The sequence below is a fragment of the Cibotium barometz genome, chromosome 24, assembly GCF_041138505.1.
Source record: "Cibotium barometz isolate CiBa-2024 chromosome 24, ASM4113850v1, whole genome shotgun sequence".
Lineage (NCBI taxonomy): Eukaryota > Viridiplantae > Streptophyta > Polypodiopsida > Cyatheales > Cibotiaceae > Cibotium > Cibotium barometz.
The window spans coordinates 20,109,115-20,181,203 of NC_141069.1; the positions used below are offsets into that span (position 1 = coordinate 20,109,115).

A 72,089-nucleotide genomic window follows, 5' to 3' on the forward strand; every position below is an offset into this window, starting at 1 on the left:
CTACAATCTCTTCCAAGACCATTTAGTATAATTGTCATCAACAGTATAACTAGTGCTCCAATAGTGGGAAAGAGCATCATCTACAATCTCTTTCACCTTTAATGAGTATAACTAGTGCTCTAATAGTGGAAAAGAGCATCCTCAATAGTATACTAGTGCTTTAATAGTATACTAGTGCTTTAATAGTGGCAAAGATCATCGTCTATAATCCCTTTCACCTTTAATGAGTAATCATTGATACAGAACTTTCCCTTTGACACATTATGCAGCTCTTTCTTTAACTACATCTTTATATCCTTGGTACTTATGCTATAGAGCTTAACCAATGTAAAGATTGGGGGAGAAGAGAGAGCTTGAGCTCTTCTTGTAAGCGCACACACACACACACACACACACACACACACACACACACACACACACACACACACTCACAACAATCAATAACACACACGAAAATGTGGAAGGCTTAAAATCTTCTTCTCTGTTTTCTCTTAAAAGAGGTCTACAAAAGCTCAGTGAAAACCAACATAAGTACTAGAGTACTATGTATAAGTGGTCTATAATGTGAAGGTAAGCTGGTAAAATAAGTATGCCATCACTCAGTTGAACTAAGTAGGTGTAGTCTAGCTATAGAATCACTCGTGGAGATCCATTGTGTTATCTACCAAATGTGCCAGTAGTGTAATAGTGGAATGGTCACCTAGGCATGTCATGAGTATCAACTTGAAATCTCAACACTCCCCCTTAAGCTTAACTCCATCTCCAAGACTCCAAGCATAGTATGGAATCTATGAAGCTTCTCGAGTCCCAAGGACTTGGTGAAAATGTCAGCTACCTACACCTCTGTGTGCTGACATACACAAGATTAACATCTCCTGCCAAGACCTTCTCTCTGCGGAACTGCTCCATGTAACAGCATGACTCCCACCAAAGAAAAACATAAACCCACTAGTAGATCTTCTATCTAAAATGATACCATCCCAATCTACATCAATGTATCCATACACCTGCAACTGTATAAACCAGCCTTATAGAAGAGACCATAATCCCCTATGGACCTCACATGTAGTATAGTATACTTATCGCACTATCCAAATTCGACTTCCAAGGAACCTGCATAAACTAACTCTCCAACCCAACTCTGTAGTTCATGTTTGGCATGGTCATGATCATGTAGATTAAGCTACCCACTATCTTCCAGTACATAGAGGAATTCTCCAAAATCTTACAAATATTTGCACTCATCTTGCCATTCTGATCAACAGTATAGAAATGAACTTATAGCTAGCCATACCATATTTGGACAACATGTCCAATGCATATTGTCTTTGTTGTGAACCATATGCCCTTAGGCATCCTGAGGGCCTCAATGCCAAGAAAGTATCTCTACTCACCAAAATCCTTCATGTCAAACTTCTTCTTGAGGAGACCCTTTGCATTCTCAACTTCCTCTTCATTCTCACCCCCTAATAATCAAATCACCCACATAGATGGTGATGACCACAATGCCAATGGTGATCAGATATTGTATAATCTTATCATGCCATGCTCTCGGTGCCTACTTCAGACCATACAAGGCTTTACATAGCCTGCACACATAATCTGAGTGACTCAAATCCTTATAACCAAGTAGTTGTTCCAAATATACTTCTTCTTGTAACTCACCATACAATAATACATTCTTTATATCCATCTAATGTAAATAACACATTCTTTGATATGGCCTCCACCACTACAATAATAGCTCTCATGGCTACCATCTTGACAATGGGAATGAATGTCTCCTCATAATCAATGCCGTAGGTCTAAGCATAACCTTTGGCAAACCAATCGCACCTTAATTCTTCCATCTAAGTTGTGCTTCACTTTGTAGACCCACTTACATCCAATAGACTTTTTAACCTCAAGAAAAGGTACCAACTACCATGTGTTATTTTTATCCAATGCAGCCATTTCTTTATCCCATGGCTTTCTCACAATGTACATGCCCAAACAACATCCTCAAAACATGTGGGTTCAACCTCATGCACAACCTTTGCCATGTATGCATAATAGTGAGCTACAAAACCATCATACATCAATCTCTAAATTAGCTCTTAAGCCTAAATCAAGCTCTGGTACCATGAAAAGATTGGGGGAGAAGAGAGAGTTTGAGCTTTTGCAAGCGCACACACACTGTAACAACAATTAATAATATACACACAAAGATGGAAGGCTGAAAATCTTATTCTCCATTGTTGCTCTCAAAAGAGTTGAGGAAGATTTCTACAAAAGATAAGTAAAAATCAACATAAGTACTAGAGTACTATGTACAAGCGGTCCACAACATGCTAAGTAGGTGAGCTAGCAAGATAAGTATGCCATAACTCAGCTGGACCCAAGGCACATCATGAGTGTCAGCTCATGTTAAGCTTGACATCTCAACACTCATGCCATGTCTTAAAGGCATGAACTTGTTATGGAGTGGGATTATCTTCCAAAAGCTTAGGCTCCTCATTATTGCCACATTAACAAACTCCCAAATTCTTTCCTTGCACCCTTTTGGAGGATGCATCCAGAAAAGAGAGATGACTAACTTGCAATGAATGTCAACATCATTTTTACCAAGCTAGTCCATACCTAAGATAACATGAAATATTCCCAAAGAAATAACCTTAAAAGCCAGAGAGGTGGAGTGGCCATCAAGGAGAAACAAAATCTCATGTGTGTCTGACTTTAAGAACTCCATACTAGCCATTTATACCTTTAATAACTTCTCATTAGGCAAAATATGGACTGAAAAAGGGACCCTCTAATAGAATACTAAAAAACAAATGGGTTATAGCCAATTAGAGCTCGAGAGACTCACTCACATAGTAAAGAGGACACGTCGCCTGCATGTAGAGACTTCTAGAAAACCCCTTATTTATAGACCTTATAAGACTAATTGACCCCCTATTTAAACTTCTATGATGTATATATAAGACTTATTTTGTATCCCCTTTCTTAAATGTACAAAGTTTAGGATGCCAATAAAGTCCATTAGGTTAAAGTAGATCACTCCAATAAGTGGTTTGATTTCAAAAACCCTTTCAAAAGACCACGCTCCCCCTGCAAGATAGAACTAGGACCTCATACCTACTAATCATATCCTTGTTTCTTACATGGTCAAGGTGTCGATGAGTAGGAAACTATCCTAAGTTAGACTTAGTAGACTATCTTAAAGGTTTCCCCTATTTAGGAAGTGGGGGACCTTACAAGAGAAAAACAAGAAACTAGGATGGCATGCCCTTCTACCAAGGTGGCTTTACACTTGGGAAGGTGAGCTTGAAGCTTCCTCCTCTGATTCCTCTTCAATGAGTTGCCAATTGACCATACAGACAGAGGTAGTGGAAACATTCCTAGATTCAATGCATTGGGTTCCTCGTCGGGGTTGCATGACATCTATGGTGGCTAGCACATGCATCCAGTTTTCACTAAAATCTAGAGGAGGTAGTGATGCAATACATTTCCACTTCCTCTTCCTCCTTTGAAAATTCCACCATGGGATGGCATACTCGTATGGATGTGGTTCACTCGGTTGTGACCGAATCATTACCAAACAGTTTCCCTTCCATGGAGTGTGCTTTCCACGTTCGCAAATCTATCTTTAGGATTTGTGAGTCCCTTCGAACATACACATGGTCTAATGCCCAATCGTGCACCAATTTGGATTCCCTCGTGAAGGGTCTCCCCAAGATTATGTCATATGAGTCTAGTTGTTGACGAGAACGAAGAATGGATTCCCTCGTGAGTCTCCCCAAGATTATGTCATATGAGTCTAGTTGTTGACGAGAACGAAGAATGGATTCCCCAAGTATACAGGAAGTACTCTTGGGTCACTATGCAGCCAGGAAAACGTGGCCACTACCGAGTGAAGGGAAAGGCATGTGAAGACTTGGCCAAACATTGGAAAGGAAGGATCCTTGACTTCAAGATGGCACTAGGAGGGAAAACTGTCAAAGAAGTGTTGATCCAGCATGTATTCATGCAAAAAGAGATCAACGTGGACCATTGGAAGGACTTCCAAGACACAAACCACATTGTAAGTGCTTGTGTTTGTATTCCAATGTTGCAAATAAGGTGATTGATATACATTTTTCTGCCTTGTAGAGATTTGTACCCATCCAATCTCCAGGAGTGGGAGCCTGCACAATGCTTGACGGGATTCTTGAATGTCGTACATGGTGAGGTAGGGGAACTTCAATATGAAGGTCGTGCACCAAGTGATCTCGCAAGAAGTAAAACATATTTCTATGACTCATTTTATATCTTACCCACTCAATCGAGTCGACATGGAAAGTTGGAACGTATTCCTTTGGCTGCACTTGATAGTCCAAAATGTTTAATTATATTAAATGTGCTATGAAGCCTAGCATTGGTGCAAGAAATGTCTACTTAAGTTTGTTTGTTCCAATTGCATGCTTTGTTGATTTATTTTTTGATTGTAAACAATTGAGAAAAACTAGAACAACTTTTATGTGCAAAAATATAGATGAAGCCTGGCTTGATCATTTGTTTGACAAAGGTTGGAGAGTGAAATCATCAAAGGGAGATGATTTGATCGAATGTCGATTGAACACCTCCGACATTGCATTTCGGTGAGTGTTATAACATTCAAATGTCTTTTTGTGAAACAGTTACAAAGCTTATTTGATTATACTCGGGAAATTATCCTAATGATATTTTGGAATCAGGTACTATATTGCCAGGCAACATCTGTGCATGTCAGTTACTTCTAGAAGGTGGCGATGGATCAACAACAATTGGGAAAGCATGGACCAAGATACAAGAGATGGCAACCACTCTTGCTTGATAGATATAGTTATGATTCGACAGGGTCACCCATCATTGACATTGGAAGTGGAAGAGAATTGGACTCTCGAATATGTTAGGAAGGAATTAGAAGTAGCTATTTAGAATCCTCCAGATCAATTTTGCTTCAAGCTCGATGGTCAAAAGGTAAGTAGAAGAAGAGAGCACCAAATCATTTGTAAAGAGCCTCGATCAGGTACAGCTGCATGAAGCTTTCTCCACAGCTCAGAATCTGTACACCCAGGTGACCTCTCTGGGTATGATTAGATAAGAACTTTCTGGCTTTTGCACCTCCAAAACATGGTTTGCTAACTAGGAACATTTCTTGTCTTCCCTGATCTTTTCAAGTCCTTCTCAATCTTCACTTGACCACAATGTAAACCTGCATCTGAAAGCACTTGCTCTATTTTTTTAATAGTTCTTTCACTCTCTAATGTTGGTTTCATAATCCATGCAAATTCGATGTACATGTAGACTAGTTTCTCAATTATTCTAACCAGCGCATGCAAAACACAAATATGAACTCTGATCAAAGGGATAGCAAGAATTGGATCCCAATTAGGATCCGCTCCTGAAGCATCACGATTTGGGGCTTGACGCCTATTACTGTTTGCATTTAGGCATTTCCATTCTCTCTAATTTCCTCCTTTGGAGACACCTCATTCGGCCATGCAATACAGGTAAGGATACTTGGCCATTGCTCCTTGGGAAATACCAAACATGCATTTCAAGGTTTTAAGATCTGCAGAGCCAGGTGCCATTCAACCTCATATTCACCATATCCTTCTACATAAAGCTTTTCACCATTCGACTACTGCTGCTGGATAGTGGAAGGAAGCTCAGTCTGATTGAAGTACTACTTTAGAATTTCATGGGTCTCTGTTGGAACTTGTTAACAAGAGGCCAGTTAAATTGTCTACAACATGTAATGGATAGCAACATAATATACTTTTTTTTTAAATGGATATAGCACCTCACCTCAAATGCAGCCAACCACCAAATCTCATTTTTGGATTGTACACTAAAGTGCCTCTCATCAGCATTACTGATACTTGCATCCAAAGCTCTATTCATTAAAGTCAAGCTAACCCTTTCCAGCTTCTGTCCTTTGATCACCTCACTCTCATCGAGTTTTAAAACAAATTTCAGCCTTCCATTGCACTCATGAACACTAATGTCATAAAATTTCACCATAGCCATTTGTAATTTCCGAACATCCATAATGAAATTGTACATCCATAATGAAATTGTTGAACTCTGTAATCTCTATGATTTTCTATTCCCCGCTCTTTTTAGTCACTGTCAATGTATTAGACACGTGACAAGGCTCTCCAACAAGTTCAACCATTCCCAAGTTGAGAATATTTTGAGCTTTGTTCACGTGAAATGGTTTTGGAATGGGAATTACTGTTTTTTTAGAATTGAAACCTTCTTTAACTTTATTAAACAACATCCTGTAAGACTTTGTGCTTATGCCAGCCATGTCACATATACCTTGTGCATCTGTAGGAGTGAATGCTTCACTCACCTTATGCAAGGATTGCTTTGCTATGTCTGATCAAAGTCTTGCAAACTTAGGATGATGTATTGCTAACTCCACGATGTCTTTTGTCAGAACTTTGCCAAATATATCAGAACCTTTCTCTTTTGGACCCACAACATCTGTGACCATCCTGAAGCAACAACGATAGCTATTGCAGTCCATCATTCATCTAACTATACCACCCCCACACCCAATCCCCCATCTCCAAAAAAGGAACTAAAGATGAAAATGAAAAGTGAGTGCTCAAAGAAATTATAGATCCCATAATACCTGCAAGCTTTTACATGACGCTTCCATTGGCCACCTTCAACATTGAGTTCTTCCAATGGTTTGAACTATCTCTTGCGTAATCGAGCACCCAATGGCGTGTCTTTCAAATATTGTAGTTTTTTGTTGAACTTTTCAAGTTGTTTTCTAAGGTGTGCATTCTCACTCTCCAAAGTGAAATTATTGATTTCTCGAACTGCCAAAATTTCATTCTTCTCTTTAATAGTGGCCTGCATCTTACGAATAGTCTGCTGCAAATGATCAATCACTTTTTGTAACCCAGAACAAACTTTTGCTTTGTCCTCATATGAGGCTTGCAAAGCTGTTGTTGTGATCGATGCCAAGTAAAAATTCGTACCTTCAAGCATTTTTATTCTGGCATCTCTATCACTCAAATGTCTTTCAAAGTTACATTGAATGATACTTTGACATTGGGCAAACAATCTTTTGCAATATCCAAGCAATCCATTTTCACCCTCACACAAAAACTTGAAGAAACTTGTCAACCAAAAGAATTTTGGAGATTGAGAGGAGGTTGGATCTGGTGGGTAAATACTACCATCCAACCATAGGTCCATATTTTTCTTTCCTTCATTTCGAAGCTCAATAATGTGGGCTTTGCATGCTAGCCTAGACCAATTTCTCTTACAGCAGGGAGCATAATCGGCTTCTACTTGGAAGTGGATGTCCACCTTTTTCTTCTTTTGTTTCACAGGTTCCATTGCATTGTTCTGTGCTTTAACAATACCAAAAAGCATCATGAACTCACACTTTAACCAAAAGAAACCAAAGATATTACACTTATCTCTCGTGAAGAAGATTGCTTCATTAAAACCAAAAGACAACATCACTAAATAATACCTCTTTGTCCATCAAACAAACTTGTTGGTATACTGGATGCACCAAAATGTACACAATACTTGTAAGCACAACCCTCACTTGAAAAAGGTAAGAAATAGGATTGTTATTCATGCACAAGCAGGTATGGCGCATGAAGAACAAATTCTTTTCCATCCTTTTTCAAAACTTGCCGCCTCAGTCTCTCCTCAAACCTTGATGTATGATGAATCAATGTTTGATTGAATGTGCCACGAACTTGGAGGTAGGCAGGCACTCATGAGATGGAGAGGAAGATTGTGGCGTGAGAAAGACGCAGGAGGCTATGAGCTTCCAAAATGGAAGGAATGTAATGAGAAGAAGAGAAAATCAAAAACTTCCCGCTCAAAACAATTCGGATTTGGAGTGGTTGTGGTTGTGGTTGTGGAGTCGGGAAGACAATGAGGGAGACAATGCAAGATGATGGGTTGCAGGGACGAAGTTTGGTTCAAGTTTGGTAAGCAAAGTTGGCTTGGTTCCATTCAGAAAGTGTAATGAAGAAAGAGAGTGGTGACTTTTTTCAATAAAATAAGGCACCCTAGTGGGAATAAAAAACTATACTTAAGAGGCATTGTTTTGAATTAAAAAACACCCCACATGTCAGTTAATGGAATAAAGAACTAAAAAATGACGCACCTAAAAAATGACGCACCTACCCTCCAATATTATATGTGGGTTTATTGGCTTGCTTTGTCCACATCACCATCCCAAGGGATCTGTTACAAGGCCCCTTTTTGAGTCCAAATTTTCCCTAATAGCTGGGGAAGCATTTTGACCGTCTTGTGAATGAGGTCATGGAGACCTAATCTGATAAAGTTGTAATAGCTAACGGAGAGTCAATGGAGGACGTCTCACGTAGCAAGGTCAGCCGAGGTCTTGAGACCAACCTCGATTTGATTTAAATGGTGAGCTTCTGGTACGGTGGATGAGGGACCAAGGAAGCGGCCTATGAGTGAAGCGCTAGGTGACCTGCAAAGGATCCTAGAGGGTGCTGACCGTACGGTGCTCGGGCTCTGGGTTGCCAAAGATACCCACACGTGCGTCGGGGAAGATATTGGAACAAGGAGTAAGAGTTGTTTTTTGAATTCGGGCATGGATCTGGGTGATTGACCTTGCTAGTCCTCAACGGCGGATGAGTCCATGGCTCTTTTATATGGATCTGTTGGTTGATCTTGCTGATCTTCAACGGAGATTCCATTTTGATTTTTATAAGTGAAAATATTGCCGATTACTATGAGCTAGGAACTATCGAAAAGGCCCCTAAGTGGACAGGTGGGTGGTGAGCATTCTGTTGCCAATGATGCTATAGGTACACCGATGAAGGAAAAATTGGAAATTAGGATTCAACCGGATATTTTGGAGGATTATGATCAGTGACACTATGGTTTCATTAAATGATTGTTTTAAAGATAGTTGATTCTGTGAAAAAGAAAATTTCATATTGGGTGTGTAAGTGGTGTGACTAGTTTTAAGTTTGCATGAATATCCGGCTAGGGGGCCTGGGAACTCTTTTCCCTGGTACCCGGGACAAAACCTAACCAAATTCTTAAATGAATCCCATCACTACAATGGTTGGGTGGTTGGCTAACCCACGGGACTAGATGGGGTTAGAGGCTAGATTGATGGGTCCCTAAAATGAGACTCAATTTTGTTATGGTATGATAGATGAAGTAAATCTCGGATAAAAATTATTCTATCGAAAAGAATCAACGGTTGTGCCTCTCAATGAGGAAAAAAGTGTTGGTCTCTATGATCCAAGTGAAATCTTTTCCTTGATCTGACTATGGGACTTACGGGTTCGGTCAGATCAGTTCAGTTAGTTAAGGCTTTTGACTACGTTAGTGTAAAATTATCCTGGAGGAATCGCCCATGCTTTCTGGGCAAGGGAAGTTTTTTCGAGTTCGGTTTTGGAAGAACCAAGGGATTAGTCTCTTGTCCGGATATCCATGGACGACGCCCCGAGTGAGGGACCCTGCCCCGTGCAAGAAGTGCTACTTCCGTTACTAGTACCTCTGAATTCGTTGCGCGGTGGGGGGACAGGGATCTTTCAGGAATGGTGAAGTGCTGGCACTCATTGCAACGTTTGACATATTCCATTATATTACTGAAGAGTCTCGGCCCACCATAGTCTTGTGTATAGGACTTTTCTTGCTGTGATGTCTCCTTCAAAGTTTCCCCTAGCAATTCTTGCATGAGCTTGTTCTATAATATCAACATACTTGTCCTCACATATTCAGAGTCTTAAGACATCATCTTTTTCTCTTCTCTAGAGTTGTTTTAAAATAAGGGTGTATGGGGTTGTCTCCTTCACTAATTGGGATTTCCTCCTTAGATACATAGTCTCATCTAAGGGAAGTCCACTACTTAAATATTATATAATCTCATAACTCCACCTTGGCACTAAGCTTATTTGAAATACGGACACATCTGGAAGATCTTCCTCAAGACCCCTATTGGTCCCTCCCCATTGGAAATTCTAGACAATTTATATAGCATACGATGTTCCTTTTTGAGTTGACACCGTGAAATTGAACTCAAGAAGAAGTAATGACCACTGAGTAATTTGCCATGTGGCACATGGTTTGTTCACAAGGTAGAGAAAAGCTTGATGGTCTACAAAAAATACATATTTGGTGAGACTTCTTAATTAACTGCATAAACCATTGCTAAGCCTTCCCTCTCTATAATGGTATAGTTCCTCTCTAGATCTTATTGTCTACTGGCATAACTAATAGGAAAGTCTATGTTCTTTTTGCCAGGTTGAGCTACTATGCATCCTATAGGGTAAGCTCATGCATCTATGTGTACATGGAAGATGACATCCCACCTTGGCACTCTGAGAATCGTAGCTATTATCAAAGCCTCCTTGAGGTTATGAAATGATTGTTCGCACTCTTCAATCCACAAAAAAATATACTAATTCCTTGTACTTATGGAATGACTCTTCACACTCTTCAGTCCACATAAAATATACCAACTGGGCATATAGTGGTCTAGCAATTTCCACATATATAAATATGAAACATCAATAATATCCTGTGTCAACCATGAATCTTTAAACTTCTTTCAATCTTTCTGGTCTTTTGAGTTCTACAGTCCCTTGAATCTTTCCTTCATCTATAGAGATTCGGTTCTTAGACACCACCACGTGCCCTAGGATTACACCATATCTCACCCCATGAACTTGCACTTTTCAGGGTTTAGACACAATCTGAACCTTTCCAACACTAGCCTCAAATGGGATATGCGCATCTCAACTTGGATTTTACACAGATATTATCCATGAAGATCTCTAAGAATTTCCTTAAGAAATCCTTGTACGTTGTACATATAAGTCTTTGAAATGTAGGCTGATGTGTTGGTTAAACCAAACCGCATTACTTTATATGATGAAAATATCAAAGAATTTTATTTCATGTTGGTCGTATGGTCTATGGATACTTGGTTATACTTAGAAAATCCATCTAAGAAGCTATAGGCTTGTTTTCTTGCCACTCTTTCAAGCACATGTTCAGTATATGGTAGTGGGTAATGATATCTTATGGTGGTTGCATTTTATGGAAAAAGTTTTCCAAAAGTGATTCAAGATGCATTGAAAGGATGCGAAATGTGGATGCCACATGATGCTATGGGTATGCCAGAATGCATTGGTGCAAGGGTATGCAAAGGGGATGCTACGATTGACATTTAGGCATAATCTACAGATTTTGCAAAAGTGCAATTCAGTTTGAGGGGTTTTGGACTGACCCAAATTGGACACCTACACTTCATTCCCCATCCGAACACCTTCCAAAAAATCCAAACGGCATACCATTTGGAGCTATTAGTGAGTGGTTATACCCGTTTTTCATGGGACTGTCTTGTTTTGGTAGTTTGTAAACCAAAAGTGATCTTATGGACTGAACTTGATGGGTGTGTAGTACTCCTCAAAAGGATCCTAACAAGGGAAAGATTGCTCAAATCAGAAAATTTAATAGGGAGTTATGGCCCATTTTTGGTAAAAGCCTATTTCATAAAAACCCAAAACTGAGAGTATTAGGGTTCGGACTGAACTTAAACTAATCACATAGGCTTATTCTTCATCTCATTACCTTTACATAGAGCCTTAGTTTGTTCAAATCGGATAACCCTACCTCCACATTTTGGTAATTTTCTCAAAATAGTCCATTATGGCTGGCAAACCAAAAGGTCGTCCCTAGAAGCTATCATTGGTCACGGAAGACATGGAAGGGGAGGAGTTAGTGGAGCATGGCAACATTAATGCAATGGAGGATTTGGAAGAGAAATTGATTGTGAAAATCACTCACAAAAGCACTTCTCCATCAATGGGGCAAGCTTCAAAGCAAATTAAAGAGGAGGTAAATATGGAAGCCACTCATAAGCATATATCTCAAGGTGCACAAGCCATTTCAAATGATGCCCCCTTGCAATTACTTGTTGAAAGACTCAATTTCAAGCTACTTATGGAGAGGTTGGATGTCGTCATCAAATCATACCTTGAATACGAGGTTTGAATTCATGACTACAAAGATTGGGACTATTGAAGACCAATTGGAGCAACACCATGAAGATGCTATTGGTGGTATGCATGGGAACAAGTAGCCTATGCACGAGGCTTCTCATGGTGGACATAAGGAAGGCAAGCAAGCTATGCAAGAGGTTTGTCATGGTGGTCACAAGGAAGGCAAGCAAACTATGTAAGAGGATTTTACAAGGGCTACCTATGAGAATCCTACAAAGAATGCCTCAAGTGGATTCATGGCGAAGGCTAGAAGACCTCTCATGAGGTAAATGAAGTCTACATCCTTCCAAGCCGGTCCCTCTCAACTACATGGGAAGCAACATACATCTTGGTCTACACATTTGGAACCAACCCTTGGAGAACCTAAAAGAGTATAAATCCATCAACTTTCTCAAGTTATCTCCAATGGAGCTACCCATAACCTTCCAAGTGCAAGTGGCAAATGGGGAAAATGAGAAAGCTACATTGGTTTTCCCTTCTACACAAGTGACATTGTCTTCTTCATACACTTGGAAAGGTGATTTGGTGGTCTTAGACATGGGTCCCATTAATGTGATTATGGGGTGTGATTGGTTAGCTTCTCTTGGTTATTTCCACATAAAGAACCTTCAACAAGGTGTTATGAGCTTTTCACATGGTGGACAACAAGTGGTATTGGCTGGAAATGCATCAGAAGGGCTCTCTTTGATTACTCCAAAGTGGCTCAAGAAGGATCTCAAGACTCATGGCACTATCTATGTGTTGCATATTGTTCAAGAGGTGATGGATAGTATTCATGGACAGCACATAGACAAGATATGGTGACCCTTTTTAAAGAGAATGAGGACATTTTTCGAGTGCCAAAGAGTTTGCCACCCAAGAGGGACATTAACCATGCTATTATGCTTGAACCAAATGCAAAGGTTGTGAACAATGTCCCTTACCATGTGGAAAGAGAGGAAGTGGAAAAGCAAGAACAAGAATTGCTTATCATGGGTCTTATCCAACCCTCACAATCTCCATTTGCATCACCCGTTCTATTGGTGAAGAAGACGGATGGGCCCTTTTGTATGTGCATTGATTACCGTGACTTGAACAAAGTCACTATCAAGAATAGGTACCCAATTCCCCACATTGATGATCTTCTTGATGAGCTCAAAGGTGCAGAGTTCTTCACTAAGATTGATTTAAGATCGGGTTACCATCAAATATGAATGAAGGAGGGTGATGAGGAGAAGACTGCATTTAGGACCAACAAGGGATTGTTTCACTTTATGGTTATGCCCTGGCCACTTTCCAAGCTTTGAAAAATAGGATATTAGATCCCTTTCTATTAAAGTTTGTGTTAGTGTTCTTTGACGATATCTTGATTTAGCAAGAGCAAGGAAGAGAATTTGTCTCATATGAAACAAGTGTTTGAGGTGATGAGGAAGCACAAGCTTTATGCGAAGGAGAGTAAATGAGCATTTATGGTTAATGAAGTGGAATATCTTGGACACTTGGTGGGAGAGAAGGGCATTAGGGCTGATCCAAAGAAAGCAACATGCGTCAAAGAATGACCAACCCTAGCAATATAACACAATTGAGAGGTTTTTTGAGATTGTCTTCTTTTTATAGAAGATTTAGGAAGCATTATGCAACTATTGCGGCACCTCTAACCGATCTACTCAAGAGGGAAGCCTTCTTCCACTTGCATCCGCTCTCACAAAAAATGTCTTTGAGAAAGATCCCAAATACTTTAGGATTAGTGGGAACCATTAATGGGAGAGTTTCACACATTTTGGTGGATTCCGGGATTACACATAACTTCATCTTCATCCAATCAAGAAATGGCATCACTATCTTTATGGTGCACATTTTAAGGTGAGAACTGATCATCATAAGGTGCTAAAAATTTTCCTTTCCCAGCCCAATATTTCTCCCAAACAAAAGAGATGGTTGGCTACTCTTCAAGGATATGATTTTAAGATATCCTACACACCCAAGAAAGACAATGTGGTTGTGGATGCATTTTCAAGAATGTTGGATTACACTATGACTTCAATTATATAGTGAATGGATCAAAGGGATTCAAGAGGATTATCTTATCAATGAAGGTGATGTCCATATCTATAGAAAATTACAGCAAGAAGATGATGGATAATTCCCTCATTATAAGCTTCGTAATGGTATCTTATGGCACAAGGATAAGGTGTACTTGGTTCCTACCTCATCCTACATTCCCAAGATGATTTATGAGACAGATTCTTCACCACTTTCAAGCCATCTTGGTGTGCTTAAAACTTTTGACAATGTGAGTAAGAGGTTATATTGGAAAGGCATGTGGAGATATGTTAAGAAGTTTGTGTTGGAATGTGTGTCTTGCCAAAAGAATAAGGATAGCCATCAACTTCGGCTTCATCCTTTGCCAATTTTGGATGGGAAATGGACTCACATTTCTATGGACTTCATTACGAGTCTACCAAGGACAAAGCATGGATGGGATCAAATATTTGTGGTGGTGGATAGACTCACAAAATCAGCCCATTTCATTGCTTCAAAGATTCCTTATGGGACCTCTCACATTACCAAGCAATTCATGGAACATGTATTCAAGATACATGGCTTGCCACTTAACATAGTTTGTGATAGGGATACTAACTAAGTTCATGGGTACTTTTTGGAGGACATTATATGAGAGCTTGGGAACCCAAATCACTCTATCTACATCCTATCACCCTCAAACGGATAGGCAAACGAAGTGCACAAACAAATGGCTTGAAGTGTATTTGAGACATTATTGTCACGATATGCAAACATCTTGGGATGAGTGGCTCTATCTTGCTGAATTTTGTCACAATTCAAGAAAGCACTTGAGTATAGGGATGTCACCTTTCGAGGATCTCTATGGGTATCAAGTACATTTGCTATCTATTGCCTTTCATGAGGACAAAATGGTTATTACTTAGGCCAAGAAAGAATTGGAAAGGATGAGACAGCTTCTTCAACTTTGCAAGGACAATATGAAGAAGGCTCAAGATGTTATGAAGCCAAATGCAGATGAGCATAGGCATAAGATGGAGTTTGAAAAAGGTGACTATGTTCTATTTGAAGCTTCCTAAGAGCCATCATAACATCCTCAAGGGATGTTCCAATCCAAAATTATCTCATAGATATTATGGTCCATACATGGTAGTCAAGAAGGTGGGTGACTTGGCTTACAAGCTTGATTTGCCTACTTCTACAAGAATTCATGATGTGTTTCATGTGTCCAACCTTAAGAGGTTTGTGGGTACTCTTCCACAAGATATTTAAGAGCTACCACCCATGGACAAAGAAGGAGAGATCATATATGAGTCGGAAAGGATTGTGGACAAGAGGATAAGGGAGTTGAGGAATAGGAATATTGAAGAATTCCTTGTCAAATGGAAGCGATTGCCCATGGATGAAGCTACTTGGAAATCCTTGGAGTATGTGCAAAATGGTTTACTTGAGGAAGATGTTGCTTGAACAAGTGGTATGATTTGTATGGAGAAAATGGTCAATACTTGGGATTATATGCATGTTGTAATTTTTGGACAATTTTGGTAAGGTCCATTGTTGGGGTCATTGCTCTACTCTAACAAGCTTCATTGGTTATCATAATGGAAGAATATGATGCGGGACATGATTGGCTAAGTGTATGCATCATTTGCAACCCATTCCATGGAGTTTTCATGAAGACTCTTCCAAGGGATTTCATCTACAACAAGGGCTTCCATAATAGTCCCACATATGCATTTGGAGATGAAGACTTATGGACTTCCTTACATTTGGAGAGCATATTTGGGCCTTGACCACTTCCCATTGATTTTATTTGAGGCTATGATGAATTGTAGATATCTTATATGATTTTGAGGACAAAATCTTTGGGAAGGGATGGTTTGTAATGTAGCAAAACCAAGGTCCAAAATATGTAAATAATGGGCCGCCATGGGCAAGGCTACTATAAATAGGGCCTTGGGTTCATTATAGAGATATTTTGATCATTCTTATCTTGGACACTTACATGTACTCATAGATCCTTTCATGGAGATGGCCTTTCATGGTATAGGTCTGATGGCCTTCCATGGTATAGGGCTCATGGCAAGCTTGATAGCCATCCTCGTGAAGAGAGGTTAAATCACTTAGACCTTATGCACATACCTTCTTTGCTACATGTGGATGTGGATTTCTTCTCTTTTCATCTCATAATCACATGGATTTCTCATATGTGTTAGATGCTCATGAAATGGATGCTAGATGTTGACTTTATGTGTTGATTTCTTTGATATTTGGTCTAGATCCATTTCAATTGATAAGTATATCGACTTCATCTTTGATTGCCCTTTGGCATAGGTTTCATACATGTACGGTCTTTGTTTGACCGACCTAGCACCATCCACTAAAGGAATTATGTGCTGTAAACTTCTAGAGGGACTCCTTTCAAATCAACATAACTCCAAGAAAACATATCTCTGTATTTCTCGAGAACTGCTATAAGCTCCGTCTCCTTCTCTTTGAGTTAAGTCTGTGGCTATCCACACTAGATAATGCTAAATCCACCTATTTTGCATTCTTTGGTCTATCATAGGACACTCTTGGTTCTTTAGGTTTTTCCCTTTTTGGTGGTGGGGCACACACCTTTTGGTTTTCAACTTTATAATTCTTGAATTGAGAAGGGTCTATTTTAGAGTCCTCTTCTTAATCACTACTAATTGGGCTTGAATCCTCAACCTCCTTCTTGACTCTCCCTTCCTTTATAGCCTTGATTTATCTTCTTTATCTAGACTTGGAAGTCTTTTTGAAGTCCACTAAAACCCTATTTATAGGGGTAATCATGGGTTAGCACTTAAAGTTATCACATGATATATTTTTATGGCATTTACACCACCAGGTCTTTTCATTAGATCCTTCCAGCTAGAGCAAAAATCCTATGTTACCTTCAAGGATTCCACATATTGTAAGTACTATTCTTCCCCCTTGACGCTTGGCAGGTCTGTGGCTCTAACCTTTGCCAATTTATGGCTCTTTTAAGTAGAGCTTCTCTCTTTTGAAGAAATTCTCTGAGAAGGGTCTTTGGCTCTAACCTTTGCTAATTTGTTGTCTCTTTTAAGTAGAGATTCTCTCTTTTCAAGGAATTCTTTGAGAAGGGCTTGGTGTTCTAGTGACATTTCCCCCTTTATCATCTTCACTATCTTAGGAGCTTCTTGGTGCAAAGCTTGTACTTAAGCCCCCGATTGGTACCGATTTTGTCTCTTGGGAAGACTTTTCCTCATTTTTTATTCCTCCTTCCTTGGCTGAATTGGTGTCTCTATTTTTGGAAACACTAGGGTCAGAGTCTTGATTGGGATTATGTCCTACTATTTTCATCACAAAATTGTGTTCCCGTCATTGTAGGAAATACATCCATCATGGCTAGTAAGTGCATCTATTTTTCCTCCTCCTTCGGGGTCTGGTAATGAAGCTATGGAAGCATCATCCTCTGATTCACATCTTTTTTCACTTTATCTACTAAAATGGTGCATGCGTATTGAATCCAAGTGAGCACTCATATCTAACCCTAAGTCATCAATAGGCATTCTGGTTACCTCTTTGTACTTATGGTCTTTCAGGTTTACTTCAATGATATTTCCCTCTTCACAAAAGGTAAATGATATCATAGCCCCAATCGTAAATCATCGACAATTAGTGCATGAATGGTCTTCCCAATATTACATCGTAATTGCTAGCCTTCCAAATTTGACAAATGGTAAATGTGTGCTCATAGGTTAGGCCACACAAAGTTACATTAACATCCTTTAGGATTCCCATAGGTTTTCCTGAATTCCCGTCACCGCCACTATTTTTGCTCTTTTAAGAGGCTTTCTTCCCCATCTTTACCGCATGTCTTTGGTAGCAATGCTCACTCCCACTCCCCTGCCAATGGTTACAGTGGTGGTCACTCCTCCCAATTTAATTGGAATGGTGGCATTCATATCATCTCCCTCATAGTACTTCCCAACGTCATTGATACTGGAACATCCTTGAATGTTCATCACATGAGTTATCTATTTAGCTTGGTATGTCTCCTCAAATTCTCCAATTGGTTTGAGCTTTTCTTTCATCCGTTGATGGACTATATCCCAAGCTTCTAGCTTACATGCCAAGTATTCGACCGTGGTTATAGTGATTGGGTCGATAGAATTGCTCTCGAGGCTCCCATTTCTCCTTTTGATGTGCAAGCCTTAAAAATGGCACATAAAGTAACAAGCTAGGTTTAGATTTGTGTGGCACCCATGTCCATTCTGAAGGCAGCCTCTTTTTATAACTTCCCATTAGAATTCTTTGAGGGCATATTACCTCTATTGGTCAAGCCTCTCTCTTATGATGTGCTAATGGAGCAAACTCATATTCTCAGTTTCCTCAAGCTCTTGAAGCTCTTCTAATGTTTTTATCTTGTTTTCAAGCTCTTTGTCGGGCTCTCACATTTCTGTAGGAAATTCTTATTCCTTACTTGAGACACTCATCTCATGTGATTCCTCTCTAAGAGGCTCTAATAGTGTTGTGATGATTGGGGTTCTCTATGGAAACATAGAAATTGGTCCTGCTAGCCCTTCTATTTCTAGTTGGGTCTGCTACACCACACTCATGCGTGCCATTTAACCTCAATATTTCCTCTCTTGTACCTCTAATCAACCTCTCCTTGGGCCATTAGTGTCCCACGGTCTGTAGGCTCGATGCTATTTGCATTAATGTAGGCAATTGTTGTGTATCCCACATGGTTGTCCCGAATGATATTTACTTCTATGTGAGCTTCCAAGGATTGAGTCTGGATAGTCAACATAAAATTTTGACATGCTAGGGAGTTCATGAGAAATAATTTCAATGTCTACTAGCCTCGTCATCATGGTTCATGGTGACATTGGTTGGGGTTGTGGTAACACTAGAGGTGGAGCCTCCAAAGCTTTGTGTATGGGTTTCTTGTTTTGCCAATGTAGGGTTCATCGCTGCACAAGTAGTATATGGTCCCAACTATAGGTGGGCTAGTGAGGAGCTGCTAGTAATGTAGGCACTCCCATCGTTTTAGACATTCGTTGTACGTGGTAGCAATTGGACAATTCATGATTTTCATATCTTTTGTAATATCTGCACCACTGGTTTCCCATTTCTCTCAAGACTAGGCACTCATGCACTATTGTGTGGTTGCTTTTGTAAATAGCACACCAAGTCATTTCCCATCTTGGAGCTAGATATGGATGGTATGTCTCCCTAGGAGAGGTTTTTCACACTTCCTTTAGCCCTTTGATCATTATAATGTCTTTTATGCTCTTGGGCTCTTCTATTTTCTTAGTGTCAACTTTTGATACTGGGATTTATTTTGGCCAAAGATTTTTTTCTACTTTTTGTGGAAGGAATGCCTGTAAAGTTATTGTCAAAATCTATTGTAGCACTCCACTAACATTCTATGTCTTCTAGCATACAATGTATCGTGCACTTGTTTGCTTCTCAATCCCTCTAAAAACAATGAGATCAACCTAGTTTGGCTCGGTTTTTTGTTAGAGCAAGACATCTACTATTTAGTTTCTTGAGGTAATTAATACAGTCTCTCACTAACTCATGCTCAAGCTACTAGAATTGGTATAATTATGTAATTGAACTATGCTTGACACTAGTCTTGGAGAAGCCCATGGTAAATGCTAGTTGGAGATCCTCCATAGTCCCTTTTTGTGAGTCTTCTAGCATTTGGAACCATAACAATGCATTACCCTCTAAAGTTAATCCAAAGGTATCTATCTTAGTTCTAAGATTGGTTACCCTCTTAACTGTGTAGATTTGTCTAAATGCAGCAAGGTGGCTCTAGGGATCACCTGAACTTGGATACTAGCTTGGATATGTGTGAGGCTCTAATCCTTGGATAGCCCTGATCGTATTCATCCCTCATTCCTTTGGGTGGTCTGATCACCATAGAAATGAAATCTAGCATTCTTCTTATTTCATGAGGAACATGAACTCATGCTCTAAGTTCTATAGGCTCAACTGTTAACTCTGGAGCTATCGAGGCTCTGTATCTTGGTTTGGCTTTGGGAGATACTGGTGCATAAGATGGTCCTACATACTCATAGGCTGGCACTCTAACCAATGATTTGGGTAAGGGTTCTGAGATTATCTCATTATGGTCCAACAAATGTTCCACACATGATTAACAAATAATCCGCTACTTAATCATTGCCTACATCCAAAATAATATTAGTAAATGCACATAATTGATTAAGCACATTAATCTTAACTATATCATACCAATGCACATAGAGGTGATTAAACACATTAATCTTGGAAAATGATACTATAACATACCAACGCACACAACTGATTAAACACATTAATCTTGGAAAACGATACTATAACATATCAGCGCACACAACTGATTAAACACATTAATCTTGGAAAATGATATAAATAAAAGGCGCATCCAAAATAAAATATCCCTAAAATTATCACGAGACCTCATGTACTTCTTAAAGAAATCAATCAAAATCAAGGAAGGTTTAAACCATAGATTTGAATCAAAATTGACAAGATTAAAGCATAGCACAAAAATATGAATAGAGGAGACATCACCATCAACACACTAGTGGGTGTAATCTCCTCCCCTCATGCATGTAGCTCCCACTTCCACAACATGAGTATTTATGAGAATTGTATTTCAAATATTTCATATATAGCCCAAGGAGCTAAAAATAGTTGTGCATAAAAAATTAAGCTTGCTTTTTGCCACTTTTACAAAAACAGCTCAAACACTAGAGCTTGTTCACATACACTAAGCATAAAATAACTAAAACTCTTCTAACATATGTGCTAATAAATAGCAACGCTACGCATAAGCATGCATAAATAGCAACGCTACGCATAAGCATGCATAAATAGTTTATACAATCATTTGGCACATGGCTAACAAAATAACTCAAACGAAATAATAATATTCTAAGATGATCCTCCATGTGCTCATCACATATCTCACAAACATAAACATATTAGTTGTTCCAATTAATTGCCTTCTCTACAATTAATCCCAATATGAAATGTTGATAGACATAAACACAACATAAACTCACCACTTGTTTCACTATGATGAGAGTATCATTATACACATCATCTAGCATGGTATGTATTGTCACTTATTACACTTCAATTAGCATGGCATACCACTTGTTACACTTCAATTAGCACGACACATCAATTGCATAAACCAAGTACTTGTTACACTTCAATTAGCACGACACATCAATTGCATAAACCAACCACTTGTTACGCTTCAACCGTGTGTAGTGTAGTCCACTTGTTTCACTTTGACCACAATATAGTCGTCAAGCATGGCACTACTTGTTACACCTCAACAACATACACCCGTCAAGCATGGTCTCAAGCTATACCAATAACACTAGGTAACTAGTATTTAATGTGGGGTCACCCACGATACCAATTCACTAAGATGGCACACTAGCGTCTGGGCATCCCCGTTTAGCTAAAGGGTGGACATTATGTAACATCCCTCCTGCCTAGATAAGCAACTGACCTCAGCTGCATGTTTACTTATAATGCGAGTAAAGGAGATCATTGTCTTACCATAAACAAAATCTAGTATCTTCTTTAGCTAGGACATAGATAAACATTGTATCAAGGATTTCTATGTGTAATAGATTCTAGTGTCCCATACCACCAGAAATTATCCCACATAAATCTAGAGATAAGTATACATCAAAATCCTTCACACAGGATTAATCTTGTGTCCCATACCATAAGACTAATACATAGTGAAAAATTCATAAAGTGTAGTTCAAGATGGAAGGGCCAATTCCTCCAAGAAGTTCTACTTTTGATGCATACAAGCTCTCCTTGAAATTTACAAAAGTCTTGAATACAACTTATTGTAAAATTAATCAAATGAAATGAATATGTTACCTCAAGAGTTGAAGTAGTCTCAAGGTATTCTTCTTCATTATCATCGATCATGTTTAATGTAATGAAGCGGTGGACATGATTTGTACATATGAGGCCAAGGGCCAAGCATAAGTGTACGGGGCCAAAGCGCCAATTGTAATTGAGGGCCATAGGCTTATGGGCCAAAGGCCAAGTGGGGGTGGACACTAATAAGTGTGTGTGAAAAGGGGCCATGGTATATATAGGCCAATGTGAATAGCTAATCATAATTAACACATACTAATCAAATTTACAAGCTAATCAGCTTTCATGGCAATCTTACCCTTCTCCCTACCCATGGATGGTGCTCGTACACCCATGTTGTCACTCCATGCTTTGAGTGGCCATAGTAGCTAGTTCTTTTTTGTAGTGGTATCAGATCTTTCCATTGATCCTATTTTCCCCAAATTTCACCATGCCTTGCTGTAGAATTTTCAACCCCTTTTGTGCTCCAAGAAAACCCTAGAATCCCATGGATTTCATAAAAAGTCTTGCTCATACTTCAAGTACATATAGTCAAGCACCTAAACAAGCTTTATTATAGATTCTTGGGCACATTAGGTATTTGATTTAAGACTTGAATAATCAACAACTGGGTGGCACATTTCAGCTGTACAGGTCACCGTTTTCATGATAAATCCATCAAAGAAGCTCTAATAAGTGGTCTAAATGCTCTCTAAGGCTTAGCAATAGAGTTAGCAAAAGTGATATCTACCTTATGAAGGGCCTATTTCTTTAGATATGAGGCTATGGAACTCTCCAAAGGCTGTAAAATAGAGGACCACATTTCTAATTAAGGCAAGAGCATCTTCCACCAGATATTCATGATCATGGCTTTGTGGTAATCCTTGAACATTTGCTAAGCTTTACCTTGTATTTCTTACTTGAAGATCTTGAATCCTTCCTTAAGATTTAGGGCTTCCTTCTAAGAAACCCTAATTTCTTGACATTGGCCAATGGCCATTCCAACTTACCATTAGCCTTGTCTAATTATCCTTAATCACACTAATGATGCCATTACACAAGCGAATGCTTCAAATAGACCAATGATCAAGCCATTTATCTCAAGTTTGGGGATTTTTTATCAAATCCATACACCATTGGATGCCATTGGAACCATTTGATGCTTCTTCAATCATTGGTGTGACATTCAAGCCATCTCAATGCTTGGGAATGTCAAGATACATGCCAATCCATATGCCTTTTGCTTTACCTTGTTTCTTGATGAAATTGGAATGCATTGATTGACATTGAAGGCATGAATCAATACTTGTAATGGCACATGATATGCTTATGTGAATGCCTAATACACATGTACATGGAGGTGTTGATTACCCATGTTTTTAACATGCCTATACAAGAGGCATACATGTATGCCTATACAAGAGGCATACATGTGTTTTGATTGATACTTTTGGAGCTATATGGTGTTGTGGAAGACATTGGACATGACAAGATTGAAATTATGATATTGTGCATGAGTTCATGCAAAACATTGTAAGTCATCCTACCCATATTTTTGAAGTTCAAATCACACCTCATATCACTTTGTACCCACATTCTATTTCTAGAATCTAGATTGGTGTGAGGGTACCTTGGCAATTGGTTGGAAAGACCAAGGGGAGAATGGCTTAAATATTCTTTGCTGTGAGTATCGTGGTAAAGTGGTAAAAGGAAGAGGATAAGGTAATCAGAGTGAAGAAATGGGCCCAACTCTTACCATTCTGAGCCTGCCCTGGTAATCAAAGACGAGTAAAATGCTGAGTACTGAGAGGGCAAATGCGACAGCAACGTTATGGCCATGTCCTCTGACGATATCTCCTTCCCAGCCTAGAGAACTTCTTGCTGAAGAGCCTACAGCTTGTTAATATGCTCCCGCATCGTCAATGACTTTGCAGGGCTCATAACCCGCATCTGTACTTCCAAGGAGATCCTCTTCATGGGCGATACCCTGTTATATAAAGAGAAGCCAAATGCTGCCATATGCCTCTGGCCAACATCATATGCTGTACATGATTGATTACCAGTGGTGTGCAGTTGAGGAAGATAAATGAACGGACCCTGGCGTTGACACGATCCCGCAATTGTGCCTGTGCCTCTCGGTCCTTTCGGGTCGAAGGTAACTCCCCTTCCTCTACTTCCGGTCGTGGAACCCCAATAATGATGAAATCGACAAGGTCGTATGACTCCAGAACAAATTCCATCATAACCTTCCATATGCTGTAGTTGTTCCCGTCCAACTAACGGTCCACCGAGAACGTGGGGAGTGTAGGGATCTTCACATGCCTCTCGGCCATCTCTAACAAATCTACCACTGTTGCGGAGATGTACTCTAAAAAAAGGGTGGATGGGTGGAAACAAAGAAGAACTTACACCTGCAAGTGGCTGTCCAGCAAATCAGCTCGTCATCCTCTTGCTTCTCCTCTTCCCAAACAATCCCAAACAGTCCACCAATCAGCAACACAAAGTCCCCCTCTTGCTCACACAAATCCCAAAAATTATTAAGAGCCTAGGGCTATGATACCATGTTAGAATACGCAATGGAGATGATGACTGAATCTGGAAACACAAGAGCAAGTGCAAAAAATAGACAGCAATGGAGAGAGAGGCGTATAACTCTACTATGTATACACAAGAAGATCCCGAGTACAATACAAAAGTGGCAAGGGGCTGTGGGGCCATTTTATATGGCCCCCATCGGCCTGATCTAAGACAGCTACTCTAAGACAGCCGATAAGCCAAAAACCTCCACGAAACACATGCCAGTCGGCCAGCTGAGGGTGTGTTGGCCACCAGCACTCATAGGTGGTCGTGGACCTGAAGCAAAACGATCAGCCACCTCCAGCATAGACAAATGCAGTCGGCCAGCATCAGAGGTTCACCTACCACCACAGGACTGCTCCCTAAGCCACAAAAAAATGGAAAAAATATGGGGAAAAATACAAGGAGTGAGGAAAAATGAGAACAACACCTACAAGGGCGGGCACACCCACAACAAAGGCCCTGGTCTCTCAATAAAGACAGGAGATGACTTTTAACAAAAAAAGTCAAAACAAAGGATATCTGTACTTTATCTTTGGTCAAAACCTCTTAGGCATAGTTAGTACTTGTCATCACAAGCCCACACATCAAATTTCATCCAAATCTAATGATTTTTGAGTACTCTATAGCCTAATTGTTGTAAAAAACCTAAAACATAGAATATTAGGGCTATTCAAAAAAAAATTGTTCTTAAATATTTGCATTCTATACTTCAAGAGCTTTCAATAGAGCCCTACATCATTCAATTCCGACATCATTCAAGCCTTCTATTAGCCATTTCCCATTTTCAGTCATTATGCCAAGGGGACGTCCATCTAAGCAAGCAATGGAGCTTCATAAGATAAGAGAAGATAGGGAAATGGTGAATGAGGATCATGTAAAAGAGATTGGTGAGTGATGAGGGTCTGAATCTACAAATGGCAACATTGCAAATGTGGTACATACGGTCAATCATGTGCAAATTGGGCCAAGTTTTGCAAATGTGGTCAATGCATCAAATCATTTGGGGGGAGCAAATGCACAAGCAATGCCTGTATGACAAGTGATGATGATGATGAGATGCATGATGCAACCTCTTATGAAAAGCATGATGCAACCACTTATGCAAGAGATAAGGGGCATGTGTGATGAGATGAAGACCAAGGATGAAGACAAGTGTGGACCGTCTCACAAGGTTCAACAAGCTCATGTGTTGAGGACAAGGAGAACTATCACCCAAATTTTCATTCTACTCATGGTGCTATGCACAACCCAATGTTTACACACTCACCCAATGATGCCAAAGGAAAACGTCATGCATCTCCAAATGAAGGTTCAAGAGTCCCAGCAAGGAGTGATGGTCACGTTCCATTCAAAGGGAATACTCATCGAGGTGGTGCTTCAAGACCTCATGTTGAGGAAGATTTCTTTGGTGAGTTTGAAGACCACAATCATTATGTGGATGGGCCTATGCATAGGCATGGTGACCGTTATGGCAATGGAGATGTGGATGGGCCTATGCATAGGCATGGTGACCGTTATGGCAATGGAGATGAATTCAAGGGTGTGAAGGATAAGATCATCCTCTCAAAGTTTAGTGGTGAAGGCACTAATAATGATGTCTTTGAGGAGTGAGTCAACAAATTGGATCTCTATTTTGAGATGAATCCTCAAAGTGAAAAAGATATGGTTTACTTTGTCACTTTACACTTGGAAGGGTATGCTCATGCATGGTGGAGGCATCTCCAATCACAAGGTTATGAGGCCACAAGTTGGGATGCTTTCAAAGAAGATATGAGGGACACATTTGCTTCCAATATGCACAAGGAAAAAATGGTTTGTGAATCTACAACAAAGATACATGAGTGTGAAGGAGTATACACATAAGTTTCTCAAACTTATGCTTCATGTTGAAGGTTTTAGTGAGGAATTCAAAATAGTCAAGTACATCAAGGGCTTAAAGAATGCATTTGGGATGGATGTGAAGGCAAAGACCAACAACTCTCAAGGATGCAATGATCTTGGCTGAAGTATATGAAGAAAAGTATGCAAGTACTTGGGTGAACCGTTGGCCGGATTATGGGTCAAATGCTTTCACAAAGACATCTCCTACCACTCCAAATGTACCCAAATTTCCTACTGTCTATGGTAGTGGTGGAAAACCATACAATGTGGGTGCTTTCAAAGGTGGAAATACTTCTCAAAAGCCTTCATAAAAAGCGGGTGCAAAGCCAACTAATGATGGGGTCACCAAGACCAAATTTGTGAAGGAAGACTTCATTAATGAGATGAGGGACAAAAACCTATGCTACAAATGTGGTGGGAAGTATAGCAAGGCTTCATCTTGAGGTAAACCTTTCCACTTGACAAGGTATTCACGCAAAGTGCGGTTGCGTAACACCTATGCTACAAATGTGGTGGAAAGTATAGCAAGGCTTCATCTTGAGGTAAACCTTTCCACTTAACAAGGTATTCACGCAAAGTGCGGTTGCGTAACACCTTCTGTCTTTCTCCCAACACCTTCTCGGGTATGTACTCCACCATGCCATCTTCACTCATGGGTGGAAGTTCATCCAATACTTGCACTTCAGACCTAACATATGCCTTCAAATGTGATACGTGATAGACATCATGTATTCTTGTAGTAGATGGAAATAGCAATTGATAAGCCACTTCACCAACTCTCCTCAATACTTTGTATGGCCCATAATAATGGTGTGCAAGCTTTCTGTTTGGTACTACCTTTGAGAGATCCATATCGAGTCTTAGGTATCCTCGAGAACCCAAAGTCTCTTTCTTTGAATTCTAATGGCCTTCGATGTGCATCTTCATAATGCTTCATCTTCTCTTAAGACTTCTTGATGTTCTCTTTGCATGTTTGCAAAATAGTTTGCATTCTTCCCACTTCATCCCTTGCATGTGGATTTGCATTCTCTTGCTTGAATGCTACAATCGGTACATGCACCTTATATCCATACATAGCCTCAAAAGGTGACATTTCAATGCTATTATGATAGGTGCTATTGTAGGCAAACTCCGCCAAATGCAACCAATCATCCCATGCATGTTGCATTTCATAGCAATAATGCCTCAAGGAAGTCTCAAACCACTTATTGACCCTTTTGGTTTGACCATCGGTTTCCAAGTGATAGGCCTACTAGGAGTCAACTTAGTGCCCATGCTATCAAACAATGTACGCCAAAATGTGCCCATAAACTTCACATTACTCATCGGCATACCATGCAACTTGAACACATTTTTCGTGAATTGGTGTGCCACCATAGATACCGAGTGTCTCACTTTTGTTGGTATAAAATGGGCAGCTTTTGTCAATCGGTCAACCACCACATAGATGTTATCCCATCCCCTCTTAGTAGAAGGCAAGCCGGTGATGAAATCCATAGCAATATGCGTCCATTTACAACAGAATGGGTAAAGACTGAAGCAAACCACCGGGCTTGTGTGTGGGATTCTTATTAATTTGACAAGGCATAAACTTAGCAAAATATTATTTGACTTCCCTCCATAGGCCTTTCTAATGGAAGCTTTTCCTTATGGCATCATAGGTTTTGACCAAACCCAAATGTCCCACCATGGGAGTCGAATGCATCTCATCCATGACCTTGTTCTTGAAGGATGAGTGGGGTACAAGATACACCCTTTCCTTATAATAGAGGAGACCATTGTGTAATTGAAAAAGAGGTAAATCATCACAAACACCATGCTGTAATTTCTGCACTATTTGTGAAGCCTCATCATCAAGCATATATTCCTCTTGAATCTCCTCAACCTAATCATTATGCACTTTCGTGGTCGCCGCCGATAAAGAACATGCCCACATTCTAGAGAGTGAATCCGCGACCACATTCTCCTTTCCCTTTGTATATGTGATCTCAAAATCATATTGTTGAAGGATAGCCAACCATCTTCTTTGCTTAGGTGAGAGGTTTGATTGAGATAGGAAGAATTGAAGAACCCTATGGTCACTTCGCACCACATAGAATTTACTTCCATCAAGTTAGTGATGCCACTTCTTGATTGCATGCAAAATGGCAATCATCTCTTGATTATACACATGCATCTCCATCTCTTTGTCATCAAGCTTGTGGCTTTCATAGGCAATGACTCCATGATCTTAATACAACACTGCACGAATTCCTCTTCCACGTGCATCCGCTCTAATAGTGAAGGGCTTGGAGAAATTTGGGCATACCAAGATAAGTGCTGAAGTAAGCATTCTTTTCATCTCATCAGAACTCTTTTATGTCGTTTTGCATCCCAAAAGAATGCCTCTTTCTTCAACTTATCTGTCAAAGGAGCCACTATATGTGCATACCTCTCAATGAACCGACGATAGAATGATGAGAGACCTAAGAATCCCCTCACTTGAGTGAGATTGGTGGGAGTAGACCAATTCTTCACACATTCCACCTTCTTGGGGCCCACATTTATGCCATCCAATGCTCACAATGTGACCAAGGTATTCCACCTCTTTTGCCATGAATGTACACTTGGTTTCTTTGGCATACAAGTGGTTGGTTCTCAATGCATCAAATACCTCATTCACATGAACCAAGTGCTCCTCTTCACTCTTGCTGTACACCAAGATGTCATTGAAAAACACCAATACAAACTTGAAGAGGAATGGTTGTAGCATTTTTTTCATCAATGCTTGAAAAGTGGCCGGTGCATTACATAAACCAAACGACATCACCATGAAATGATAGAGACCTCTTTTGGTATGAAATGCCGTCTTGTGCTCATCCCCACTTTTCATTATTATTTGGTGGTAGCCGAACCGTAAGTAAATCTTGGTGAGATGAAGAACTTGGCACCCTTCAATTCATCCGAAAGATCATCAATTCTTGGGATTGGTTACCTATTCTTAATGGTAATTTTGTTAACATCCCGATAATCAATGCACATTCTAAAAGTCCCATCCTTCTTCTTCACCAATAAAACGGGTGATGCAAATGGCGATTGACTCGGTTCCACCCAACCAATATTACTGAGCTCTTTACTTGCTTTGCCACTTCATCTTTTTCCACTTTTACAACCTATATGGAGGTTTGTTGATCGGCCTTGCATTTGGCTCCAACTCAATTGCATAATCGACCTCCCTAATTGGTGGCAAGCACTTGGGCATATGAAACACATCTTCATACTCTTTAAGTAACTTCTTCATGCCCTCATGTGTAACTTTGCTCTCTTTTTCATTGTCTTCATCCTTACAAAGCTGCAAAACATACATATAGCCACTCTTCTTCAATTCCCTCTTGAGTTGTGTGCGAAAACCATACAATGTAATGGTCTCCTTCCCATGCATAACCCTCAAAAAGCCTTGCTTCAAATTCATTTAAAAGGTTCCAAGAGTTGATAGCCAATCACACTCCAAAACCATATCAATGGGCCGCATATCAAGCACTAACAATTCAGCTTTGCAAGTGTACTCTTTTGAGAGCATCAATTCCACTTTTCTGCAAATCATTGTGCAATCCATGCTATCCCCATTTGCCACTTCAACTTTTCTTTTCATTGCCAATGCATCTGGGTATAATTTCAGATTTCCCAATGACTTGTAGTTCACAAAACTATGTGTGCTACCGCTATCCAGCAACACAAATGCACCTCTTCCTTTGACCTTAGCCCTCAATCTCAATGTATGTGCCCCTTTGCAACAACTGGCATAAGATTCATTGGATATGGAATAAAGAGAAGTATTGTGTTCATATGCATTTGTAGCACCTAAAGTATGAGGTAAGCCATCATCATAATCATGAAGATCACCGAGAGAGCCACTGGGGTCAAAAGGAAAGTCCCCATCCGGATCTAAAGAATAGTCAGCATCCATAAACTCACATGGATCTTAAAATGGCTCCAATTCTTTGTCATTAGTGTCATCTACCACCTCCGAGTAAACCATATTAATCTTGACATTGCGGGCTTTGTACTCCTTTCTTTGAATTTAGTGAGCATTGGTATCTAAAGATTTATCGCTAACATGCCTATGTCTCCTCGCGGGACAACCTATCCTCTAGATCCATTCTCAACATATGATTTTGGAGTGATTAAATTTTCTCTTGAATGGTTGGGTAGAGGATTCACGATGAAAGAGAGATGTGGAAAAAATAGTGGACTGTTTTCAACTATTTATTTTGATGGAGTCTGGCAATGTCTAGGTTGGAAAGACAAATTGTTTTCTCAGGCTCCTCTCAAAAACACAGGGTCCTCATTTTGCAGGATGCTTTGCACTAAATGGAAAGAGGTGTTAGAATTAATGGTTTGGGATGGATGTGGTAGAGCTTCAGGGAACTCTTTGATGTGTCTAGGGATCGGGTGGACTCACAAGTTTAACCCTCCTTTAGCTCTACAAGACCCTAGAATAGCCAAAACTTTGAACAACAACGGACTGAGGAGATTTTCAAACTCCTGGGATGGGGCATCAGTTGGGTGGAAGGAGCCTGAGCAACTGGAGATGGATCTTGCCTTGTCTCATAGAGAAGCACAACTTGTCAAATATGTGTTGGATGAGGTGCAAAAAGGTTGGACATCCACAGCAGTGGATGAATCTTGCTGGGTAAGGGAATGGGCCTGGTTTAATGGATCTAAGTTGGACAGAGGTACAACCAAAATCTTGTACAATGCATTGAGAATGAGTGAGGATAATGTCATTTATTGTAATAGAATCTGGAAAGTGAGCTGGAGCTCTAGCTGTGGGAGAAAGAAATGGAAGCCAATATGGAAGATTGAAATACCTACTAAATCTCGGGTATTTCTGTGGAGAGTATGCATGGGAGCTCTGCCTATTGGCTCTAAATTGGTACAGAGGAATTTTACTAGTGGATGCTGCCCTAGATGTAAGATTGCCTTGGAAGATGGGAAGCATGCATTTTGGGACTACCCTGCCATTAGGGGTGCCTGGTCCAAGATTGGGAAATGGATTCATAGTAACTTAGGGGTACAAGCTGCCCTAGATGTAAGACTGCCTTGTAAGATGGGAAGCATGAATTTTGGGATTGCCTGGTCCAAGATTGGGAAATGGATCCATAGTAACTTAGCGGTACAAGGTCAATGGGGGGACTGGTTAATTGGAAGATGAGCAACAAACGATGGACATGCTGATTTGATTTTTAATATTGTCAAATTTTGCTGTTTGTGGGAGATCTAGAATTCCAAAAACTGTATTATTTTTCAGAAAGCTTGCGATATAGGAATTGATGTGAGTGGGTTTATGCATAAGTGTATACGTATGTGCTGGTCTATATGCTTGGTTAACAAGTTGAATGGGATAGAGCTGGTTCAGTTGATTCAGGCTCTACAGTCAGTTATCACTTGATCCCTTTCCTTTGGGTGTGACCTGCAGACATACAAAACTTTGCCTAATGGTGTGGTGTTCTTGTTTTCAGCGTCTTGCAAAGCTGAAGTTGGAAACCAAACCAGTCAGATATGGACCTAAAACTAAGAGATGGTATAAGAAGGTAAAGCAAGCAAGATACACTTTTGTTGCCTTTATTGAGAACCCAATTGGCACCAAACCAACAATCAAAATCTAGTTCAAGAAGGGGGATGAGTTGGAGAAACAGGCTCCCAGGGGCTGCACCACTGAAGCTATGGTGGAAGCCTGCATTCTGTTTGGTTATCAGATTTATTGGGAAGAGCCTTTGTATTTGAGGATGATAGATGGGAGCTAGTTTGTAACTTGGATGATAAATTAGTTGTTGTTGGCTGCCTGTGGTTGCTCCCTGTGGTTGGGCTGAAAGGATGTAATGGTGTTTTAGTAATATATATATATAAAGCTTTTAAAAGCTTATAATATGAAGCTTTAAAGCTTAATCTTTTTAATTAAATAAAAAAACTCTTCCTCTCACGTTGCCCACGTGAGAGAAGAAATCACTATCGTTGTTACCGTCCTTAATTGATGGAGAGGATAAAAATAAAAATACCACCATCGCTAGTGGATGGAGAGAGAAGAGAAAATAATTACTTTAATTCTCCTCTTTGAAGGTTGAAATTTTCCTCTTGATTAAGGCTTTAATCCAAAATTAATTCTATTGTAAAAGCCAATAAACGCTTTTTTTTAAATTTGTTTTATGGGAAACTCTCCACCTTCTATTATGGATTTTGAGTAGACACAGTGCTTAGCAATTGTGAGAATAGGTCCCTGATCTCCTCAATGGGCCGATTGCGCATCCATACTGTTGGATTATGATGAGGATTAAAAAAGTGGGTTTGGGAAGAAGAAGGGTGGTTTCTATTAAAAAAGAGTGGTTTTCTGGGCTTAAACCCTCATCCCTTGATCCAATGGCTCTTAAATTTCCCATAAACCTTCCAAGCTTTGTCTAAGAGTTCTTGAGATTTTGTCTTCTTTATCCTTTGAATTTTAGTGAGCTTCTCCCTATTCTTCAAGTGCAAGTACCCATAGCTCTGATTCCACTATCATGGGACCTCATGTACTTCTTGAAGAAATTAATCAAACTCTCAAATACATCAAGGTTTAAACCATATATTTGAATTAAAATTGACAAGATTAATGCATAGCACAAAAATATGGACAGAGTAGACATCACCATCAACACACTATTGGGTGTAATCTCCCCCCTCATGCGTGTAGCTTCCACTTCCATGACATGAGTATTTATGAGAATTGTATTTCAAATATAGCCCACGAAGTTAATAATAGTTGTGCGTACAAAATTGGGCTTACTTTTTTCCACTTTTACAAAAATAGCTCAAACACTAGAACTTGTTCACACACACTATTAAGTGTAAAATAACTAAAACTCTTCTAACATATGTGCTAGTAGTATAGCAATGCCAGCACAAGCGTGCATAAATAATTTGTACAATCATTTTGGCACATGGCCAACAAAATAACTCGAATGAAATAATAATATTTTGAGATGATATAGCTAAGATCCTCCATGTGCGACACACGCACTGCTCATCACCTATCTCATAAACATAAACACATTAGTTGTTCCAATTAATTGCCTTCTCTACAATTAATCCCAATACGAAATGTTGATACACATAAACACAACATACACTCACCACTTGTTTCACTACGATAAGAGTATCATTATACACATCATCTAGCATAGTTGTGTATTGCCACTTGTTACACTTCAATTAGCATGGCACATCAATTGCATAAACCACTTATTATGCTTCGACCATGTGAAGTTGTCTAGCATAGTCCACTTGTTTCACTTTGACTATAATACAATCATCAAGCATGGCACTACTTGCTATACCTCAACAACATACACCTATCAAGCATAGTCTCAAGCTATACCAATAACACTAGGTAACTAGCATTTAATGAGGGGTCACCCACGATACCAATTCACTAGGATGGCACACTAGCGTCCGAGCATCCCTGTTCAGCTAAAGGGTGGACATTATGTAACAAAAATATTCTCAATGAAATAATGGGCATCCCCATAGAGGTTATGACTAACATTTCCTTGTGCTTGGGTTGCAAGTAATGCGGGGTCACCTCACGATACCAATTCACTAGGATGGCACATTAGCGGGGTCACTCACGATACCAATTCACTAGGATGGCACAATAGCGTCTAGGCGTCCCTGTTTCAACTAAATGGTGGACATTATGTAACAAAAATATTCTCAATGAAATAATGGGCATCCCCATAGAGGTTATGACTAACATTCCCTTGTGCTTGGGTTGCAATTGGCCTTAATTTCATGGATGGTATGAGTGGATGAGATTTTTGTAAGAACATAAAAACTTTTATGACTAACATTCCCTTGTGCTTGGGTTGCAATTGGCCTTAATTTCATGGATGGTATGAGTGGATGAGATTTTTGTAAGAACATAAAAACTTTTTTGGCATTCATTTAGCATCTTTCTTTTTTTTTTTTTCAAGAAAGAGACTTCTATTAAGTATGAAAAACGCATACAACAATCACGGCTATAAGCCGAAATAGAATAGAATCGCCCCAATATGTAAAGTGTTTTCAACCACTGGGGAGCATCATGATGCCATGAGAGACATGTGGGACTACAGGAAAAGAAAATGACATGGTACCACTCTCGCATAAATATAACGTGCTTCGGCTACACAAAACATGCTTCAGCTACACAAAACGAGAGGACCCCTGAATACGAGCCCAAGTAGCCATGAGAGTATGGATAATATCACCCCATATAGTACTAATGCACTGAGACCCAAAGATCTGGACACCCTCAACAGGTGTATCTAGCTCTCCAGATTTGCCATGCTGTAATATTGGTAACAATCTCCCAACTGGTGTCAAGCCTCTATCTGAGGGGGGGTATATAATCAGAGTAAGGGACATCCTGCAACAAACCATACTAGGCAATATCTCTACGAATGAAAATAGGAGAGTGTGTACCACTGCCCTTGTAAAAAAGCTACGGATCGAACTTGGAGAGCCAAGCAACTGCCCCCAAGTCACATGCATCGTGCAACCACTCAATTTGCCCATAAGTTAGGCTATAGAACCCCAAATCTGTTGTGCAGTGCTACATCCCCCATAAAACAATGCTGTACAATCTCAGAATCTACTGCACATCTCGGGCAGGTAGGTGCTACACTAAAAACTGATCTCCACTGATTGGTGGGAAGACCAATCATGTAAAAACTAATCTCCACTGATTGGTGGGAAGACCATCATGTAAAAATAACCAAAAGAAATGAGAGATCTGACTCCTTCTGTATGAATGCCAAAGCCTGTGCCAATATCTGCACTGTATCGCTAGAGAGAGATCATAACTCTCCCAATAGTATGATTCTTGAAATTTACAAGATACTTAACATAAATGTTGCATATGCGTGTAGTAATGGTCTCATGGTCAATGATAGACTCAGGTAGAATATGTTCTTCTTCTATAATCTTGAAAGGTCCATAAAATCTAGAAGCTAACTTTACTATAGGATAGGTCTCCTACGAACTTAAGTCTCCTTTGTTTACAATAGGTTTAGGCATACCTGGATCATCAGAAATATGTTTATTTTTGGACTTATCCTCTTGCTCGAGAGAGAAATCTTGATCATATGCAAAGACCAAAAACAATAGAATGTTTTAGAAAAAACCTTGTTATTTAAGTCGGTGATCCTCATGCTTCCATTGTCCACCCTACTTTTGCGCTTGCTTTCCCTTGCTGCACCTCCTTGAGTAGTGCTTGTTGTTACCAACTACTTGAGCCTGCCGCCATTGCACTACTAGCGAGCACCTCCACTCTACTAGCAAGTACCTTTACTAGTGTGCATGCTTGCCCTGGTTGCACGTACTTGAGAGGATAGTGCCTATTGCTAACTACTTGAGCTTGTTATGACCTATCTATTATTATCTATATGCGCCTACCTTGTACCATGCATTTTCATTGCACTACTTGGTGTCAATGAATGCGACGTCTACATTCATCGCCTATATTGCACTACCTTGTGCTGTGTGAATGCGGCATATATATTGCACCATTGATGTGCTACCATGTAGCACAGCAACACGTTGCATGGGCTACCTATTGTTTTGGCCTTAGAAGGCCCCATTTCCCTTAGACTCACCACCCATGAAAGCTTGGGGAGGCTAATTATAAGCGTTGCTGCCATGGTTTATCCCCACTTGTGCTTGCATAAATCCTTGGCTCTCCCTTGCCTTAGCTTGCCACCGCGATGAGAAGAAGAAGCAATTATTATGGCGAGAAGAAGAAGCCACTCTTGTACACCACGTCTTGGATTTAATCGATTTACCATCATTTGTGTGTGCGTTTGAGGGTACAAGAAAAAACCAAGGGAGGGAGGGTCACCATGTTTTAATGGTTTAATCCATTAAACAAGGAATATTCTTGGTATAAACCACAACAGTCAACGTTTTACAAAAAAATAGGTGAGACTAAAAAATAGCTAAATCTTATTAAAACTTAACGTTTACAAAAATAGTTAACCCGTCATCCCCTCTCTCTCTCTTGACATCGCTAATCTGTTTTCTCTTTCAAGAGAGTGAAGTCCTTTGTAGCCTCTCTCTATCTTGCATGCTAGTTTTATCATATATATTGCATCTTGCATATGCCATCACAATTACCTCTCTCTTACATATGTCATCACAATTACCTCTCCCCTTTTCTCTCTCACATGGCCATCATGACTTTGCCCCCGCCCCCCCCTCTCTCTCTCTCTCTCTCTCTCATCTTCTATAGATCATGTACCATTATAGCCACTCTTAGTCTGGAGTGAATCTATACGATTTTTCTAGAAAACTTTTCCTACACAATGGTGCAAATTTCATCTACGTATGATCTCAGTCTAGGAAGCTAAGACTTTATGTAGCAATTAGTAGAGGTGCATTGCAAATTAACAAATAATACAATTGAGCTATTTTTGATAGAAAAAGGGAAGTTTGCAACCAGGGCAGTAGCTCAGTTGGTAGAAAAGGACGCATATTATCCCAGAGGTCCGGGGTTCGATCCTAGTTGACTACGGTGCATGTACACCCTTGTACAAATTGCTGACTGTGGGGGGTGTGAGTTGTACACACAAGCTGGGTGTAAATATCTATTTTTTTTGTTAATTTCTCAAGCCTTCCTATTTTTTTTAAATAAAAGGTATAACAGGTGGCATTAATGCGCACATGGGAAGGAAGCCGGGCGTCCAAAGTGAATTGAGCCTATTTGGTGTGAAACAGGCCTCGTAGCATTTTTGTAACCACAGCTATAGCTATCCTTGGATGGCCAAACTGCACGCGGACGTGATGGCAGTGGACGTTGGCTCTTTCAAGCTCGCCTCCAGGCATCCAATCGCCACCTTGGGTATGCTTTTTCTGGTTAATCGCTCTAATCTTACCCTACACAGAGATTAGCTGCAAAAACAACCTTTCAATAAGTAAATTTTTCTACATGCTTTCCTGTATGGATACTGCTGTTTCTATGTAAGACCAATTCCTCCTGCCATTTTGGGATCCCCATTTTGGTGCCAAAGCACAACGCAGACAATTCAAAGGATCCAGACATGCATCTCATCAGCCGACCATAGGCTTAAAGTTTTTGAACCACCTTCAAGACAGGCTGTGGACCCAGTTGGGGACGAGGTAGCTTCTTCCAAATGGACGATGCAAGGATTTCAGCACTCTACAATGCCCTCAAAGTGCAGCTGTAGCACAGTTATGTCACACTCAACAAGAGCGGCACATGCCGCGACATACCATGACGCATGCTGGGAAACATACCACGCGTGATACGAGACATGCTGCGCTAAACAAGGGGGTGGCAGGATCCGGATATAAGGGACCAATGCCTCTTGCACAGCCCTAAACCTCATTTGAGCAGAAATCATCAGCCTCTTAAAGTGCACATCCAGCCTAGATCATACACAAAAAACATCATTTGTACTCTAAAACAAGTTACAGCCTCGAACAATGTGTGCTTCAGTACCAAAATTAGGTCAAATCAACAAAGATCTTCAATATTGCAGAGATATCTGCAGCTTTGAGGAGAAAAACCAGCTAACACTATTCTATTCCTGGCTTAGTTATACACTAAGAGCACATAGAAGTACTTGATTACATATATAACCTTGTATTTCAGCATTCTCATGTCATTTGTCAGACCCTTTCGCTTTTCAGGGGTGGAATGAGGATGAATATTGTAGGCCCTTTAAAAATGTGATTGAACTCTCTAATGTGTTGATACTAGGTGAAAAAGGGCCCCTTGGGCACGTTGGTTAGCACATGCTTAGGCTGCCCAGAACTCTTCTAAACCTGTCCATTTCTACACCATGCTGGTTTACTACTGATTTTTTTTCCCTAATGCAATAGACCTTAGAGGAGTGTTGAAGCCCACACTCCAACCCTTTGTTCAAAGTTAAGCAGGAGAGGATGTCACATGCATCAGGGCTTAGATGTATGTGATATGTCTTGTATAGGCTAGAGAGAGGCCATTATACAATAATAGGGACATGGCAAATGACTGTATAAACACGTAGGTATGCACTAGGAGAGAATAGGTGCATACCTGTGATGGGAGATTCTGATCATCCAGCCTCTCTCTCAACCCTCAGCCTCATTTACCAGAAATTATCAGGCGATTGGAGTGCCACAACAGGCCCTGTTATAACCTATGTACAAATCTCCTAGGCAATCTAGAAACCGATTTTCTTGTACTCGGTTTTTGTTTGGAGTTCCTGATGTTCTGATTATCGCTCATTGTTTCTACATAATATCTAGGATCTGAATCTGGCATTTATTTTCTTTTTATTCTATATAAAAAATGGTATGCTAAGATACTTTTTTTTCTACCTTTTATCAGGTTGTCCTGGAGGTTGTAATTATAAAAGCCATCTAGCAGCCAAAATAGTTTCCATGGTGCAGGTATCATAATCAAATAACATCAATTATCATGATGGATTCTGGCTTATCCCTTCACATGGAATCTAAGATTGCATGGTTTTGTTGCTTTTAAAATAGGGATTACTTTAATGATAAAACCTCTCCACAAGCTTTGGTTCATTGCTCCAGCAGATTTCTTTCTGTTCATGTGTGTTGGATTTTTGATAGCATAGCAGGCGTAAAGTGTGCAGTTTTATACCACTTGCAAGGGTTAACTATATCTTTTTGGCACTCTCATAGGGCTAAAAGTATTGATTTACTGATTACTCTATCCACATGACTCGAAACCTACAAAACAAAGCCAAATAACGTGAAGGGGGTGCGGGCCTGACTCACCACCCAACCTTCAGAGCCGTGGGCAAAACCCACAAGTCTTGGTTGACCCCACTGAGCCACGAGCTGAACTAACTTGCAAGACACACCGACCAGTCTCTACCCCGTGACGTCCCATACCGCCATGGAGCTACCCTCGTGGGCCTTGAGACTGCTGCTAGCCTCGGTTGCATGAAGTAGGTGCACGTCTGCACTAGATCCAAGCTCCCTGACCATAGAGCTCTCACAAAGACTCGCGAGACTCTATGAACCTTGCAACTTGTAACATTTCTTGCGTATCTTGTAAAAAATTATGCGCTGCATCATATTGAAGTCCTGAAAATCCCACGGTAACAGGTGATCTAGATTGAAAACTGTACATAAGCATAAAAGGACTAAAACCTGTACTCGTATGCTTAGTATTGTTATATGTAAATTCTAACATAGGAAGATAATCCTCCCATGAACAAGGTCTTTTGGAGACATGCACGAAGCATATCCTCCAAAGTTTGATTCACCCTTTCAGTATGGCCATCAGATTGAGGATGATCTGAGGAACTCAAATTCAAAGTTGTTTCCAACTTCTCAAAAACAAGCCTCCAAAAGTCACTTGTAAACTTAGGAGTCCCTATCATTGACTATGTCTTGTGATAAACCGTACAGTCTAAACAATTGCTCGATAAATTGCCTTGCTGATTGTGTAGCTGCAGTCTTCTGTGTAGATAAAAATCTAGCCATTTTTGTCAATCGGTCTATCACAACCCAAATAGAATCATGGCCTTGACGTATTCTTGGCAATCCAGTAATAAAATCCATGGAAATATTTTCCCACTTATTACCTGGGATTTGCAAAGGATGCAACATCCCAGCTTGTCTAAAGCGTTCAGCTTTATTTGCTTGACAAATCTGACACTTGAGGACATAATCTTCTACATACCCTTTTATCTTTGGCCAATAAAAAGTGCATTTCACTAAAGCTAATGTCCTGTGTATCCCAGGGTGTCCAGCAGAAGGGGTGTCGTGACACTCCTTAAGAATCTTGGACCTAATGTCTAGGACTTGTGGTACACAAATTTTGTTATTACAGAACAGTAAACCATTCCGAATCATCCACTAGCCTCCCGCAGCCTGAATGGTAGGCTGCTCAGTCACTGAGTCTTAGTCAATCAATGAGCTTCCGTCCTGGATCCTCTGCCAATATGGACCAAAATAACTATCATTCTTGCAAAGCCCTCTCAATGACTGAAGTAAGTCAGTAGAAATCTCGGTGAACGACAAAGTATTCACCTCTCTGATTCGACTAAGTGCATTTGCTACACTATTCATGGACCCCTTTCGATAACGGATTTCAAAATCAAAATCTTGCATTAACTCAACCCATCGAGCTTTTCTTCCTCTCAAATCATCAACATCACACAAATACTTGATTGACTGATGATCAGTCATTATCACAAACTTGGAGCCATATAAATAATGTCTCCAAACCTTGAGAGCGTGAATGACAGCATAAAGCTCCTTCTCAAGGGTTGGCCAACAAGATTAAGAGTCGTCCAGCTCTCGACTCTCGAAAGCAACAGGTCTATCATCTTGGAATAGAGCAGTCCTGATCGCATAGTCACTCGCGTCAGTCTCAAGAACATAAGGCTGACTAGGATCGGATAGTGCTAAGGTAGGTGCTTCCTTGACTTTATCTTTCAAAAGTCTGAAGGCCATATCCAAATCATTATTCCAAGAGATAGGCTGATTCGACTTACGTCCATGACCTTTCAACAAGTTGATCATCAGTAGTGTGAGCTAAGAGTACTCCCGCACAGATTTCCGAAGAAAAATAACAAAACTGAGAAAAGAACGAGGTTGTCTCACTGTTTGCGGTATCGGCTAGGCGAAAACCTTCTGAATTCGGTCATAGTCAATGCTCAACCCGTTTCTTGTGATCTTGTGTCCCAAGTAAATGATTTCTGTCATAAAAAACTCACATTTACTTAATTTAGCATACAGTTGATTCTGTGTGAGGTGTCTAACGTGATCCTCAACAGTACGACTATATACTAAAATATTGTCTAGGAACACAACCACGAACTTTCTTAAATGTTCACGAAAAAGATTGTTCATCATTTGCTGGAAAGTGGCTGGAGCATTAGTTAACCCAAAAGGTAATACGAGAAACTCGTAATGGCCATATCTAGTCCGAAAGGTGGTTCTTTCGACGTGCCTTTCATGAATACGTATCTGGTGATAGCCAGTATGTAAATCTATCTTTGTGAAATACTTCGCTCTGACTAAACGGTCAATCAGGTCATGTGATCTAGGGAGAGGATAGCGGTTCTTAATTGTCAGTTTGTTTAGTCTCTTGTAATCTACACACATTCTCCAGGTGTTGTCCTTCTTTCTCCTAAGTAACACAGGCGCACCCCAAGGTGATTTACTTAGACGGATCTGGCCCATTCTTAAATAATATACGAGTTGTTTGGCCAACTCATCTTCCTCAACCTTGCTCATCCTGTAAGGTGGAATGCTAACAGGTTGAGCACCAAGGATCAGATCTATACGATGATCCACTGCCCTTTCGGGTGGTAAGCCCGATGGCAGCTCCTTAGGAAATACATCTTGAAACGAATCAAGTAACTTCTTTAAGCACTCCAAAATATCTTCGTAGTCTTGAATCTGGACCGGTAGCTTCTTTACCTTTTGATCCCATACTTGCCGACCCGCAGGTAGGCGTACCTCGTAGATATGATCGCTAGGTGTTGTGTCCAGACCCAATTTTTGCACAAGTTTGTAATTAACAAAGTTGTGTGAGCTTCTAGGGTTCAGAAGAATGTGGATTCTATGGCCATTCACTTCTCCATAAACTCGGAGAAGATCATGCAAGCCAAAAACTTTAGAGTTGAACATATAATCAGAGCATGAACTAGGGCGAGAAAGTATAGTAAATTAAGTACCTGTCAAAGACAACTGGTTGGCTGCTTTCGTCTTGGGTCTTGTGTTGGTCTTTGCACCCTTCTTTGGGCACTCATTACGCATGTCTTTTTTCTTCGCAGATGAAGCAACGTCCCTCCGTCTTGAGCTTCAAAGCCTTGAGGAGACGGTTTTTCTTTGCTGGAGAATTCTTCGAAGGTTGGTCCGAAGACTTTTCTTCAGTCGTGCTAGCCATCGGTGTGGAGAACTTTCTTTTGTGCTTGTTCCCCTTCTCGGTCACGAGTTTGGTTTTGGAAGAGACCATCGTATCGTCATAAATACGAGCAGAATGAATGGCCTCGTCCAAAGTTTTGCATTTGTTGTTTTTGACCGATAAACGGTACGAGTCAAACCTGCTTTGAAGAAACCTAAAAGAGTAGTAGAATCCATCTTCGTAGCTTTCATCAACAAGTCTCTAAATTTTTGGAGGTAGACCTCATAAGTGAGGTTCTGCGAGGTCATGGTCAAATTGGCAAATTGAGCAATGATATCGTAGTCATCCTCCTTCTTAAGGAATTCTTTCTTGAAGACTTCTTCAAACTGTGCCCAGGTTGTTGGTTTAGGTTTGAGTTCTTTCCACCAAAGCAAGCTTTGCCCGAGAGGAAACCTGCTGTTAATTGAATCTTTTGGCCATCGTCATATGGATGAAACTGGAAGTGGACCTGCCACTGATGTAGCCATGTGTCCACAGTCTCCTTGGTACACTGCTTGTGCTCGCCCCAAACTGTTCCGGAGTAATGTTGGGGCCTAAAGCAGATGCCAAGGTATCCATGCCCGAGAGAGTAGATAGGGTAGTGGTCAATAAAGAGATGGAATTCTGTAAAGCTTGCATCTGCACAGCGATTTGTGCCTGACGCTCCGAGAAAGAAGCTTCGAAAGTAACTTTAAACTCCTGAAAATCAGATTTAGTCACGAAATCTTCGAAAACATCACCATCGATGGCCTTTGTATGTTAGAAGTCATCTCCTGTCTTTACTGAGACACCAGGGCCTTTGTTGTGGGTGTGCCCGCCCTTGTAGGTGTTCTCATTTTTCCTCACTCCCCGTATTTTTCCCCATATTTTTCCCATTTATCTGTGGCTTGGGGGGCAGTCGTGAGCTGGCAGGCGCTTTTTCCTCTGGCCGACTGTACCCGACTTATGTACAGTGCTGGCCAACTCAAGTTGTGTTGGCCGACTGGCCCTTGTAGCTCGTCGTGGAGGACTAGACCCTGTCAGCTGCCTTTGGAGCAGGCCGACTGCTGCCTGGGGTCCATATATAATGGACCCCCACACCTCTTGCCATTTTATCTTGATCATTCCGGGATCTTGTGTATATAGAGCAGAGTTACATGCCTATCTCTCTCCTTCTCTTGTGCTGTCTATTTTCTGCACTCTACTTGCTCTTGTGTTCTTAGATTTGGTTATCATCTCCGCTGCGTATTCTGACATGGTATCAAAGCCCTAGGCTCTTGATAGATCTTGGGAGTTGTGTGAGCAAGAGGGGGACTGTTTGGGAAGAGAAGAAGCAAGAGGACGGCGGGCTGATTTGCTGGACAGCCACTTACAGGTGTAAGTTTTTTTTCCCACCCACCCACCCTTTTCAGCTACATCCCCGCAATGGCAGATTTATTAGAGATGGCTGAGAAGCATGTGAAGATCCCAACACTCCCCACGTTCCCGGTGGATCGTCAGTTGGACGGGAACAATTACGGCATATGGAAGGTTATGATGGAATCTGTTCTGGAGTCATATGACCTTGCTGATTTCATCGTTGTTGGGGTTCCACGGCCGGAAGCAGAGGAAGGGGAGTTACCGTCAACCAGAAAGGACCGCGAGGCACATGCACAGTTGTTGGGGTTCCACGGCCGGAAGCAGAGGAAGGGGAGTTACCGTCAACCAGAAAGGACCGCGAGGCACAGGCACAGTTGTGGGATCGTGTCAATGCCAGGGTCCGTTCATTTATCTTCCTCAATTGTACACCGCAGGTAATCAATCATGTAAAGCATATGACGCTGGCCAGAGGTATATGGCAGCATTTGGCTTCTCTTTACAACAGGGTATCGCCCATGAAGAGGATTTTCTTGGAAGTACAAATGCGGGTTATGAGCCCTGCAAAGTCGTCGACGATGCGGGAGCATGTTAACAAGCTGCACGCTCTTCAGTAGGAAGTTCTTTAGGCTGGGAAGGAGATATCATCGGAGGACATGGCCATAACGCTGCTGTCGCATTTGCCCTCCAAGTACTCATCATTTTACTTGTCTTTGATTACCAGTGGCAGGCTCAGCACCATCACATGGGAGGAGCTTGTGCCCATGGTCTTGGACCAGGAGGAAAGATTCTCGAACCCTCCACAAGGCGGAGGTTCGGAGGCCTTAATTGGCCAACAGTCGAAAGGCCATAGTAACCCTGCAAAGGGAAGGCTTCAACGAAGAAGTCTTATGAGCAGATGTCCGATGCTGACCGTGAGAAAGTGAAGGTAGAGAGGACGTGTAATGATTGTGGCGAGAGGCCACTATTGGAGGCAGTGTCCCAAGTGGAAGACCGAGAAGGGTGAAGACTTCTCAACAGCAATCGTGAAGACTCCAGCATTTGTGCACCTGGAGGTGACGAACATCGATGTTTCATTTTCTTCAGGTAGGGAGGAGATTGGAGGACTCGCTGCTACGGATACTATGGAGTGGATTCTAGACAGTGGTGCTTCCAGGCACATGACTCCTTCCCATTCAGATTTACAGAATCTCTATTCTGGTCACATTCTTACTGGGGATACATCCACTATCCCAGTTCACAGTGAGGGCAGGTTGGAGATAGTTCCCGATGGCAGAGGGGGGGAAGCATTCCTCCCAGGTGTTGTATGTTCCGTCACTTGGTTTTCATCTGTTGTCAGTGCATCAGGTTTGCAAGACTGGCGTACGGGTGGAGTTTGATGAGTATTTTGTTGCTCTCCGGGACAAGGCAACAGGCCAGGTAGTGTGGGAAGGCGGAGTGTACAAACTTTCAGCACTCTCTCTCCTAGGTCCTTAGTTTTGTGATGAGTAGCAGTCTGGTAGTGGCCACAAAGTGTGGATACGCTGCAGGTGCAGGCTTTCCCTAGACCAGATGGAGGATAGCTTGCTAGTTGATGGAAGCAGTTGGCAGGAACTTTCCAGTACTGATGTTGGTGGTTCTTGTGTTCGTCAGTCAGAGGAAACTTTATAGGTGACCTATAGTTCTTTCCATGGGGACCTCTTGGAAAGCTAGGCAGGTGACAGTTGATTACTTGCAGAAGGAGGTGGTTGTTGCACATTCTCAAGGCTTTGTGGTTCCGGATTCAGAGGGGGTGGTTGACAGGTTTCAGAAGGCCTTGCGTGGTCTTCAACAGGTTTCCAGGACTTGGCTTTCCACTGTAACAGGTGTTGATCCTTGTGAGCAGTGTGATGCCTCTTTGACTCGGAAGTAGAATGGTTCATTGATTTGGTTGATGGATATGAGATTGGACGGGAGCTTCCTGATGAGGGTGTTGAGCTCGTGTTTGCAGATGACTCTTTGGGAGACAGGATTGTGTATCTTGTGGTTTCTGCAGCATGCGAAGGATCATGGACTGTTTTACACAGGAGGGGGATTGATGAATGGAGTCCGACTCCACGATTGGAGTGACTCAGATTGGGGAGGAGATCCAGACACGAGGAGATCTACTTCAAGCCCAGGAGCAGTTTTATGGAGTAGTAAGAGGTAGTCATCTTTTGCCTTGTCGTCGACAGAGGCAGAGTATCGGGTTGCTTGTGATGCTGCTTGTGAGCTGGTGAGGTTGCAGAGGTTGCATGGCAGGATTGGGCTTCCACTGGAGGAACGCACGGTCATCCAGAGGCACTTTGTTCGTGAAAAGATTGTTGCTGATGACACCTTGCTAGAGTTCTGTTCAACGGAGGACAGTACGGTGGACCTCTTCACGAAGTCGCTATCTCAGGCTTTGCTCAGGTGGCACCCCGCTCCCTGTGGTTGGTTTCACAGCCAAGAGCTGAGAGGGGGTGTTAGAAGTCATCTCCTGTCTTTACTGAGACACCAGGGCTTTTGTTGTGGGTGTGCCCGCCCTTGTAGGTGTTGTTCCCTTTTTTTCCTCACTCCCCGTATTTTTCCCCATATTTTTCCCATTTATTTGTGGCTTGGGGGGCAGTCGTGAGCTGGCAGGCGCTTTTTCCTCTGGCCGACTCAAGTTGTGCTGGTTGACTAGCCCTTGTAGCTGGTCGTGGAGGACTGGACCCTGTCGGCTGCCTCTGGAGCAGGCCGATTGCTGCCTGGGGTCCATATATAATGGACCCCCACACCCCTTGCCATTTTATCTTGTATCATTCCGGGATCTTGTTTACATAGAGCAGAGTTACACCCCTATCTCTCTCCTTCTCTTGTGCTGTCTATTTTCTGCACTCTACTTGCTCTTGTGTTCTCAGATTTGGTTATCATCTCCACTGCGTATTCTGACACGGTAGCCGGTAGGTCTTCCTGTTCGGGAATGGGTTACATCTCCGATTCTTGGGTCGACATCTTGAAGAAGGCAAGTGAGAAAAAAAAATCTTGGCTAGAAGCAAGGAAAAGTGCTATAAAGCTTGAGGAGATGTGTGGCAAGAAGCCTAATTTAGGTGTATTTTATAGGCCTCCCCCAAAAGCATGTGTGTTTATGTGTTTTTTTTTTCTAAAAAAAACATGCTAGAGGGCTTTTATAAAAGCCACACATAAGGCTTATAAAAACCACTCTAAAAAACACATTGGCCACACATAAAAACCATGATTGTTAAAAAACCATGTAAGGTGTGTAAAAAAATATGGTGCTTTTAGGTGGTTTCGAAAACACACTTCAGGAGTGAAATGTGTATCTTGAAGCTTTAGTGAAAAGAAGAGTGCACAAGACTTCTTCTTACAGGGGTTATTGACATGGGAGGCTCAATTGAGCCCAAAAGCATATCAGAACGAGAGCGATTATGTAGATGAAGCTTGGATTGAAGGGAGCACCAGGTTTATTTCTCATAGGAGTCATAAATATAGAGGACATATTTCTTCAAATTAACAGAGAATTTTGAGTTGCAGCGTTTTTAGGTCCAGAAATAAAAGAGTCCTTTGCATTTTTAAGTGTCAGCAAATGTTTAGAGTGTCAAGTGGGTGGCAACATCAACTAGTTACAACACATATCCAGCAGACCTAGTCTATGTGTTTACCACATTGGTGGATAACGATATCTCGGCAAAAAACGTGGGACCTTTCAACTCTTATCTTATTATGGTCCCAACCATCTGCAGGTAACACCAGCGAGATCTTTGGCGTGATGTAGTGTCAAGTGGGTGGCAACACCAACAAGTTACAACACATATCCAGCAGACCTAGTCTATGAGTTTACCACATTAGTGATAGATGATGTGGCTAGTGGGCCAAAAGTTCTTGAAGTATCAAAAGTTTTAGCCTTAATGTCTTAAGGACAACCCTCAACACAATCAACAATGTGGACTGTTTGGATTTTGCATTCAACTGATTTCATTTGCATATTGTACTTGGCAACTCGGTGATGGAAGATCAGCTACAAGTTTGCACTAGAAAAACTTCTTTTGGCAATAGATAGCTTAAAGAGCTTCATCCACACAAAACCCTAGCACCGGGTCTGAGTCGTAGGCACTTTTTTCTGAAATGAATGTCCCTCCTTTGAGTGAGTTCTGGACTGGTATGTGGCACGAAATGCTGCTGAGTTCTGCGATTCAAGGACTTAGGGGCTGGAGTGGCTGAATGCTTTTTAAAAGGGGAACAGCCTCCTTAGATAAGGGATCTTCCCATCCCCATCCCCATGTCCCCCTTTTTCCCACTCTCTTGCAAGGTATTTGCTTTACAATCATGAGAATGAGAGGTACAATGCAAAAGATTGGCTGAAATCTGAATATAGTCACGTCACCCTTTCTGTGCAATTTGAGGCCAAAAAGAGAGTAGTAAGTCCATTCTTTACTTCCGAATCTGCAGGTACGTTTGCTGAAGTGAAAGTCTTGAAGATCTCCCTTCTTTTGACTGAGTTTTGGGGCCGGTATGGGGCAGGATTGTGATGCTGAGTTCTGCTATTTAAGAAGTATGGCAATAGCATCACTGACAAGTGCTTTAATAGTAGAAAGCTGAGCCATTAAGCTCTTCATTTTGTTCAAATGAGATGCAAAAGGTTCTTCAACTTTCATTTGTAACTCATAGAACTGAACCTCAAGGCTTATCTTGGAATTTTTATCTTGTGCACCGAAGAGCTTGTCTAGATCGTTCCATGCATCTAGAGAGCTTGTTGCACTAGTAACATGATGGATGCAGTTATCATCTAGACCAAGTGCAATGATAGCTAGAGCCGTGTCATCTTTTGCCATCCATGATGCTTCACCTTGCCACTCTCCTGCACCAGGATCCTTAGGGGCCGGGACGTGGTGCTCTGAATTTTGGGGGCCGGAATCCCCCCCTCTCCTGATGAGGAGATGAGCTGGGAACTAGGGAGGGGGGCACTGGTGGCGCTCTCCTGGACTGATAGTGTGGTGACAAGCTCTAGCAAGGTGTCCCATGTGCCAGCAAATGAAGCATTGGCCGAGGAGGCCGAAGTACTCAACTCTCTGCAAAATAGGAGCTCCCCGGAAGAACTCTCTGCAAAATAGGAGCTCCCCGGAAGCAAGGAAGTGATATGACATGAGGAATTCACTCTGGAGAGGCTATGCAAATGTGAAGAGAGGGAATACCTACCGTTTGAGCTAGAACCGAAGCGGCGGTTGGGGGGGATTCCATCAATCTTCTAATACCACCACCTATCATAGGAGGAGGGGAAGATATTCCATCTTGAGGCTAGGAAAGTAACTATCACGGGAAAGCTTGAGATACTAGCCAGAGGGTTGGATGATGGGTCGAAGCCATGGTGCCACCTTGCAAAGAATGCCTGGGCCATACGCAATGCGATGGAGCTCAGTTGTGTGACTTTATCTGATGCTACAGGCGAATCAAACTCGACGTACTAGTGTCCATATCCCAAAGGATGAATATCAGTGATCTTTCTGAGCTCCCCGATCAGGCTTGCCTGCAAAAGATCCCTAAGTTGTCCGTGCCAGACGGCCACCCAAAATCTTGCAGACCAAGGTGGAGGCCTATAGGGAGGCGATTGTGGAAGGGAGAAGCTGGAGGTCTCTTCACAAAAGGAAAAGGCAAGGGACGGTGGCCTAGGTTGGGGATGATTGAGTGGCTCCTAGGACTCGGGGATCATTCCATTTGTTAATGTGGAAGATAGTCAGGACCATTTTTGGAACCAGTTGCTCTTCCGTGATGATTTAGTCTATGTACTGGAGTGTGCTGAGAAGTATGAGAGAGAGCTCTTATAATTGTCATGATGCTCCTACCACAGGTCATCCCCGGAGATTCGATGGACTTGTGTTTTTTTGATCATCCTCAGTCCGATGGGTAGACGGAGAGGGTGGGATCAGGTTTTGGAGATTTATGCTTTGTGCATACAGCTCTAGGCGACCATTTTATTGGGAGAGTTGTGCATCTCAGTGTTATGAGGTTTACCCTATTTGTTTGGTATTTTATCTATTTTTCTCCTATTTTAGGGTGTCTTGAGCAGTCAGCCAGCTCTTCTTGGAGCCGGCCAACCTCCTTGCTTCACTATAGAAGGGGCCTCTCACATTCACTTGTAATCATCCATTCCCTTGCACATTGTTCAACATCTCTTGCTGGCTATTGCCATTGTAAAGCCTATTGCTATTATAAAAGGTGATCTTGTCCACAAGCTCTCTCTATTCTCTCTTGTTCAGTTTATGCTTCCGCCTGAGCATTCTCCAACATGGTATCACTCGCATAGGTTCAAGCTGCTCCATCCTTCTGCAAACTGCTCGCCATCTTCTACTTTGTTGTGCGTTTTGCTTCCATAGCTTCTCCGACTGCAAATCAATCTCCTACAGTGGCTGCATTTCAGTCTTCAGATCAGTCTTAGAGAGCTGAGATTTGTGTTCTTTGTTGCTGTGGATAGGCTCCGCCGTATACGAACAAGGATGACAAGTTGAAAGGACCCAACTAAGCCCATTGGAAGCTGCAAATGGGGATCTGGTTCATCCACAAGGGTTTGTGGGATATTGTTTAGGGCAGTGAGAAGAAGCCTGAGCGTCCTCAGAACTCTAGGCGGTGGACTCAAGATCAAGAGGATGAATTCCTTGCAGAATTACAAGACTGGGAGAATCGGGATTCGAAGGCACATTCAGTGCTTGTGCGGACCATCACAAAGGAGGTCTCACCGGCCGTGCAAACTCTCACCAGTGCTCACAGGTATGGTCTAAATTGGAGGATCTCTTTGCTTGAGATTCGTCGATGAGGGTAGTTATCTTGCAAGGGCAACTCTATGGTTTGTTATTCCTTGCAGGCAGTTCTATGCAGTCGTTCCTTATGAAGGCCAAGGTTATCCATGACCAGTTACTGGCAATGGGTGCTACTTTGTCCTCTGCTCAGCTGGCTACACTTGTCCTCACCAAGCTTCCCCGAGACTATGATGTGATTTCTCGATCTTTGAGGTGCCAAGTCACATCCACTTTGTTGGATTTTGATGATCTTAGCTCCCTACTCTTGGATGAAGAGTCCGTCCTCGTTTCTCAAGGTAAGATAAAGGTGTCTCTGAAGAGTTTTGATCAGGCACTTACTTCAGTTCAAAAGAAAGGTCGGAGTCGTTGCTTCTCTTGTGGGAAGAGAGGACATCTGTCCAAGGATTGTTTGTCCAAGAAGAAGGACAAGACCAAGGGCAAGTCTTCATCTTAGAAAAAGGGCAAAGACATGACACACGACAGTGATACAGATTCTTCTAGTACCACTTCTAGGGCTCCTAGGGTGCTTCCGGCTTAGGAAGACCCAGATGGTGTACTTCTCTAGTATACATGTAGTTCCCCCCATGTGCTTCAAGCCTGAGGAGGCTTGTGGGCGAGAGAGGGGACTGATTGCAGCTCCACTTATTGGTGCATGGGAACCGTGATTCGAAGTTCCAAGCATTAGACATCTGGCAGGACATGGTTATCTTTTGTGTAGTTGAGATTATGAACTGGATCTGTTCCGAGTTCATTGCTCGAGGCTTTTGGAACGTGATGTGTTTTCCCTCGTGGTGGGGATTATGGGTGCGGTGTGTCATCTATTCTTGGAGTTCACTGCACACTTGTGTGGGAATTCATAGCCAAGCAAAGTTCCTTTTGCTGTTCGTGGTGGCATTTTGTTTGGAGGAAATAGGTTGGCGAGTGCTCTCTCCAAGGTGATTCCAGTATTCACGGTGTAGGAGGGTCCATGGTTGCTTCTTCATTAACTTATCTTTTTCAGACTCTTGCACACTATGAGCTGCAGAGGGGGTGTTAGAATTGTGCATCTCAGTGTTATGAGGTTTACCTTATTTGTTGGGTATTTTATCTATTTTTCTCCTATTTTAGGATGTCTTGAGCAGTCGGCCAGCTCTTCCTGGAGCCGGCGAGTCTCCTTGCTTTACTATAAAAGGGGCCTCTCGTATTCACTTGTAATCATCCATTCCCTTGCACATTGTTCAACATCTCTTGCTGGCTATTGCCATTGTAAAGCCTATTGCTATTATAAAAGGTGATCATGTCCACAAGCTCTCTCTACTCTCTCTCTCTCGTTCAGTTTATGCTTCCGCCTGTGCATTCTCCAACAAGTTTGCCTATGGCATATGGTTCTGGCAATATAGAATATGTTTGGTAGGAGTCGGGTTAAAGTCCGGATTCTCAGACTTTGGTAGCTTGAAGGAGACATAGTTGTGGTGCCTAGCAGGGAGTCTTTGAGCTAGAGGTATGATATCCCCTATAGGTAGGAGGATTTACCAGATCCTAGAAAGGATGGGTATTATGTTGCAGCTAGCAGAGATATGTCTCAGTGATTTCAGGTTTCCAATTCCATGAGAAGTTGGAGGATTGAAGGATGGTTTATGTTCTTCAAGGACCTCAGAAGGTTTTGTTTTTTTTTCTTGTTCCCGTAGTCGTATGTTGGAGGAACAACAACTTTAGTTGAGCTGGTTCCTGGATATATGGCTGTGTGGATTTGAAAGACACATCTAAACCTGATTTTGGAGACAGTTGATGCAGGTAGCTGGGTTCTCCTTCATTTATTTCCAAGTGTGGAAATGTGTCCTAAGTGGGGAGAAATGTTATGTACCTAGCACTAACCCTTGGGGTTAGAGACTAATCCAACAGGGTTAGGGGAGCCCTAGGACTAGAAAAAGTAGGCGGATTTAGGTGGCTAGGGTTCAGATTTAATAAATCCAAGGTTATTGGCTATTTATGATTGAATTGTTATTTGTAGTAGCAATAAGCTCTATATAAGTGAGTCTTGGGTTATTATTGATTCATTATGGTTTGGACTTGGACCAAGAGGCTTGCTTCTGCCATGGACATGGTGGATCATGAGTAGTCTTGCCAAGGGTCCTTGTGGGCAGGCGCTGGTGGTATGGGACACTAGGGCTGATTAGCATGGACTCATGGGAGTGGAACCTTAGTCCTTGCCTCAAGGGAGGTTTGTGGACGTGAACCTACGGTTGGGTGGTGAGCTTGCCTGCATCCCTTTTATTTGGTTCCTCTAATCTTGTTTATGCGTGTGTATTAGGTGATCCTTGCGAGGAGTCCCTCACATGAACCCCTCCTCCCCCCCAAACCACCCACCAGCTCACCCTCTTGGTTCCCCTGTAACTCGCCCAGGAAGTGCGGGAGTGGGTGTGCATCGCTTTGACCATGGGCACAATTAAACATTTCGGCATTTAATCACAGCCATTAAAGAATCCACAAAGCTGAAAATAAAAGTTGCACAACTGACACTACATAGAGGCCGGAATGTGCTGATCCCCCCCCTTGGAGTATTTCATTATCCAAGGAGAAATATAACATGTACAAGCTTTGAGGGCCTTACTCTCCCCATGGGAGATGTCGGATTATCCATATACAATCATAACCTGTCCTTCATCCGATATAGCTATCCAACATGTCCTTCCATAGGCGATCTACAAAACGTCTCACATTACAAAGTTTGTGAAGAAAGACAGGACAAGTATTAGTAGAAATAAGGTGTTTCATAAAATCAAACTCATAAGCAAGAAAGACGGCACAACTGGTACCCATGGGAATACCAATTGCTTGCTTAAATAAAGAGTTGCCTAAGGATAATATAAAGGTTATCTAGGATAAAATCTAACCGAGTACAAATGTCATCTTTGTCTACAATTTTGGTGAATCTTTTCTCTCTTATCTACATCTTGATAAAAAGTAAATATCAAGATGTAGATAAGAGAAAGAAAAGATTCACCAAAATTGTAGACAAAGATGACATTTGTACTCGGTTAGATTTTCTCCTAGATAACCTTTATATATCCTTAGGTGACTCTTTATTTAAGCAAGCAATTGGTATTCCCATGGGTACCAATTGTGCCGTCTTTCTTGCTAATTTTTATCTTTTTACTTATGAGTTTGATTTTATGAAACGCCTTATTTCTGCTAATTCTTGTCTTGTCTTTCTTCACAAACTTTGTAATGTGAGACGTTTTGTAGATGACCTCTTCGTTCCCGACATTCCTTCCTTTTAAGAGTTTTTGTATATCAGTCCAAATTCCTTAGGTGGAGAGATCTATCCCTAGGAATTTTGCGAACTTAACCGCACCTCGAATAGCGATAGTTGTGCTTTTTTAGACCTTAAGATCACTCAATCATCTTCAGGCTTCATAGTAGATATTTATGACAAACGCTTACAACGTGAATATGCTAATTTAAAGATCATTCGGATGCCACTCTTTTCTTTCAATATTTCTGATTCAGCTAAGTATGGTGTTATCTACTCTCAACTTTTTAGATTCTCTCGTCTTTGCTCTGCTAAATTTGCCTTTATCTCTCAATCATGTCATCTTATTTTGTTGCTTATCGAAAAAGGTTATAGTTTCAATAAGATTTTGAAAAAGGTTTGTTCTTTCATGAATCGTAGTAAGTTTATCTTTGGTATTTCAGCTTTTGGAATGTTTAAAATGATAAGGAGAAAGTTTTATAGAAGTGGGGAGCTGAAAAGCCCACTTAATTCATAATTCAATGCTCTTTTTCGAAAAAGTGGCTTGTTCTAGCTTAGAGTAGGGTTTGTTGTTTTAACTTAGAGTAGGCCTTGTTTAGTCTTTTCTTTCTCGCTCTAGCTCAATATAGACTTAGTTTGGTTCTTTCCTATGTTTTGTGATTGTTTGTTGTTATACCTAGAGCAGACTTTGAGTGCTAGTCTCTATAACGGCTGAGTATGCCCATCACCTCCGGAGAATGATAGAAACTCAGTTCACTGGTTTTATAAAGCATGTTCTTTTGGACTAACCTGCACCTACTCTTGGGCACTGATGACGTGAGTAGGGATGTCATAGCTTATTGTCCACGCTATGCATGATAGAGTTGATGAACCTACACTTCATGTTCGGACAAACATTGGAGTTAATGGTTACACTTTTGAGTCGAAGTCTTTTTTAAAGTTTAGCTTAATGTTTGGTTCTGTTAACCAGCCCATGTGGCTCATTCATGAGCTCATAAACCTGTATAACAGCCTGTATGTCACATCCATGAATGCCAAAACCTGTAAACCAGCCCATGTGGCTCATCCATGAGCACATAAACTAGTATATCAGCCGGTATATCACATAAACTAGTATATCAGCCTGTATATCACATAACACCAGCAATTTCAGCAAGCTTTAGGACTGTTTTCCTGAAAAACAGCCATCCAGGGTGTGCAAGATGGTGTAGAGTAGTGAAAATCATCTTCCCCAAGCTGGATATGGCTATGGTGGGCTTAGAAATGAAGAGAAATGGAGAAAAATCAGAGTTTTCAGCCTCCAAAACTTGCTTGAAGCTCAAACTCACCCAAGAGATAACTCTCTCATGTTCAAATAAGCAAGAAAATGCTACAATGCCATGTGTAGAGCTGAATTGACAAGTGTGAGGACACTCGTCTCACTTTTATCCTCTTATCTGCCACATGTCCGAAATCCAAAGGCCAAAAAATTCCACAATCTTTAGCTCTAAAAATATCCCAGATGATAGCTAATTTCACATCGGCGCTTTGGCAATACTCGATCTTTGTCGAATTTCGGAGGTAATGACGCGAACGGAAATTCCATCGGAGATTGCCAAAAATAGCAACTTTTCCTATTATTTAGGAGATGATCTCTTTGTGCTCCACCACATGAGAAATACATGGAAGCACCATGTAGAAGCCTGTTTCATTGCTTGATCTCCCCCAAATCCTCAAGAGTTCGCCATACATACTTTCCACTTGACATTTGAGCTCCAAAACCCATTTCTGTGTCCAAGAAACCGTCTCGAGTGCACGGACCATGCTATGAACACTTGGTCCTGTGTACTGGATAATCCCCCATTCCCAAAGCTTGTACATTCTTGATCTTTTGGGCATCCAAAGCCCATCCACACACATGAATTTTGGAGATGCCCAAAATGACGACACCCCCCGCCCCCCCCTCCACACACACAAACACAGAGGCACACACACACGCACAAAGGGCTGTAGAACTGCTTAATTCAGGTCCCAAATATGCACTTTACCATGCTGAGATTGTTAGCATTCATGGTGCCAAGAGTAGAGCATATGCAAAGAGAGAGATGGAGGTTCAAGCCATGGCTAGTTGGTGCAAAGAGAGAGAGAGAGAGAGAGAGAGAGAGAGAGAGAGAGAGAGGCAATAGCAGACAAGAGAGAGAGATTGCACAACTCAAATGATGCTCAATGTATTAGAACCACCCAAGTACATGCTTTTATAGGCATCAATCCTTATCTTTTGACCAAAACCAAGTAAGGACAGCTCTCACCCAAAGAGGGTGTTCACACCAACTAACTCCGAAATACCCAACAAACCCACCCGCCCCGCACCCCGCCCCCGCCAAGTGATGCTTGACAAACCTTCGTTAGTCACAGTGGTATGGACTCTAAACTGCAATCATGTGATACAAAAGAACAGAGTGTTGCCAACACCTGAACTCTCATGTTGAGCCTAATATAAGAGAGCTTGACGACTATTCATCAGTCTATCAAGACAACCCCCCCTTGCTCTCAGAAGGGGTAAACAGGGAATGATGGAGCATTACAAAAAAGGAAACACCGGGGCAGAGAACCCATGGCACACAAAAAACAGGAAAAAAGATAATTTTGGAAGTAAAAAAACTTTCCCTCGAACGTATGTCAATGAAGAGTAGTCTCTTTCGACGAAGTTTCCATGCCAGTGCCGATGCAGATTTTGTTGCAGAAGGCAGCAGCAATAGATGCGGCGATCTAGGCGGCCACCGCCATGCAGTGGTCGGTGGCGATGGTATGCCCATGCCTCCGGGCAGCCTTCCGTAGGTGTGTGCCCCTGGACATATCTGTGTGCATTCCCAAACCCTACAGTTACTCAGGTCTCTGCACCTTTATCAAATAGGGCTCACAAACTGCCAACACTCACCTAATCATCAAAATATCCTCCAATAGTATGATACATGTTTATATGTTGGTGAATCAGGATGATGTGTCTGCCAGAAACTTTATATGATGATTTATATATGAAAATTTAAATGCCAAGGTGGACATGATCTTATGGATAAAAATGTTGAGTAGAATGTCCTGGCAGGTTATTCTTACCATGCATGATACTATGATAGAGAGCTTGTAATCTTTTTATTCAGTTTTGTAATACCAATTTTGAAAGAATGCTAATGAAAACCCACTTTCTTTCCTTTACAGGTAGATTCATCATATCCCTTTCCTGAAAGGAATGGACCTTATGCTCTGCCGCACTACCAGTATCAGCGACTTCAAGTCCCAAGCAGGGGTCAAAGTGCCAGAGTTGGTTGTGCCCATCAAGGTTTCTTTGGTTCAAAGAGGCAGTGCCATGGAGCAAGAAGAGAATCTTGTAGGGTTTGGGTATCTTCTTTAAAAACGGTTGTCTGTAGAATGCAGGATGGGCAGGTCTCTGAACAGGAGAGAGAGGAAGCACGCTGGCTGAGAGAAGAAAAGAGATGGCTCCGGGAGGAGGAAAGGTGGCTTCGGGAGGAGGCTCGATGGGATGCTGAGCGCAAGGCTTTGTTAGAACAATCCCTTGCTCTTCAAGAAGAGATCAAGGTCTTAAAACGAGAGCTTGCCCAGTTGGACAGCCAAGTAAAAGATGAGAAGGTGAAAGATGGGGCCATTTCTGATCTTATTGTCAGCTTGTCAAGCCTTCTGCAGTCTCTGAACATGGCTAGTGCACTTCGAACCGATGGTCGAGAGTTGTCCTCAATTCCAGCTCAGATTTCAAGCTCTGCATCTTTGGCCACGGATATCAGTGCTGCTTTAGGTGATGCATCTTTTGGAATACCTACCACAAGCATTGGAGTGGGCATACCTGTGGGCCAATCTTCTATCTTGGAGTCGAAAGGTGCTTCAACAATGACCTCAAGTAGCTATGGGAGAAATAAGAGGACCTTGAAAAGGGGTGCAGAGGGTGATGATGTGAAGGCTATGCAAGTAAGTTACTCACTGTTACTTTCATCTTCTTTCTAAATCTTGAACAAGGAGAGGAAGAGTATGCTAAGAGTTTTGGCTACACAGGATGCCCTTGCGAAGCTAGGATTCTATTCTGGGGAAGATGATATGGAGTACTCCACCTTCTCAAGTGGTACGGATAGAGCCGTCAGATCGTGGCAAGTAAGCTTGTGAGCTGAGATGGTGGATTGCATAAAGTGAGAAGTTGTTTTACCTCAGTTGGCCATTGAAATTCATGAGTGGTGCTGTCAATAAAGGTCGAAGAATGTTCATCATGTTGATGTGGCGTGGACAGGCAACACTTGGGACATCAGAAGACGGTATTGTTACAACAGAGCTGCTGGTAAAACTATTGGGAGAGGAGACCCCAATTGTAGCTGAGAAGAAAAAGACAGCTAGCTCATCTTCTCAGGTATAAAATCTTTATTCTCTTTGATTAAAGAAGGAATTATGATCAAAGACTATGAACAAAGGCGATATAATGTGCAGGATGGAACCACCACCTCTGCAAAAGCCACAGTACCCCCATCCACCACTGGAGTGAAGGGTCCTGGTGTGAAGGTGCAAGGGTCAGCTGCTCCAGGTGCTAAAGCACAAGCTTCAGTGTTCCCTGAGAAGCCAGGGAGCACATTTGTGGAGGTCTCTCAAAAGCGTGTGTATCTTCTCGGAGAAAATCGATGGGAAGAGCCGGACCGGCTACTCAGCAAGAATGGCCCGGCTGCTGCTGCTGCCACCTCGGTGGTGGTGGGTGAGAAATGCTTCTCTTGCAAGGGTCAAGGCGATATGATGTGCACAGGTTTTCTCTTCTTCATACTGCATTGTGTTGTTGAACCTGGTTAGTGTAACTTCTGATCATGTACTGATGGATTTATATATAATTTTCCCTGCAGAATGCGAGGGCACTGGGGAGTTGAATGTTGAGGAGCAGGTAAGCAGTCTCAGGGCCTTTTTTGAGATTGCCATTTACACAGCCCGCCCTTTAGATGTGGTGTAGGTTAGTTATTTGATTTGATTATGTTTCTTAAGGTTTACTGAAGGCTGATACGAGGCATGTTTTGGACAGTTCTTGGACTGGGCAGAAGAAGGTGCCAAATGCCCTTACTGTGAAGGTAAAGGGGTTCTTAACTGTGATGTATGTGATGGAAAGGGAGTGCGAGTTCCTTCTTAGGCTCCGCTTCTTCTAGATAATCATGATGAGGTATGTGAGACACATTGATTATGCAGCTTATGCTATATATATTGAACGCTGCTCAATTTTCTGAAGTAACCAGTCTGGTACAAGACAAAGCAGAGCCAAACTTCGTTTGATTGGCTAAATATCATACGAGTGTATGCTCTTGATGTAATATCATATCTCTTACGTGAACCTCTTCAAGCACTAGATGATTTGCCCTACTTCCCATGGTAAAATGGCAATTACCATAATCAAGATTATGACAAATGCCCGAGTTTACATCCTTCTTTAGGAAGCTAATGTAATGGCTTATGATTATGGCAGTGTAGTTTAGAGTTCATTAGCTTTCATGCATGCTAGTCAGTAACCTGCACTCTGCTGCAAAGCGAGTTTATTATAAGTTTGTTTTTCAAGCCGCAATTGCTGAAAGGGGCTTTAAATCACCAAGGCAAACTGAACTCATAAAAGAAGTTGCAAATGCACCACAGCTAATCCTGTGAATACCAACATGGTATCAGAGGAAAGGTGACCATGCTTCAAACACAAGTTCACTTCTGCGTTTTTTCTCTTGTGCATCTAACACACACTCAGTGTGTTCCTCAACTGCACCTTTGCCGCGTTGATCAGCCCCTTGTCCACCTGCTCTGCCAGGAGTTCTGTTCTCGATGACCCGCTCTCTGTCAGACTCTGCCGAAGCTGTTCTCGATGACCCGCTCTCCGTCAGACTCTGCCGAAGTTGTCTCCCCTCTTGCTGGCCGATCCCTCTCCTCTTGCTGGCCGATGCCGCCCACTGCTCCCTGCACCCTTGCTGCATTTTGCGCCGCGTTCTCTCCTCTGGTTCGCCCTCTTGTGATGCCTCTGCTAGTAACCTGTGCCCACCGACGACAGCATAGGATCCTATGGGTCGCAATAATAACCAGGCAGACAGACAACATGGTACGTTGGACTACATGATTGTAAGAGAAAACAAAGCCTCAAAGGGTGGAGACATTGGGATTATAATAATGACGGCAATGAATGGAATCCAAGAAGCCCCTAAAGCTTTTCTAGTACCATTTTTTGAGGATACTAACTTGTGCACCATCCATTAAGTATGATGCAATTTTGTCTGTGAACTTCGTAAATTTTGACAACTTAATATACGAATTCTCTACAATGTTTAATTCATACTCTTCAATTCACTTTTTTTATTTGTCAAATTGTTGGTGATGTTTACTAAATTCATCTATCCAATATAGGTAGAGATCTTAATGACATTTTTAAATTACCCATGACAATCCGGGCTTTACCCAGATGATAGGCTACCATTGCACATGGTGATAAGTGTATGTTAACCATTCCATGCGGACGTAGCAAAATCAACTTTTTTGGGTATGCCTAGATTGTCACTTGGAGATCAATTAGGGCTTGAACTATGCGGTCTTTTTTTTTTTGGGACATTTTCATAATTATGACTGCGTAATATCTAGAATATCATAAAAAGTATCATATATTTCAAAATCATCAATCACAAAATTCAAGAAGGCAATGTTTCATCTTTGAAGGACTTGCACCTCCTCTTTGGCTATATGCAACTCTCTCTAATGTAACTCTTGCTAATAGGACTTTGGGCTCCTCCTCTCCCAAAATCTCACCTATGTCTACTATATAGCTACCAAATTATAGCCTCACCTATTTCTACTATAGCTACAACTTTGCAATGGTGTCTTTCTCTCTAAAGGCACTCCTTACAAGAGAATTGTTTACAAGAATGACTGTGTATTTATTATTAAATGGTTATCACACACAAATATTGGACAATGCTTCCACAAAAGATAGCTTCTAGGTCCCCTTGGGGGTAAAATCCACATGAGTGATTATGATGTTGCCCAAAGAAATCCAATTGAGGTAGTGTATGATGGACTTGTATTTCTTAAAGTTTCCCCAACCTCTTTTTGCATGGCTGTAAAGGCATGCATGCCTAAGATAGAATTTACAACAATCAAACAAAAATAGAAGTAAATCAGTGGATTGAAAAAGGATTCAAAGAAATTATTGGGTACATCTTAGGTGAGGTTCACTTTTTGTTGCACCTTGTCTATGATGTCAATGTTGAGTCTCATCTTTTGGGTAGCCCTCTCATCGCCTCTCAACTCTTTTGTTGAATGGGAACTTGCTTCTACATGTTTTTCTTGTATTGCTTCAAACTCATCCTTTGGCATTTGGGCTTAAGCATGTTCTTTGAAATGTCTTGACTAAATTTTACTATATTTTCGATAGTAGTTGGCTAATGGTGCAGCTACAAGGATAATCAAATCAATAACATTGTCCTTATTAACAGGAAACCCATGGTAGTTTGCTAGGATACACACAACTTCATTTTTGCATAGATTGAAAACTTTCTCCACATCATGCACAAATAAACATAACATTAGGGGAATGATGAGATATCCTATGGATCCTTTATCAGTGAAGTTAATCAAGAGATAAGAATTAACAAACTTACTTTGGCCAATCCTTTTTATTTGCCTTTTTTTTTGGCTAAAAAGAAACGAGATCTAGTAAAAAGTATATGCAATCATTTCTTTCTAGGTTTCCCTCCAATTCAAATTTTAAATTTGTTGCCATACACCCTAGGCTTCTGCTCCCTTTTCCTCCACCCTTCTTTCTCTAGCTACCGATTTGGAAACCTTGCATGCAAGAAATTGAAAAATCGTTGATCTATGTACAAATAGTAGGATTTACCCAATAGACCCTTTCTCAAGTTCAACACCCAAGTTTCTAAACGTTACTATATTTCTATTTTTTTAAAAAGATGGTCATAATAGTCTTCATGAATATTATAGTAGGCTTCACTCCCTTGTCCATACCGAGGCTTAAAGAATGTTGTGAGTAGAAAAATAGAATGTTGCGAGTAGAAAAATTGATTATACTTAGTTTTTGGCAAACTATTCAAGGGATGCAATAAAGGCACATTGAAGAACTCTGGCTATGGAGAGAGCACATTGAAGAGCTGAATTCCAAAGGCACATCATTGGAAGGTCAAAAAATTAACATGGAGAACAAGATTCAGCTACTAGAGAAAAAAAAAATCAACTAAGAAGCTATACTTTTAATACAAGGAAGTTAGTTTGAAATCTCAACAAGAACCTCGTCCAGTATATGCCCTTGGGGTTTTGGAAAAAGAAAAGGAGACATCATAAACTAGAGCTTCTCGTTGAATGTAGTAGTGCTTGAAAGAGACAACTAAGACTACAAGGTATTAAACTCTATGTAAACAGAAGAAGAAGAAGTTCTTATGGAGCGTTTGTGGATTAAGAACCAAGTATGTTAGTATGTGGTATGAATATTAGATGTTATAAAAATCTTAGATGATTGTAACAACACAAATTTGCATGACATGACACACAAGAGGTTTGTTAAGGAACTCAAAGATCATATTAGCCCTTAGAATATGCAACATATGTGAGAATGTTAGAATAAGCCATAGGAGGTATGGAATAATGTACATAATTTTCTTAGATGCACATAGGAGATATTGAAGCATATGTTGTGGACCCCTTACAAAGTTAATATATGGATCAAGAATGCATGAATTCTATTGGTTCTCCCTTAGCCTTTTCACGGGCTACCTTAGTCTTTGTTGGGGAGGCTTGCGCCTCAGGCTTCTTAGTAGCTGCTTGCTTTGAGGTTGAAGCTTGAGCTTTCTACTTATTTCTAGAGCCTTGGATGTTTCCTTGGCCACTGCCGCCCTTGTCTCGGATTGGAGCCTTGTTATGGGACTGAGGGGGGGCTATATGGATTAGTCCTCCCTTTATACTCAATAGGTTAAGGCTTATCAAAGTGGTTGATGCTTCTGTCATCGCCGCCGTTGGGATATTTAACATTGTGTCGGGACAATCCTTGTAACAATGCTCAAATCCACATTTGTAACATGTATCACCATATGGAATAACATTTGGATTTGGCATTGGGTTTTGCAACAAAGTTGGGCTACTTGGTGTGAGTGCTTTATTGACAACACGGAGTGCATACACTTCCTTGGTGGGACTAGTAGAGCTAATGGTTGCCTTGGTGTGCTGGAGCATTTGGCATGGTTCTAGAGTCCCTACTAGGTTTCTTGCACCAATAATGAGTTATGCCATGGTTCTTATAGCACTGGCAATGCACCTAAATGCTGCAGCCTTGGCCTTAGCAAAATGGGCACTTCATGCTTGTATGGTTCTAGTGGCAAACTTTGACCTTACCAATGTGCTAACCTAGTCTACTAAGCAATTTTTTTGCCAATTTATCTATGCTCATTTCCTTGACTGGAGCCCTCTCTGGTGGTTGTTGGGCTTCCTTTAGCTATGGAGGGTCCATATCTCTTGGTTCAGGTTGGATGACTTCTACATCCCTATCTTGCACATTATCTACTAGGTCCACTACCTTGCAGAAACACTCAAATAATCAAACATGTAGTGCCTAGACCTATAGAGATAGTTGCGAAGCCTCTTGCTGTTTAGATTGACTATGAATCAGTCAAAGAGTGATAAGTCATTTAGTCTTTCACCGGGATTGCATCCAAATAGGAAGATATTTTCCTCTTGCTGTTATGTAGTCCCAAATGGTTTCTCCTTCCTCATGCTTACAATTACAGATTTGAGTAATGGGGCTCCATTTGGCTCCACTAGGTGAGAATCTGTGTCGACATGATCTTGGTACAAGGCGAAATGTCTCATAACTCACTTACCTTTCAAACTAGAATTGAGCCGCAAGTGCAAATAAATCAACCATGGCAAAAGCATATGAAAGCATGAAAAAAATAACATAAGACAAAGCATTGGGTGCAATAATATACCCCTACACCCTTCCTTCCCTTGGTGATCCCTCGACATGAATGGCTCCACTTCTCACACGTGAGGTATTTTTGATATTTCTTCCGAATAACCCAAGGAGTCATAAATAGCGTTTTTCTTACAAAATTGAGCTTGTCTTTTACGAAAAATAATGGTAAGTCTTACAACCAAGGCAACCATAAAAACTTGCACTCACATGTGCACAAAATATACCACGTCCCAACTATACAAAATGGGTGGTAGACATAATAACAAAATGTCAACATTTGGCCAAATGAATGAAGTAATTCTGCATGATACTAGAAATATGTGCTACGCACAACCATGCACCTATATGATGTGCTAGTCGGCTCTATTGTAGTTCTCATCACCTATTGTAGTGCTCATCACCTATTACTTAATAATTCCAACTATGTTAGTTACATACGACTCCTCACAAAATCAATCCCAATATGATAGCATATGGTAGGCATAAACATAAACACCAATAACACTAGCTCAGTATATATGGTAGAAGATTGATTCTATTCTTAAACCTATGTCAACACTATGATGACAAAGACATAAGCCAAGAATATGAAAAAAAAGCATGACTAAAATGCCACTTAGAAGTTGGCATTTTTACACTTGTTGTCACAACGTGTATATGAGCAAAGAATACGAAAGAAAAGCATGAAAAAAATGTTACTTGGAATCTAGCACTTCCAAGAGCGCAAAAAGAAGGTTGAAACATATGAAGAAGGAGCATCCAAGCTAGCACTGTTGGAAGCTAGAACTTCAAGGAGTGAAAAAAGAAGGTTGAAACAAAAGAAGAAAAAGCATCCAAGTTGGAAAAGGGGATGACAAAGTAAAAAATAATATTAAATGGAACATATTATTCTTTCTCATGATCTCTGATTTCTCATAATCTCTGCTTTCTATTCTTGTAGCTGAAACCTTGTGCTATGCTAAGAACATTGTAGAAGATAGTCTTGAGGCAAAACCCCAAGCACTGCACAAAAAGTTAGCACAATATCCCAACCCTATTCTGGAGAATGAGTGCCTTCCGGTGGCTCAAGATTTGGTTTAAAGAAGTAGAGGGTGTATGAGGACCATTGGGCATGATGCCCAGAACTTGTCCTCTCCGACACCTCTCTCTATCATACCAAAGTCCAACAATGAAGTCTTAATTGTACCAAACTCTGAGAGACGACGTGATGATCCAGTGTAAAGAAGGAAGAAACTAAAACTAGGGACTTTCTAGGACATGTTGTCTCCCAAGATGGTATCTCGGTAGATCTTGCCAAGATCAAGGATATATTGGAATGGCCACCCCCTAAATCAGTTCGCGAAGTTCATGGATTTTTGGGAATCATAGGATGGTACACGATTTTCATCAAAGATTATGCCCTGGTAGCTGCACCATTGATAGATCTTCTTAAGAAGGATTGCAAAATAGTGTGGTTGCCAATCCATCAAGTCATCTTTGATTAGCTTCAAACCATTATTACCTCAGTGCCAGTCCGAAAACTTCTTGATTTCACCAAGGAATTTGGTGGTCATTGATGCCAGTAGTCTAAAACTTGGTGGTGTCTTAGGACAAGAAGAGAGACCAGTGGCAAGCTGAAACAATATGAAGAAAATTATGCCACCCATGATTTGGAGCTCTTAGCAGTTGTTCATTGCCTCAAATTATGGAGACATTATCTCTTTGGGGGCAAATTCCAGCTCATTATAACTGACCCACAAGATTCGGAACTGGATCTTCACCCAGCCTAACCTCAACATGAGGCAAAGAAGATGGATTGAAATCTTACAAGAATATGATTTCGACATCAAATTCTGCCCTGGGAAGGATAATGTGGTAGCGGATGCACTCAGCCCACCACAAATCTTTCTTAAGTGCAATTTTGATGCCGAATGATCCCATACTGGACAAGGTCAAAGAAGTCTCATCTCACGATCCTAATAGCCAAAGGATGGTGAAATTAGTAGAATGAGGAACTTTAGAGAAAGAGAAAAATCTAATCAAAGGGTAATTCATCCATGATGGGAGTCTTTACTTCAATCACATGCTATTATGTATTCCTAGGATCTAGCTCTAAAGAAGCTAATCTCCGTGAAGCTCATGATAGCCCCGCTGTAGAGCATCCAGGATATGCAAAAACATTGAATGCTATAAGGAGGAGCTATCAGTAGGCTTGAAAAATGATGTCCTTTGGTACTTGAAGCAATGTCTATCATGTCAAAGGATCAAAGCTCAAAGAGTCAAGATGCTGGGAAGCTTCAACCCTTGGATATCCCCCAGATGAAGTGGGAATGCATAAGCATGGATTTTGTCACAAGTATCCCTAATGTACAAGGAGGATATGATTCCATTTTAGTGGTGGGTAGACTTGCTTACCAAATTAGCTCATCTTATACTAGCAAAGAAAACCTTCAAAACTTCTGATGTTGCCTGGTTATTCCCCAAAGAGATCTTCAAGATTCATGGTCTTCCAAAGAGGATAGTCAATGATCAGGATTTTGATTTCACTTCAAAGTTTTGGCAGTCCTTATTTCAGGCCTTCAGGCATGGGATGCACTTGCTACATTATACCAGGTGCGCAATGAAGCACGTGTTGCATATCTAATCCAAGCAGTTAGAGTCTGAGCACATGAATGAGGGAGACTCAATGGACAACTTCGTAACCAAGATCAAAGATTTTAAGGAGCAGCTCGCTAGTGTAGATGAGATATATCCTGATAGTACATTGGTGCCCACAATTCTAAATGCATTGCCGGATTCTTATCACAGTTTTGCCTCTACTCTTACTCATGATGAAGGGAGCTTTCCAAATGCCCTTACATTTGATGAGCTAGTTTCAGTACTCTTGCAAAGAAAAGCAGTCTAGGCAAAATAGATTTGCTATACGAGTTGGTGACCAAGCTTTTGTTGCCAATCAAAAAGGCAAAGGTAAAGCTTCTTCGCATGGTGGCTATAAGCCAAAATTAGAATCCTCAGGAAAGGATGCAGAGAAAGAAGGTGATAAGCCTAAAAAGAAGGGCAAGTGTCTCTGTTGCAGGAAACCAGGGCACTACATAAATAAGTGCAAGAAAAGGCTAGAGAAGGAGAAAAAGAAATAATCGAGCATGGATGTGGCTGATGCATCCGCACCAAGTACAGAGAAGAAGGAATCTACAAGTTTTGCTCAAGATGATTGGACATGGATTGTACATTGCAGTTATGACCCTTCTATTCATGATGTATGCATGTCAATGGCAGAATCGAATGCTTGGTACTTTGATAGTGGTGCTAATAAGCACATTACTTCACAAAAAAATTTATTCTTATCTTTGGAATCTGTCCCAAGTGCAAGAACCATCACATGTGCAAATGGTTCCTCATATCCTGTCAAAGGAGTTGGTAGAGTTGTGCTCACTGCTGTAAATGGGGGTGCATTTACTCTTTCTAAAGTTTTATATATGCCAGGCATTAAGAAGAACTTTCTATCAGTTTCAGCCTTAGCTTTGTCAGGCTTGACCGTGAGATTTGTGGATGACAAATGTACAGTTCAAGATAGAAATGATGGTTATTCTATCATTGCCTTAGGCACCTTGTTTCATGGTCTATACAAGATGGATGAATTTGAGAAGTTGTAGCATGATGCTTGCTCAGTCTCTAACTATGACTCGTGCTATAAGTGATGTAGAATTATGGCATGCATGATTTGCCATCTGAATTATGGTAGTTTGTTATGCCTTCAAAGGCATGGTATGGTGTCTAAGTTGCCAACACTTGAGACCCCTACTAGACATGTATGTGAGTGGTGTATTCTTGGTAAAATGCATCGAGCATCATTTTCAAAGGATGGATCTATGAGAGCTGTTAAGAAATTACAGCTTATACATAGTGATGTATGTGGTCCTATGAGGACACCATCTATTGGGGAGATATCTCTACTTCATTACTTTTATATTAATGATTACTACAGATATAGTTGGGTGTATCCATTAAAGCAGAAGTAAGAAGTCTTTATATGCTTTAGGCACTTCGTATTCATGGCTGATGTGAATGTAAAGTTGGCATCCTTCATTCAAATTGAGGGGCGGAGTATATGTCCAAGGAATTTCATGCATATATGGCTGAAAAAGGCATAAGGCATCAATGTACAGTGCCATACACACCTCAACAAAATGGTGTGGCTGAGAGAAAGAACAGGTCTCTCATGGAGATGGTATGATGTATGGTGAAAGCCCAAGATTTACCTCATGGTTTTTGGTTAGAGGCAACTATGTGCGTAAACTATGTGTTGAACAAATGCCCTACCAAGACCTTGTAATCTAAAACTCCTTATGAAGCTTGGCATGGTAGGAAGCCTTATGTGGCTCATTTGCATGTTTTTGGTTGTCTTGCTTATGCTCTTGTGTCTAAGCAACAATGCAATAAGCTTGATGATAAGGCAAGTAAATGCATATTTTTGGGATACAGTTCAGAAAGCAAGGGATATAGACTCTACCATCCGGCCTCAAAGCGTATTTTGGTAAGTAGAGATGTTGTTTTTGTCAAAAACTTAGTTCATCCCATGCTTTTGTGCAAAAAATAATAGAATACATGCTCACAAGACATGTTTGATTCGCTCCTACCTTTGTTTAATGGAGGGTAGCCATATGTAGAGAAATTGAATGCTCAACCAAGTGCTGAAAGTGAATGGAGGGGGCAGCCATATGTAGAGAAATTGAATGCTCAACCAGGTGTAAAATTAGCGTGCAAATTAGCCTTTTGATGAGGAAATTATTGAGGATGTAGGGGATGAGGAGAGAGAAGCCATAGAAGAATCTAGACATATGCCAAAATAGCTTGTGCAGACATTGAGGGATAGCAAGTTGGCAGCTCCTTTACTTAGCAAAACTTGTGTAGGTTCTCATCATGCATATTATTCTCATGTGGATCATGTTCTCATTTCTACTTTATGTAATGAGGAGGAAACACAGGATGATGATCTTTTATGCATCATTTTATGCATAAAAATCAATATTGATGAAAGTAACACTTTTATAATGAAAAAAATATTTCCAATATGCATCTTTCTATGCATAGAATTTAAATCTAATGAAAATCACACTTTTATAATTAAAAAATATCCAATATGCATCTTTCTATGCATAGAATTCAAATATAATGAAAATCACTCTTTTATAATAAAAAGAAATTATCCAATATTTATAATAAAAAGAAATTATCCAATATGCATCTTTCTATGCATAGAATTTAATTTTAATGGAAATAACACTTTTATAATAAAAATATTTCTACTGCATTTTTCTATGCTTAGAATGAAAATAACACTTTTAGAATCCACAAACGGTGGGGATTACTCTTTTTGAATAATAAAAGATAAAACTTATTTCACAAAATTGAAGAAAATTTTGCCATAACCTCCTTTGTATGGCTGACCATTTTTTAATTTTTCCTATCCTCAAGTTACTTAAAAATTATCCCAAATGGTTTAAAGCATTCTAAACTAATCAAATTTCACTTTTAAAAGAAAAACAATATGAAAAGTTTAATTCTAACAGTTTGGTTACTTATCTAGGATAAAGAAAGGCTGATTTTAAGAATGAAGAGAGGGGAAAAGCCTTTCCAACAAGGCATAACATCATTTTTTCCATTTTAAAGAAAACAAAAATTAGAAAACCATTAAAAGGAATAAAGAAAAAGTAGGATTTCTAGCTTACATGAATTTCTGTGAGCTTTCCTTTGGCTTGATGGTTTGAGGGATCTACTCTTGTTTGCAACAAGAGTGGCCACCAATTCTTTTGAAGAGGAAAAGGTCAAAAACTAATGAATTATCAATAAATTCACTGTTTTTGGCTCTGGGGGAGGAGTAGAGTAATGGTGCATAAAACACTACTAAGCTTCTACAAAGGGAGAGGCTTCTATTTATAGGAAAAAGTGAGCTTCTAACCAAGCAAACTGATTCTAGAATTTTCCAGATCAGTTTGTTCAAATTTTGACCATTTTTGGGTCAGTTTAGCTTACTTTTTGGAACTAGACTTGAATTAGGAGAGAGGAGAGATGAAATATCTCAATATTTGAGAATTTAAAACTCCACCACACATGTGAAATAGGCGCCTCCTTCATGAGGGAAAATCCCCACTCTGAGGTGTCAAAATTTCATTTTTTTTAGTATTTCCTTTGGTCCTTAGTCCACTCTTCATCTTATGTGAGTATTTACTCATTTTTGGGGGGATTTTCTTTATTTATTCAATTTATCTCCTCCCTACATTTGGAATAATCTGATTGGCCCCTCAGAACCTTAATATAAAATTTTCAAAAAATCTAGACCCTTAGGATAAGGCCTTTTGAACATATTATAATTTATTTCTAATGCACCTTTTGAAAATCTTTTTGAACTTCTGTTTCGGGAGAATTTATTTTAATCAGAAGAGATATTTTTCCATCCAAAAATATCTAAAATCTGAATAATCTCTCTCTAGAATATTTTCTCTCTCTAAGGTAGAAACAAGATCTTTTATTATTCTGAAGAGGGGATTGATTTACAGGGGGAAGATACTAGACATCTTGAGGGGCTGGGGAGGAATCTTACAAGTAAGTTGGACTTATCCCCCAAGGTAAGAGTATATGCACAAAGACATTCTGAAGCCAAACCCCATTTTTTCCATCACTCTGGCCACAAATGACTAATGCACCCTATCATATGCCTTTTCCAAGTCTAACTGCAGGAGAATATGTTTCTAGTTAGTCTTTAGGGCCACATCCCTCCCAAACATAGCAGCATAAATATTATCATATATGGACCTCCCCTTTATAAAACCATGCCGTTTTTCAGAAATAATCTCCTAGAGATCAAGGGTGATTCTAATGGCAATGACTTTGGCCAAAATTTTATATTTAACAATTAGCAAAGTAATAGGCCTCCAGTGATTAAACTTGTCATCACAAGCATTCTGTTTAGGAATAAGCTTCACCAACCCTTCCTTTAAGTCCCTATCCAAGTTACCTGATTTAAAGACATCTCTGCATATTCTCCAAACAAAATCCTTTAGAGAGGACCAGAAGGCAATAAAAAACTCCACAAATAGACCATCCCAACGGGATTTCTCTCTCCCTAGTTTTAAGATGGCCTCCTAACATTCATATAGTTCTATATCCCTTTCTAACCAGTTGGCCCTATCTTGATCCATACTCTTACTAACTTGTTCAAGGAGATTGGACTCAACTTAGACCCTTCTAGTTGAGTGATCCTCCTTGAGACTAAGAGTTTCTCCGAGATACTCAACCCATTTTTTGGCTATTAGCCTCAAACCTTTTAACTCCTACCCATTTTCATCCAAAACCCTACCTATAACCTCCTTGCCTTTTAACTTTTCAATCAACTTGAACAGATAACCATCTGGTCTCCTTTTGTTGATGAAGGTTTTCCATTTATATCTAACCTCTTCCCTCTTGGAGCATTTTTCATCTTCACACTTTAGCCCAGATTGGCACTTGAAATACCAATTTGTCTCTTCAACAGTTAGTTTCCCAACTTGCCTCTTCTTCTGAAGAGATTCCAAAAGATCTCCCCATCTCTTTCTCTCTTGTCTTCTTTCCTTAGCTCTTAATTTACCAACCCCCCTAATTATGCCCTGCATTTCATTGGCAAACATACTCCAATAACCTTGCACATTGCCTCTCTCTTTGAGTTTGTCTATAGCTTCCTCAGTTTTCTTGACAAACAACTTATCCTTTAGAAGCAGATTATTAACCCTTAGTTTCCTAGTGGGAAAATTATTTAATTCAGCTTCTTCCTAACCTAGCACATGCCATCCCCATTCAAGGGGCATGTGATCAGACAAAGCAGTGTTGGAATCCATTGACATTTTAAGAGTATGAGGTACCCATGTAGCTTGTTGGCTTAAGAACACCTATCTATCCTGGGAGAAGACCCAAAATATTACAAAGGAGTGTCCAAGATCTAAGCCCCATTCACCCATCTCCAAACCATCCCTTAGGCATAACTTTCCTCTCAGTCCTTCCCACTTCATCTTTTCATGTCCCATCAACACAGTGCTTCCCCCACATCTATCCCTCTATTTCTCAACCATATTGAAGTCCCCCATGAGAATGCAGTGCCCTTGACAATTTAAATTAGCTATCCATTCCCACATCCCACTCCTCACCTTATGGTTATGAGCCCCATAGATATTATTTCTCCCCTTCCAAAACAATATCCACTACCAAAATTCTCCCATTGAGTTGACTAGCTATGACATTAGGACATAAACTACTCTTAGCAATGGTCATAACACCACTAAACCCTCCATTCCCACCCCCATACATTACAACCCAGTCCTTGAACTTATCCTTTTAAAAAAAATTAGGCCCATATAGATTATGTTCCTAAATAGCTATAATAGACAAACCCCAATCTTAATCAAACTTCGAAAAGCAACACTCTTCCTTTTATCTTTAAACCCCTTAATATTCCATGAAC

At 40.9% G+C, this 72,089-nt stretch overlaps 1 protein-coding gene and 1 pseudogene across 1 annotated transcript; both read left to right on the top strand.

Moving 5' to 3' along the window:
* The first annotated feature begins 37,126 nt into the window (after positions 1-37,126).
* On the top strand, positions 37,127-59,242 carry LOC147624994 (uncharacterized). The gene is made up of 8 exons (XM_086818217.1): positions 37,127-37,290; positions 38,785-38,846; positions 56,860-57,621; positions 57,706-57,801; positions 57,935-58,051; positions 58,129-58,435; positions 58,530-58,567; positions 58,703-59,242. Exons 1-8 carry the CDS (start codon positions 37,209-37,211, stop codon positions 58,805-58,807), a joined length of 1,569 nt encoding a protein of 522 aa, XP_086674343.1. The 5' UTR covers positions 37,127-37,208; the 3' UTR covers positions 58,808-59,242.
* Positions 53,343-54,185, top strand: LOC147624995 (uncharacterized; annotated as a pseudogene).
* Positions 59,243-72,089: the final 12,847 nt, after the last annotated feature.

What these genes read in the sequence shown, in the direction of transcription:
- LOC147624994 (XM_086818217.1), top strand. Translation starts at nt 37,209, where the DNA reads ATGGCCAAACTGCACGCGGACGTGATGGCAGTGGACGTTGGCTCTTTC. An exon ending in AAATAGTTTCCATGGTGCAG is followed by an intron (nt 38,847 to 56,859) that starts GTATCATAATCA and finishes TTTCCTTTACAG; the next exon opens with GTAGATTCATCATATCCCTT. An exon ending in AGTTGAATGTTGAGGAGCAG is followed by an intron (nt 58,568 to 58,702) that starts GTAAGCAGTCTC and finishes TGTTTTGGACAG; the next exon opens with TTCTTGGACTGGGCAGAAGA.